The 72,089-nt window shown below is 27.6% G+C and overlaps 3 protein-coding genes across 3 annotated transcripts in view; 1 reads left to right on the top strand and 2 right to left on the bottom strand.

The window, feature by feature from the left end:
* Positions 1–2,465: 2,465 nt before the first annotated feature.
* Positions 2,466–38,878, bottom strand: LOC135927993 (ribosome quality control complex subunit NEMF-like). Its single transcript, XM_065464288.1, has 19 exons — positions 38,771–38,878; positions 38,559–38,730; positions 38,202–38,327; positions 37,203–37,351; positions 36,590–37,055; positions 36,038–36,442; positions 30,644–30,852; positions 28,825–29,118; positions 22,168–22,337; positions 21,726–21,896; positions 20,927–21,080; positions 20,396–20,484; positions 20,238–20,305; positions 11,125–11,193; positions 9,542–9,733; positions 8,801–8,876; positions 8,495–8,597; positions 7,886–8,262; positions 2,466–2,976 (listed from the first exon to the last, which is right to left on the bottom strand). Exons 1-19 carry the CDS (start codon positions 38,827–38,829, stop codon positions 2,951–2,953), a joined length of 3,375 nt encoding a protein of 1,124 aa, XP_065320360.1. The 5' UTR covers positions 38,830–38,878; the 3' UTR covers positions 2,466–2,950.
* Positions 38,879–56,458: 17,580 nt separating this feature from the next.
* Positions 56,459–72,089, bottom strand: part of LOC135928962 (uncharacterized) — a 39,403-nt gene continuing 23,772 nt past the window's right edge. The window contains exons 2-4 of the mRNA XM_065465422.1: positions 56,976–57,040; positions 56,850–56,921; positions 56,459–56,798 (exon numbers count right to left, since the gene is read on the bottom strand). Coding sequence (XP_065321494.1) covers positions 56,688–56,798; positions 56,850–56,921; positions 56,976–57,040 — 248 coding nt within the window. The 3' untranslated portion in view covers positions 56,459–56,687. The remainder of the gene's footprint in view (positions 56,799–56,849; positions 56,922–56,975; positions 57,041–72,089) is intronic.
* Positions 68,988–72,089, top strand: part of LOC135928059 (2-oxoisovalerate dehydrogenase subunit alpha, mitochondrial-like) — a 5,150-nt gene continuing 2,048 nt past the window's right edge. The window contains exons 1-4 of the mRNA XM_065464388.1: positions 68,988–69,024; positions 69,108–69,269; positions 69,610–69,754; positions 70,195–70,398. Coding sequence (XP_065320460.1) covers positions 68,988–69,024; positions 69,108–69,269; positions 69,610–69,754; positions 70,195–70,398 — 548 coding nt within the window. The remainder of the gene's footprint in view (positions 69,025–69,107; positions 69,270–69,609; positions 69,755–70,194; positions 70,399–72,089) is intronic.

Below are 72,089 nucleotides of genomic sequence, written 5' to 3' on the forward strand. Positions count from 1 at the left end.
ATATCATTTATAGACATTACTGCTATTGATTCTTCTTTGACATTAAAAAATATTTTACTTGATATAAATCATATCCCATTTCCTCATACATCTGAAGAAATATCCTTAGCTATAAAAGAAGTAATTGAAGTATATCAATTGGAGGAGAATATACTGGCCTGTACTACAGATAATGCCAATAACATCCTAAAAAGCATGGATATTTTGCAAAATATTTATAAGGAACAAAAATTTAAAGGCTTTAGATGTTGTGCCCATATTCTAAACCTAATATCTCAGGAAGGTTTATCATATATTACAACTATCCTAGAAAAGTGTAGAGACATAGCCTTTTCTATAAATAAATCACCAAAAATAAATCAAGCATATGTACATATATGTGAAAATAAGGGTATTACAAAATTTAAAATCCCTTCTGATTTCCCTATTAGATGTAGCTCCTATTTAATGATGAATACAATTTATGAGGTATTTACATTTTTATCCAATTATTTTTAAAAAATATTTAATTTTTAGAACATGGATGCTAAGAAGAAGTACTTTTTTTGAATTACAAACAATTTAAAGGGGTTTTCTTTACTGAGTCTTAAAGAGGCTGTAGATTAAGGCCCTTCTATAAAACCACACTTGATTTATCAGGATCCAAATATCCTACAGTTGGGATTTCCATGTTATATATGGAGAATATAAATAATGAAATTTTAAATAATATAAAAAAGGATAATAACAATACAAGAAAAGAAATTCTTAATAACATGCTGGTTAAAATGCAGAAATATCTCAAAGAATTATTTTGCTATAAATCATATGTCTCAACATGATTGGATCCGAGATTAAAACAAGTTTACATGCCTAACACTCTTAATAGAATTGAGTATATGACCAAATTTTCAAAATATTTAAGGAAAATAGAAAATAGAAAATAAAAAAAATACAGGAATAACGGATTCTCAGGTATATTTTTAATATTTATTTATTAAATTCTAATTTTCAAACATTTGTGCCAGGAGGAAATCAATGAATTTAGTTTCTTAGAAAGAATTTTATCCCAAAAATGAAATTCAGAAGGGGATTATATATCGGCAGAAATCATTGAAGAAAATATATCAGAACTTCACACCTATTTGAATGAACCTCTTGTTTCATTAAAGGATGACATATTAGTATGGTGGAAAGCCAATAGTGAAAGGTCTTTTATATTTTTTAAATAGTCAATATAGTTTATTATATAGATTTCCAGTCCTCTCATTAGCAGCTAGAAATTTTTTAGCAATTCAAGCAACATCTGTCCCCTGTGAACAAATATTTTCGAAAGCAGGAGATCTTGTCACTAAAAAAAGGAATAGGCTTTCAAACAAAACAATACAAGCTTTGATGTGTATGGGCTCTTGGTTAAAGAATGGAATAGATCTACCGCCTCCATTAAGTCCCTCTTCTAATTCCTTCCAAGGAAGTTCTACAAACAAAGACATTAGCATTTATTTAAATTAAATATTTGTATTAATTATTATATTATTCATAATTAATTTTATATTGTTTATATAATACTCTTATATTTAATAAAATGATAAAACAAATTAAATTAGGTTAAAAAAATATGTTTTTTAAACAAATAAAAAGACAGGTCCTGGACCAGTCTTTTTATTTAGAACTACGGTCTGGATCGATCTTTTTTTAAGGACCGTGGTCCGGTCCGAGGGTGTCGGTCCAGTCCGGACCAAAGACCGGACCGTGACCTTCACTATTGTAGAGAAAATTTGACAACTTACAAAATGCAGGTTTCCCTTTAATTTTCTTCATTAGTATATAAATAAATCATATTTAGATCAAAGCTTGAATAATTATCGCCATTATTATTATTTTTTAATGCGAAGAAAAGGCTTGTAAGAACGGGCCTAATACGTCTATTTTTGGCAGAGTTTGAAACTGAACTATTATTAACATCTTTTATAATATATAATCTGTATGGGAGAAATTTAAATATATACATAAAATAGGATAAATTCACATAACCTATAATTTAATGTTAATTTAATACCTTGAAAACTAAAAATATAAAGGGAAAAATTTGTTGGCGTTTGACCAATATTAAATTGCAAATAAAATGGGATTTTATTAATATAATTTTTCTACTTTTTGTTAAGGCTGTGTCCTAAATGAAAAAAATAACATAATCTATTTTTAATGTAAAAATAAAATAGTGTTCTAAATCATTTTTCGATTATTTATTATATTTTTTCATTTGATACAGCCTAAGATAAATTTTAAACAATAAAAATAATTTTTTTATACTTTCCCTTGTCATTTATTCAAAAAAATTCAACCTTGTATAGAAAAAGTTTAAATTATTATTTTTATTATTATAATGAAACAAGTAAATATTAATTATAGTCAAACATAATATAATAATTAATATTCAGAAATCAATAAATAAAATATAATTTGTTAATTATTTATTCGATTTTGATGGTATGAATATTTTAATTTTAGAGGGTAAATTTCTGGACAAATCATTATCTTTTATAGCCTTGATCAAAGCACGTTCTAATAAGCATGGATTAGTTGTACTTGTGTCTAATATAAAAAAAATCTAAATAATAAAAGAAATAAGCAGAAGATATGTTAAATTAACATTGAAGTAGTTATCATAGTATTTAAAATATCTATTTTTTTAAGGTTAAGCGGTAGTGGTTTACAAATAAAATTATCAAGTCATGTTCGGTGGGAATTTAGTCTTTGCCCGGCTGCAATTTTTTACTAAAGTTGCCAGGCCTGTTATCATTTTTACTAAAGTTGCCCAGTCCGGTTTTTTTAAATAAAAAATGCCTAACCCGAAATATTTCAACTATCTATAATATTGGAGAGTGGTTAAAAAACACTACATTTTATATATCATTTTTATAAAAATATCAGAATTCACCAATAAGTCGAATACATTCCATAATATGTCCTATTTCTGCCAATAATAATTTGTTGCTTTGAGATTAAATTAAAAAATAATAATTTGTTATCATTAAAATTATATTCTCTAATTTCGGGCCCGGCATATCTAATATTTGCCAGACCCGGTGTAACGTCCTAGAATCACTCATGTATTTAAATCACTCTTTATGGCCTATTTTAATGAGTAAATTTAATACTTATTCTTCTATTATAATGTATTTACATATCTGAGTAAGTTTTTACCAGTGTATTTGCAATAATGATATATTTTTAAAAAATGTTTTATAATTTAATTTCAATTTTTTCTAACTTGTCAATCAAAAAACATAAATTTTCTATAAAATTATTATTTTTGACCATTTTCCTCTTAGCCATGACAGTTGATAAAGAAGAAAGTAAATTAAATATTTAATATTTATATAACTTTTTTAGATTATGAAGAAATTAAAAACTTCATAATGTACCATAAGTATATAATTATCCCACCCGTTTAGCAAAGAACAATGGGGAAAAGAGGAATTTAAGGGTGAAAGCATCTAGGTTTACTATGCGCAAAGAAAAATTATATCACCATAAAAATAATGGGGAAGTTATTATTAACATAATTAGGAGAAAAGAAATTATTAAATCACATCACAGTGGTTGTAATGATAATATTGAAACAGTATCTCTTGCTGGCCATTTTGGCATTAACAAGACTTATAAAAAATTGGCTGATAGGTAAAATGTATTTATTGTCATAATTAATATTATATTTTAGCTTCTGGTGGCCATGATGTAGTCACATTTTCCTGTGACACTTGTCAAAGATGTAATACAAGATTTGATAAAACTACAAATGAGTTACAATCAATTCCTGTTAGAGCAAAGGTAGTAAAATTTATTATATAAAAATCACTGATTTGTTAAATTTTTTATAGTTTTAGTCATTTTAACTGTATATAATGTTTTTTTATATATTTTTTACTTATAGTTTTATTAATGGTATGACAATATTATATATATGTGACACTTATTTTTATATATTATGTTATTTTCACATATTGAACCATTTAAATTTTAAGTTAGTTTATTATATCTTCTTTCCTTATTAGAAGAACCATATAAAGTGGTGGGTAAACAAATTTATTAAATTATCCATTGAATCTTTTTACATGAAATATATGATATGTCCATTTTAGTTTATATAGTAAAGCCTCTACAATTTCAGATTATAATTTATATGAATTTTTTTACTTGGCCCATCTCTAACCTTTTAACCACACTAAAATTAATTAACAAGATTAACTCTTTTTAATATAATAAAAAAAATTTTATAACAGGTATGGTCACAAATAGGAGTAGATTTGTGTACTTTGCCAGAAAGTGAGGATGGCTATAAATATATTGCAGTAGCTGTTGATTACTTCAGCAAATATGTTGTAGCCATGCCTTTAAAGGATAAAACTCTCAGTATCGAAATTCCTTTCATTACTATGCACATATGGCAGGGCAAAAGTATGATTTATTTGATAATAAATATTAATTTTAGTTTTAAGATTCAAATTAATGATCAAGGACGTGAGTTTGTGAATGAAGTTAGCACTAATTATCACAAACTCGTGGGGACCATGCAGAGGGTGACAAGTGCTTATCACCCTCAAGCAAATGGCATGGTTAAAAGGGTGAATAGAACTATCAAAAATGCACTTCTAAAGTGTATTAAAGATGATCAATTGACTTGGACAGATGCCCTGCCTGGCATATTATTTAAGAATTGATAAAATTGATTTTTTAATATAATAGTTGCCCCGCCTCACAATTTGAAGATTGCGAAGTGGACATGCAAAATAAGAAAGGTAAAAATTTGTATAATTAGTATATTAATAAATATTTTTTAGATGGTGAAATTATATTAGATACTGTAATTTCTAAGAGGAGACAAATCTTTTTCTGCCTACTAACATGGAAAATATATCATTCTGAACGCTTTCATTTTGCGATCAAGAAAAGATATCCAAAATATGATAAGGGTGTGATTGGAAATGATTATTCTACCGAACGGATTATTGGTGATGGAAATTGTCTCTTCAGGTATTTTTATTTACAATAAATTATTGTATTATTATAGATGTATAAGCAAAGAAGTTTGTGATGACGAAAGCCATTATAATTTCCCGAGACAGCAATGCTGTCTCTTTATGAGAAGCAAAGATATTGTTGAACAGATGGAGGGGTTTTTGGGAGAACCCGTTGATGTATATTTGGAGAGAACGGGCATGGCCCTAAATGCAACTTATGGAACAGAGGTGGAGATAGTTTCTATGGCAACTATGCTTCAGACAAATATTGTTATTCATATTATTTATAAATGGGCTTATTATACCCTAATAAAAATATTACATAATATCAAAAAATTTAATGTAAATATATATTTAAGAAATTATTGCGAGAATTTTGACTGCATAATAAATTTTATTTAATCTTATTTATATCGCGTATTTTATTCAAATCATATATATGTATACATATCACGTATTTTATTCACAACATATATCTTAACTATATCGCGTATCTTATTTACATCATATATCTTAATTATATCGCGTATCTTATTTATATCGCGTGTATTAATTATATCGCGTAACCTATTTATATCGTGCAGAGTTGTTAAAGTAGCTCGCTACTTGTAGCGCGCTACTTAGCGCGCTATCTTTTTTGGTAGCTATAGCTAATAGCCGCTACTTTTTTTAAAATTATTTAATTTTTTAGCGCGCTACTTTTTTTAAAAGTAGCTAAGTAGCGCGCTACTTCGCTACTTTTAAAAAATATAATGAATGTAAGTATAAACATGGAAATTTAAATATAATATCATAATTAATTATAATTTTTATAATTTATTATTTAATTTGGAAATTTAAATATATTTTCAATTTTTAATTTATATTTTCAATCTGTGTTAATAATCTAAAATGGCATCGCCCATGGATATCCAAATTCTTGAAAGTGATTCAGACATGGAAGATTCAATGGAAGAAAATGTACTTAATAACTCTAATAACGATTTCCCATTCCCTAGATTTGAAAAAATTTTTTAAATAAATATTAAAACAAAATCTGGATTCAAATTCCTGTGCTTAAAATGTAAAAAAAATATATCATCAAATCAATCGAGTAGCTATAACCTGAAGAAACACCTAAAGGTAAATTGTTATTTTTACATTATAATATTATTTATTTTATTAGACTGTTCAAGCCAATTGCTATAAGGAAATAGAGAAACATATAAAAAATTTTGGTATAGGAGAATCTTCATTCAAAAAGACAAATACTATCCAAACCAAATTAACTGATAAACATGCCAATATTTCACAAAAATAGGCTGATAAAGTAATTGTTGATTTTATAATTGACACAGTTCAGCCATTGTCCTTGGTTGATAATCCATCATTTACTATGATGATTAAAACTTTATCCCCTGGCACAACAGTTTTATGTCGCCAGACACTTGTGGATAAAATAGACGACAACTTCAAAGTGATGAAAGATGCTCTAATAGTAGAGTTATCAGATATATCTTATGTATGTACCACGGCAGATAGTTGGACACATAACAGAAGGTAAAAACTTATTTATATTTATAAATTGATCTGATTAAATATTTTTAGAGCTTCCTTGCCCTCAAGTGCTAGTGTAGAGAGATTATTTAGTAAAGCAAAGCTTATACTTTCTGATCGTCGCTCTAGACTTGGGGATGATAATATTGAAATGATATTATTATTAAAATGCAACAAATTAAAATAAATATTTATTTATATTACTTATTTTTTTATAATCTAAACTAACTATATTTTTATATTTATAAATGTTTATTTTTATATATTATTTATTATACATTTACATTATAAGCAAAAAAAAAAATAAAAAAAATTTGTTTCATTTGTTTCTAAAAATTTTTTTATAAAAAGTAGCTTAAAAGTAGCTAAAGCTACTTTTGAAAAAAGGTAGCTAATAGCGCGCTACTTTTTTTGACAAATAGCGAAAGCGGTAGCGCGCTACTTTTTTTGGCAAATAGCTATAGCGGTAGCGCGCTACTTTTAAAAATAGCGTTTAACAACTCTGATATCGTGTATCTTAATTATATCGCGTATCTTATTTATATCATATTTTTTTAAATAAGTTTTGACCTTTTTAAGTTATAAATAAATAAATTTTGCAAGGAGAATAAAAATTGTTATAAATGTCAAATAAGTGTATAATTTTTATAATGATGTTAATATCACTATATTTATTATATTTAATCATTACAAGTAGTCAAAAATGTCAATTTCCTTAACTAAATGAGTAATTTTTATAAGGAGTAAAACAAGTCAGTTTAAAATGTCAATATCATTAAATAAGTGAGTAGTTGTTATAAGGAGTAAAATATGTCAGTCAAAAATGTTAATTTCCTTAACTAAATGAGTAATTTTTATAAAGAGTAAAACATGTCAGTCAAAAATATCAATATCACTAAATTTATTATATTTAATTTTTACAAGTCAGTTAAAAATGTCAATATCACTAAATTTATTATATTTAATTTTTACAATTCAGTCAAAAATGTCAATATCACTAAAAAATATAATATTAAATTTATGCACGTCAATCGTAAATGTCAATATCACTAAATAAATGAGTAATTTTCATACAGAGTAAAAATAGCACGTTACACCGGCCCAAAAAAAATTCAGACGTTATCAGACCAAAATTTTTTTAACTTATTGAAAAATTCTTGTAAAAATATTATACAATTATTTTAAGACTTAATTTTTATTCTAGCTATAATTCTTAAAAAATTATGTTATGTTGTAAAGAAACATATTTAAAATCTTAGTTTACCCTATAAATAAAAAAAGTCATAAACTACCCTTTTTAAATCATGATTGTTAAATTTTGCTATTTAAAAAAATATAGTGCTAACTTAAGGATGGAAGTCTCGTTCCGAATATGGAAGGGTCATTCGTCACATTTGTCCAAACGTTTGCAGCCGCTAAAAAGTAGGCAAGAGCAGCTTTAGCGGCTTTTCCTCTTTTACTAAAACCAGGTATGCATTTCACCTTGTACGCAAAATTTCTCAAAGCTGTGTAGGGTCCGCAAACGGGTAGAGCATAAAGGATTGAATCCTCTTCCATTTTTTCCTGCGATTCAGCCTGATGATGAGCATCTTGCTGCAAACTTTGCAAAGGATTATGGTAGGAAGGTAAACCCGTGAGCGAGTAAAGTAGAGAGGAAAGGTTGTCGGAATCTTCCTGGTTATCGTCTCCTTCCGGGTCCGTGTCAGGACCTGAGTCATGAGGTCTGGTTTTAGATAAAGAAATAGACAAGAAAAAATATGAGGAAAAAAAGTTAGTTAGAAAAAGTAAAATGAATAATGTTTCAAATAAAAATTATGAATAAAAATACATAATAAAATGTACAGCTAATGACGAACTATTTAAAGAGTTTGTTCAAAATGGAATATCAACAAGTGAAAGGAGAAGGAGAAAAAAAGTAAAGGTTGGTAAGTATTATGGTTGAAAAGAAATATTACTGGTCGACGATATGGCTCCCGTTCTCCATATCATTATCAACAATGTTTGAAATTTTTAGTTTATCGAACTCAGTGATTTTATTTGGATCGTGTGATTTATTAACTATAACAAATTTTGATAAAATATAAATTATAACATTAATTACAATTTAATATAATATAAATTTATTTTTAGGAATTTTAACAGCTTTTCTCATTGAATTTTTCCATCACTTTTCAAAATAATAGTGAATCCCATTAAAAAAAAACTTAGAATATATTTTATTAAATTTTTATAAACATGTATCATTTCAAATTCTAGTTTACCATTTAATATTAAATCTTTTTTGCCTTTAAAAGCTCTTTTTCTAGCTTTGGTCATTTTGTTATTTTCTGCAGCAGCCTGTAAGTGTATTTTTATGAAAATTTATAAATCCATCGCATTTATACAAATTTAAAGCTGCCCCCGGGTTTTTCAAAGATTCGAGTTCGATCGAGAATTTTATTTTATTGTACTATTTGAAAAAGTACATTTCAACGAAATCGAAAAAATTAAAAGAGTTAAAAGATAATAACAATTTCGTATATTCTTGAATATAATATAAATAAAAATAATTATTTTGACGATTTTGAGTCTGATCCAGTTCGAAAAAAATCCAACCGAGTGCGAGAAAATGTCTAGAGTCTAACGACCAGATTTGATCTGATCTATCCGACTCTATCGAGTAGTAATGATATTTATTCTATTGTTTAAGATAAACCTTTTTATAGGACGAGGTTGGGACTTAATAGGTACATAAAAAAAATTCAGGATCCGTAACCGGGAAAAAAATTGGATCCGATACATTCTCTAATAATTTTATATTGAAATTTGTTAATTTTTTTGCGAAAAAGGATATCATTTTTTGAATGTAAAATCAATAGATGGCGTTTAGTAAAATTAAATATCAAAATAAAATGGATGGATGGATAAATAAACAAAATTAATCTTAACCAAAATTCTAATATTGATATAAATTTTAATATTTTAGTTTTGTTTCGTATTATCCAAATAAAAAAAATACTAACAGCCAAAAGTTGAATCTTGAACATTTTTTCTTGCTCATCTTGGTCTTTGTATTTATCTTTAATTTTTTTGAGTTTAGCTTTTTGACGTCTTTTGGCGGGAGCATTTGAATCGGCAATATCGTTGGCTGGCTCAATTTTATCACTTTTTTCTATAAATTCTTTAACCGCTTTTAGTTTGGCTTTATTTTTTTCCTTTTTTTAATTTAAAAAAGAAGAGAATAAAGAACATTTTTTTACAAATAAAATCTCGGAAGAAAAATAAAAAGCAAACACATAAAAATCACAAAAGATTTTTTAAAATTTTATTTATGAAATTATGAGTAAATTACCAAATGAGCATTCTTAAAAAATCTTATTTTTTGTGACCTAAATATTTTTCCTCAAAATTTTGGGTGAAAAAAAAATCCTCTAAATTTTCAAAGAAGATTATTTTGCTAAGCTGAGCTTCATAAAAAAAATCATCATCTAAATTGAGTCCTAAGACACAATGTACTTTAGACAATCCTCGACAAAATGTTTGATCGAAAAACTGATTATTAGTTTGGTATTTGTTATAATTTCCGGTCCGTTTAATTTCTTTAGAATTTTCCGGCCGGCAAATTTTTAATGCCTATATTTAATTTTATACAATATCAATTAAGGCTCTTATATCTCTACTTTATGGCTATTATCAATTAAGGCTCTTGAATCTTTACTTTATGGCCATCTATTCTATAAAAACCGTTTTATAAATAAATTATGTTTTGTTTATATCTGTATTGTGTATTTATATCATATCAAAGATAACTTGTTTAATTTTTTGTTAATTTATTATTTTATTTATATACTTAGCATTAATTAAACAGCTCTTAAAATAATAAAGAAATAGCATATTGTAATTTATTTTCAAATAGTATTAATCAAAATTGATATAATAGCTTGAAATTTAAAATAGTATATATCAAAATTTTAATACCCGGGTTGGCCCATTAAAATAATAAGAGATTTAGATATTTTAAGTATCAATTTCTCGGCCCGTTAAATTTTTTCTCCAGCCTGTTATAATTTTTTATAAATTTGCCTAACCTAGCCCGAGGGCCAAGCGTTGCAGATTTCTAAAGGCCACAGAGAGAAGACATGCTAAGATAAGATGGGAACTTCGCAACGAAAAAGGGATAAAATCTATGATATAAATTATTTTTTCTTGTTAATAATTTTAAGTACAAAAAGTATGATATGGATAAATTATGACATTTATTAAATATTGTTATAAATTATAATATAATGATATATAAGTAATAAAAGTAATATTCGTATCATGTTGTCATTCTCTTTAATTCAGATAGTATAACTTAAAAACTTAAATTGAATATTAAAAAAACACCAATCTAATAATCAGTGTCAATCGGATATTTTTCAGTTTCATTTTGTCCCTGTATATTTTGTCAATTGGACATTTTGACCGGTCACGGCTAAATGTATTTTTGCGCGGTTACCGATTTTTTTTAAAAAAAACTCGAACTTGATAATAAATTTCAAAGGATCAGCTAAGTAAAAAAAAATACAAAGAAAAATAAATTTTAATTTTTTTTAAAAAAAGAAACTTTTTGTCGGCTTTGGGGTTTTTGCTGCATCGATGTTAATATAGACGTTGTGTCATTATCCGGTAGAAGCTAAATTAAAATCATAATTATTATATCACTTTTTCTTTCTTTCATTCTTCCTATGCTGATACCAATACCAACATGGTATAAGCCTTGCCCAAAAATTTTTTTTTATTATATGTGGTAGACCTATTCCAAAATGATGAATAGGAAATTATAGGTTTTCTTCTAATATGAATAATTATCAGAACAAAATGAAATTATACAATATTTTTTTAAAAAATATAAAATGAATAATTTAAATAAAAATTTTATTATATAATTATTTCAAGATTTATATGAAATAGTATTTTTAATTATTTCATAGTTTTCTTTAGTGTTGTTAAGCGGCTAAGTCGAGTCGACTTAGCTGCGACTCGAGCCTAGTTTCTAGTCGAAAAAAGGACCCCAATTCGAGTCGACTAAATGTACCATATTAGTCGGCTCTATTAGACGGGTTGTTTAGTCGACCCCCGAGGCGATTTTATATATAAAAAATTTATAAAATTATATATAAGAATTCATAATCATAACTTTTTAATATATATATACATCAGACCTGCAGGGTACGATTACCATTAAAAAATAATATCATCCTTTTTTAATTAAATCTCACCATATAACTTTTCATTCATTATGTATATGCCTAGTTTATTTTTATACTATTTAATTTTTTGGACATTCTTTTGAAATCCCTTATTTTGGCATTTTAATTATATCATTTTTGATTTATTTATATCAGAGATATTATATTATAACAAATAAAAAAGGAAAATAAAGTTTTATTATTATTTTATTTTTTGAAAATAATATTTCTGCAGATTTCATTTGTATATATTATTTAATAATTGGTAAGTCATTGAAACTAGGGGAAATTTTATATATTTTTTATTTGGCTCTTGGTGGAAATTTTTTAATGCAATAGTAATTCAAAGTTTCATTACTCAAAAGATTTAAGAATTGTAAAAATTTTGTGAAAATTTTCACAATTCTTTAAATTTACCTTAAAAATGGCATATATATTTTTTTTTGTTTAATTCGCGTTATTTTCGATATTTAAAAATTTTTGTGGCCATTGTTGTAATATTCAGTTATTATTATTTAAATTGTGATAATATTCAAACAAAGATAATGTTTTATTAAATTATTTTAGTCTTAGACTATGCAAATAAGATGAAAATGCGTGATAATTGTAAATTTTTCATATCTTAAGGGTTTAACAATTGGAGTTATTCACTTTTTATTTATTTCTTTAAGTTATAAATTTAATTTTTAATCTTTTTCTTTTAAATTTTTCTTTTAAAATTTTATTTTTTAACTTTAACTTTATTATGTTTTCACTGTATAATCATTATTATATTATTTATAATTATGCAATAAAATTATGGTTATATATGAGTGATTCCAAGTCAAATCGACCAAAAAAACGAGATTTTCGGCCGACCATCTCAAAAATGAATAAAACTTGGCGTGATTTATGTTGTAAATGTTAATAAAATCAAAATTTTAGAGTGCTAGCTCAATCAGATCCAAAGATATACGCCTTCAAAGTCGAAAATCGCGAAGTGCGTGATTTCATTAAATCTTGTTATTTTAAAAATTACTTAAGATAGAGTTACAAATTATATATCATTTTATAGCCCTTAAAATTTTAAGTTGGAAAATATTAAAAAAAATAAAAATTTTTCAAGTGTTTTCTTATTTCCGTTGAAAATAAAAAAATTAGGGATTTTTTTTGGGTGTTAATATTCACTAAAAATGTTTATTAATAATAAACGATTTAATAAAAAATCTCGATAGCCATTTTTGTTTTTTTAATTTTATTTGAATTTTTATAAATAAAAAAATGTAATATAGATGTTATATTATTATTTTTTTATAATATATAATTTTTAATTAAAATATGAATAGTATTGTGATTAAAATTAAAAAATCAATTGAGTATAATCAAGAATAATGTCCTGGGGCGATATGTAAGCAGGCAGCCCATACAGATATTATTTTATTGATGCTATATTGTAAAATAAACATATTTTAAAATTTTATATTCAATCTATTATAATTTTGCGCTTATTAATAGAAATTCCTAAGGTCATAATTTATAGATATATCCTTTCATTGTTGTGGATCTACTATCTTTATTATTTGAATAATAACGATTTTATCAGCTTATTTTATTTTTTTATTCCTATCATCGTTACCAATCAATCATTATATATTTCAAAATTAAACATTTTTTACAACCAAATGAATTTATGATAATTTGTGATTTCTCTGAAAATTATGCATTGTAATCCAAGACGCTGTTCAAGGATTCCACTGGAATAATCAAGCCACTATCCATCCTATGATAGCATATTATAATAATATGGCAATATAGAAAACCTTAATTATATGGTAATATCAGAGTCACTTCAACATGATGTTGTTGCAGTACATTTATACTAGACTAAAATGATAAAATTTTTGACCAATCAATTCAGCAAAAAGCCAAACAAAATATATTACTGCTCTGATTGATCAACTGCGCAATATAAAAACAAAAATATTTTTATAAATCTGTGTTATCATAAATCATATTTTGGTGTAGCTGCTGAATGGCATTTTTCTGCTACATCCCATGGAAAAGGTCCATGTGACGGCCTTGGCGGAACATTAAAAAGATTAGCAGCACGTTCAAGCCTTCAGTGCATCAGTTCTGGACATATTTTAACGCCAGTTGATTTATATCAGTTTGCAAAACAACACATGCTATCAGTAAATTTTACATATATAACCAACGAACAATACAATTTACAAGAGATTAAACCGAGAAAGATTCAATTTAGCTCGTCTCATTCCAGGAACTCGGGAAATACATGCTGTATTTTTTTTGAGTTTAAGTAAACTTAAATCAAAAATATATTCATATGCAGTGGACTTTCAAATTAACAATATCTCAAATGCCGATGATTGTCTTATGCAATTTGTTTTTGCCGATATTAAAGGATTCATTGTAACATGTAATTTCTAATGTTTTCTTATTTCAGGTAAAAATAAAAAATTAACATTGTTAGGAAGTGATTTTTTTAACATTTTTTACAACCAAATGAATTTATGATAATTTGTGATTTCTCTGAAAATTATGCACAATCCAAGACGCTGTTCAAGGATTCCACTGGAATAATAATCAAGCCACTATCCATCCTATGATAGCATATTATAATATGGCAATATAGAAAACCTTAATATTATGGTAATATCAGAGTCACTTCAACATAATGTTATTGCAGTACATTTATACCAGATTAAAATGATAAAATTTTTGACCAAATCAATTCAGCAAGAATCCAAACAAAATATATTACTGCTCTGACGGATCAGCTGGGCAATATAAAAACATAAATTTTTTTATAAATCTGTGTTATCATGAATCAGATTTTGGTGTAGCAGCTGAATGGCTTTTTTCAGCTCATCCCATGGAAAAGGTCCATGTGACGGCCTTGGCGGAACATTAAAAAGATTAGCAGCACTTTCAAGCCTTCAGCGCATCAGTTCTGGACACATTTTAACGCCAGTTGATTTATATCAATTTGCAAAACAAAACATGCCATCAGTAAATTTTACATATAAAACCAACGACAATCTGTCCCATTCCCCAGGAACTCGAGAAATACATGCTGTATTTCATTTGAGTTTAAGTAAACTTAATGACAATTTTTGGTGGTTAGCCACAGTACTAAAAAAGAATGAAATTACTGAAGAGATATATATTTCCTTTTTACATCCCCATGGACCATCACCATTCTTCTTTTACCCAACAATTGCGGAAAAGATATGGTTACCCATTAATAAATAATAACAATAGTCCTATTACAGTGACAGGACGTACATACAAATTATCGTCTCAAAAAATTCTATTAATAAGCACAAAATGGGATAAGATTAAAACAAGAGGTATTTATTTTTATATTGTTTGTATATAAAATTTTAAAATATGTTTATTTTACAATATAGCGTCCTAATAAAATCTGTATGGGCTGTCTGCTTACATATTGCCCCAGGACATCATTCTTGGTTATACTCAATTGATTTTTTAATTTTAATTACAATTTTATTCATATTCTTATTAAAAATTATATATTATAAAAAAAATTAATATAACGCCATCTATATTGGATTTTTTTATTTATAAAAATTCAAATAAAATTAAAATTAAAAAAACAAAAATGGCTATTGAGATTTTTTATTAAATCGTTTAATATAAAGGTAATAAACATTTTTAGTGAATATTAACACCCAAAAAAAATCACTTCCTACCAATGTTAATTTTTTATTTTTACCGGAAATAAGAAAACATTTGAAATTTTTTAATTTTTTTTAATATTTTCCAACGTAAAATTTTAAGGGCTATAAAATGATATATAATTTGTAACTCTATCTTAATTATTTTATAAAATAACAAGATTTAATGAAATTACGCACTTCGCGATTTTCGACTTTGAAGGCGTATATCTTTAGATCTGGTTGAACTAGCACTCTAAAATTTTGATTTTACTAACATTTAAAACATAAATAACTAACATGCTAAGTTTCATTCATTTTGAGATGGTCGGCCGAATCGCTGGTCGATTTGCCCATATATTTAATTATTTTATTTTTCTTTAAGGGACCTTCGATTTTTTACAATATAGCAATTATTGATTGATACTATTCTTTCTTCACAATCTTTGTCTCTCCTAAAGCCCGTTTTAAATCATCTTGATAACTTATTTTAGTCTATGCTTGTTTCTAACATTCTCTTGTAACTAATAACTCTTTATCGAGGTAATTGACTATAACTGGTAATTGAATACGATTGCTTGTAAACGATATCGAAGAATTCTAGTTTCTTTTTCAACTTTTGTTTCTTATAGTCCTTCTTAAATTCTTTTGATAAATTAACCTAGTCTTTGCTTGTTTCTAACGGTCTCTTGTAATTAAGCACATTATCTCGGTAAACGAATGTCGATAATTTGTCTGCGATAAGATTGTTTTCACGAATTCTTGTTCCTATGATTGTCGATTTCCTTATCTTACACTTAAGTGTTTCGGTAAACAATTGGCAATATTGGTAAGCGATTAACGATTGCAGCATGAACATCTTGACCATTTGTTCTATCTAGTCGCATGTTTTCAACGTTCTCTTGTAATTCATTAGTTCTTTTCATCTAATTCTTGTAACCGTATCAATCTTTTAGACTTTCGATTTTTCTACTAAGTTTACACTTACCGAGATATCGACTTTGTCTTAAGGTCTCTTTATTGTCACTTGATATTTGTCTTAAGGCCTCAGGTAATGGCATCCTACTTCTACCTAAAATAATCTATTTAGCCCTTAACTTCTGAAATATTTTATCACTTTTTCTTAAAGCCATTAGCTGAAGTTAATTTAACATATAAAAATTTTTCCCTCTTTTTATAAATTACATAAATTTTACCGAGATCATAATTTCATAAACCATGGTTTTTTTAAAAGATCATGAGCTTCTTATAAATCACACGTGTTGTTATAATAGCATGAAAATGGAGAAAAATTCAGCTTCTCTTATAGAGTGAAAATAGGCCTGCGCGTCGATGTCTCAATCGACGAAGGCGTTATTTTTTAATTTTTTCATCGGCTTTCGACGGCGCGCCTATTTCGGCGGCGGCCTCGATATTTATTACAAAAAATTTTTATTTAAATAAATCATGTATTTTTTAATGAATTTAATTTATATATCAAAGTATTACATTTTTTTATAATTTATGGGCTCTTTTCTAACACTAACATAGTTTAATCCATTTCTTAAATTATTTCCTGTCTCACTCCCTTTTAAATTTATGTATTTTCTAATTCTCAGAAATAAACTATGGAATTGCATTTTTACTCAGATCAGTCACATAAACAACACATATTAGTAATATTCTATTGATTTTTATTATAAAAAATTAAAATATAAATTTGGAATGCAAGCTAAATAATATAAAGTATGAAATATAATAAATCAGAATTCAGATTCAGAAAAATTATAATTGTCATGAATATAAATAGTATTTTATCATAATTCGTGGGACATAAAGAAGTCCTTTTTGCATTGAGTATTAATCCAGCAATGGAAAAAATTCTTTTGCGGGTATGCAAAGACCTTCCTAGCTAAATTAGCAAGCCTAAAAAATTCCTGTGACTTTTTCTTCCAAAAGGTTAAATGTGCATCCTCTTTTGGGATATTATGTTGGCTGAGCAAAATATGGCATTCTTGTTCTAGATTACTAATGTTGTTATAATCGTTGGTTGGAAGGGAATGTTTACGAACAATTTTATCTGTATAAGAACTGGATGCTTGCCCATTATCTTCATGAATCTCATTCTGTGCATTTCTATCATGTTCTAAAAGTTTTAAATGTCTAATTAAAAATTGCAACGATGTCGTAAAATTTGAATAAATATTCTGAAACAATTTTAAGATTTGAAATCTGGGATCAAACAGAATCGCTAATATCTAATGTTTAAAATATAATTTTATTAATAAAATATAAAATAACTTGAAGTTCAGTAATGAGAAACCTATGGTAAAGCTTTTTTTATACTTCTTTTAAGTAAATAATATCTGAGCAACAGATCTATTGCTTAGTAGGGTTTCATTTCAACCTTAAGTTTAATGTCGATCCCTTTTGGGAGGAAAGAAATTCCATCAACTCTCTAAATACTGCGTAAAGCTCATTAATCCTATCCCATTCATTATTAAAGAGTTTTAAAGATTGTTTTCCTATTTTTAGAACATTATTTATAGGAATTTTGTTTACACTACGAACACTTCTAGCATAATTAATATGCTGTGACAGCTGGTAGGGCAATTTAATTTTAAAGTTTTTGTATTAATTAGATTGGTTGGTACAATGTCATTTCTGGTATCCGATTCATCAGATATATCAAAATGGTCATCAAGTATGAATCAGATCCATCAATATCCAAGATATGACTGTTACATAAATTGACTGCAGACATTTACAATGCTTTTCCTCAATTTCACATTCCAAATCAGCTACTCTATATCTGAGGGCTGAAATAATTTCTCTAATGTTTTTAAAATATCAATAAAATGGATTATGTTTATCCGAATCCTAATATTTTTTCCCCAATTTTAAGCAAAGTTCACAATAAATATAACCAGGAATTATTGTGCTTTTCTTATTTCCATTCTTCAAAAAAGATTTCCAAATTACCTCCAGACATAACTTGATTTATAATTAGTAGAGGGAGTTGTTATTTCAGAATTGTATATAGGGTAGTTTAAAACGTGCAAGTTCATAAAAATAATTAATATGTATTGTTTGTGGAAATGAAATACGATATATGAATATATGTAAATGATATAAACTATTCTATTATATATAGCAATAGAATATAATTCATATATTAATTTTATTAATGTTAATCTTCAAATTTAAATAATAATAATAATTTAATATATAAATATAATTAAACAGCATTCTAAAAATTATACACGCGGCGCCTCGGCTCGCACCGATGATCTCAATCGGCGGCTGTTCCGGCGTGAGCCGGTGGGGCACAGGTCTAAGTGAGATGCTCAACATGTTCAAGCAGCTATTCTATAAGGAATGGGGGTAATATGGATTGGGTCGGGCTACAATCTCTTTTAGAAAATCGATTTTCGATTTTAATGTTATCAAAATTTCCACCAAATAGTCTAAAATTCCTGAACCCTTTTTAGTTTCGACATAAATATTCTTAAAATAAAATGGAGATAATGTACTTTTATAATTTTTGTTCACATTAATTAGCAACCCATAATTTAGCAATTTACTACATTTGAGTTAGCCATTTATAAAAGCCGATTACAAAATACGTGTAAAAAAATAAATATCAAAAATTAATTTACTTATAAATAAATAAATTACAAAAATTGAGCCGACCCAGAGAGTCGACTAAGTGAGCCAACTAAGTAAGCCAACCAATAGTCGGCTCATACGGCTCCTTGATCGGCTTGAGTCGGAGCCGTTTTATAAGACTACGACTCGAGTTCCGAGTCGTAAGAACTCGACTATTTAACAACACTGGTTTTCTTACACCATTTTGAAATTTTTTAATATTACACGCGTTTTCTGAATTTTATTAGAGATTATTCTATCCAAAAATCAATATTTCAGTATAACTTAATAAATAAAAGTATAATTCATTTTTTTTAAACTCATTTTGTGATAAATTATTACATAAAAATCTGGCAGAATTATTAATATATTGACTGATTAATTATCGATCTCGACGATCAAGTTGACATAAAGTCCTCACATAAAGAGGGGTCATTTGGGAACAATATGAACATAGTAACAGATGAAATGGTGGCTTGAATCACTGCCAGAGCATTATAAAATGCAAATGAAGAACAACATATTATCTTTCAATCATTATAATAGGTTTCATTTAATTCATACCCGAATAAAAAGAATGATAGTAAAATTATTTTAAAAAACTTATATCAGCAACTTTTTATATATAAAAACTAATTTTAAAGATAATTAACCCTTTATAAATAATATGTTGCATTGATTGTAGATTTTATAAATAATCTTGATTCATTAATAAAATTAATATATTCTGCATATGCATATAGCATATTTACAGATAAGAGAACATTAAGAAAATAATAAAAAAAAAATAAGACTCACATTTTTCATTAAATATTTGGATCAGCTCAACTCAGGTTCCCTTTTTAGGGTTACAACTTATTTTATTGACAAGAATTTTAAACTAAATTGCACAAGAGTGCAATAAATAAATTCTGTCAGAATATTTTCGTATAATTATTAATAATATAATACGAATTATTCGAATTGGGTATAAATAGAAAATTTTATTGTATATGAATAATGCTCGATTTGAATAGGTAATATGTAGTTATCATAAAGTGGAATAAAATGCCGGATATAATTCATCAAAAATGTCAATTTATGAAGGTTAATTTTCATTTTTGGGGTATCAAACAGTGGTATTAGTTAAAATTGAAAGTATAGTCCGATACCGAGAGGATGAGTAAAATTATAATTTAAAAAACTTGAATCTGTGAATCTATGTGAGTAATTATGCTCGAAATTTCGGTGTCTGGAAAGGTGGGCTGAATATCTGATATTTTATTTATAAGAATATTATTAAAATAGAAATATAAAAAATCGCAAATATAATTTAAATGTATATTAGTTAGGCCTAAGAAACCTTCATCAACCTTGTCTCCGTTATTTTCATCCTCATTTTCTTCGTTCTCGTCGGATGCTGAAGATTTAACTTCTAATTCCTGTTCTTCCCTATTTAAAATAGTAAATATTATCTTGATTATAGGTTATGACTGATCTTTAACCTTAAAGATGAAATTATTATCTACTTTAAAATATATAAAACTCTTATGATTTGAGCATAAATTTTTTTTTAAAGTAATCAAAGTTTGAATTTATATCAGGAATCTTCCAAAAAGTGCTGTATTTTAGAGAAACATGGGTACAAAAAAGTAATTTTTAAATTATCTAAAATACTTTCCGGAGGTTCTAAAACACCCGGGTTCTTATAACGAATATAAAAATAAGAAGGTAAAGAGAAATGAGCCTTTTTTAATCCTAAATGAAACAAGTGGGTACCAATAAGCAAAACATTGTTTAATTTTAACCAAACCGAAACGAAGGTGAACAAAAATAATTTCCCTTTTTCCAGATTTGCATATTATTTTTATTATTTTAAAAAATATTTAAAAACTCTTTAGCTCCTTCTTTATCGTCAAGGTTGCTTGATTCGTTTTCATTCTTACTCAGGGCTTTTTTTTTATGATTTTCTGTTGATATTTCGTCCAACTTAAACATTATACCAAAGCCCATTATCATGGTTAAGGGTGGTAAAAAGTTTTTCTTGCCTTTTTTTAAAAAATAAAAATTGTTTAGATCAAAATTTTGCTATGATATTGCTTCGAGACAAAAAGACTATCAAATATATAAAATTATTTTTCCGGTGAGTAAATTAAATTGGTGGTTTTGTTTTACATTAATTTATTTTTAAATAATAATTTTAAAAAAAACAAAATTAAATTTTAAAATTTGTTAAACACAGATATAATTCAGGCTAAAATTTTAGGGTAATAAAATATAGCGTCGGACATTATAGGTTTTTAAAACGTATTTTTGATAACATACTAGATATTCTTGAATGGCAGCTGTGGCTTTAAGGATTACACACATTGTTAAGTCCCAGCCATTCTTAAATCCCCAGCAGGATCAGTTTTTTCTAAAACTAACCGCTTGGACGAGAATATGATAAGGTTAAAAGGTTGCCATATAAGAGTAGGGGTTAATAAAATATATAAAAAAATGGTTTAATAAAATTTGATCATTGTTTAGTAAATTGCTATAAGTTGAACACCAACGCTATAATATTATTACCCAAATTTTAATGGTTAATTGTAGGGTATATGCGTATAGTATTTCAATGTTAACACATATATATATATATAAAGAAATTAGGAAAGTAAATTGAAAATAGGGAAAAAATATTCTTAAAAAACCTCGAATCATAAAGCTCCCGGTAGTCAAGTATTCGCCGGTTGGAGCTGTTTTGGACACCTGATAATTATAGACCCACCAAACGGATACCGTTATTTTGGCCTCCCAGGCCGAACTGTAGCAGAGGGCCATAGTCCCGGCTTCATTAAGAGTTTTAGGTGGGATTTGGCTGTCTTTTTATACCAAATTAAATATATTAAAATTTGCTAATTCAACGTGATTATATGTAAATAAATATGAGGACTGCGTTTAAATATATTTACTAGGATTTTTTTATAGAATATCATAAAAATCATCAAAAAAGGATAAACTCTTGTCAAGTAATAGACTGAAAGATATGATATAACTACCAAATTTCTTTCTTTCCAAATACCTATATCTAGTTCTGAATATTTGAATCTTGAAAGAATAGGATTACTTATTTAGTAATTATAACAACATTACTTTCATCAATATTTTTTATGATAACACTAGAGGCGCCGTGAATATCAGCGTGCACGTATAGGTCACCCGGATTTAAATGCCTTTTCACGAGTAATTCATTTTGTTGCTGGTCACGACCCGCAATTACCAAGTAGTTATCGGAACTAATGAACCAAAAAAACTTTTCGAACCTATAAAATATTGATTTTTTTATCAAAAATTTCAAAATTTAGACACTTATTTGTATTTGTTAAATTTAACGTTAACTAATTCAAAAAATTTCCTATTTATATGGGGTCCTTTTAAAAAAAATCAAATATAAGGGAATTTGATAACAAATTTTAAATTATTTTGAAATCAGTCGACTGAAACCGTTTTGTTAGTATATTAGTAAATTCCATGGTAAATCAATATGAATTTCAACCCGACCCCATTAGAATTTTCTAAAAATTTTACTAGTTTGGGTCCGGCCGGGCCCTAAACCCGGGTACACAGGCCGGCCTCCATTTTAATTTTTTAATATACCCGGGCCGGGCCTAAAGATTTTTTAAAAAAATACCCGGGTCGGCCCGTGTATTTCGAAACCAAATATTTTAAATCGCCATTATTAGATATAAAAATTTAATATATTTTTAAAAAATCCAAGCCGGGCCTGAAAATATAAAATCTGGGCTAGAGGCCGTGCAAATGATACATATGCAGGTCTCTGATTATAACTATGAAAAATATGGAATTTCCTAATTTTTTAAGAAAAAAGTCTTATATTTTATTTTTTCCTTTTCACATTTCAATTTTTTCTTATATTTTAATTTAATAGATTAGCATAAGCATGGATATTTTTATTTCATTATCATTATCTGATTCTGAATATTCAAATCAGATGAATTAACATTACCATAGCCCAAATATGATAAATATTTCAAAGTAACATATTGAAGTAACTAATTCAATACTTACCAAATGTAAAATGTGCCCAAAAAGTATTATATCAGTTTCAAAATCTTCAAGTTCCAATTTAAAACGAAATTTGATTATGATAATAATTTTATTTTATATAATATAACTAAGTAAAATCATTAAATTTGAAGAAAAAATGCATTTAAGGTTATTTGACCCCAACAATAACGATAGTTATTTTAAAATTAAAAAAATTAGTGGCCTAAATTATCAACTATTGATAAGAGCATTATTCAATGGGATTAAAAAGTTTTAAACCTATCATTATCAAATTAATTACATATATTTTTTTTAAAGATTTGAACATATATATGAAGATCAATGTTCTTTCGGCATCCAATATTCAAGCTTCAATGGCCATGGATAAAACTTCCATAGAACAAACCTATAAAAAATTAATTTATAGCGTTATTGAAAAAATGCATTGAAAACCCTAGAAATGATAATGCAAGGTTAATTTCGAGATATCCTTTTTATGACGAGTAAGTAAATGATGGATTGGAGGAGGATAACTTATCTCAATTTTTTGAAGCAAAGTACAAAACAATTGTTTTTAATAAATTCTTCATGTTAAAAGAGTTGCTTATTAAGTATATTACCGCAATCCCCTCAATTGCCCCTATTAACTGCCAAGTGTTCCTGTATATCTGATGAAAATTTTGAAAAATAATTGTTATAAAACAATAACAATAATTTACGATAAAATATGCAGTATCATAGTAAAAAATTAACTGCTTCACATTATCACATTTCCTTCAACATCCAATGCTGATCTTGAACATCTAAATGATTCATTACGATTAATGGGCGAAACATTAATTAGGAAGAAGCGCTTGAAAAAAAGATATCCTATTGAAAAAAGTTGAAAACCCAGGAAAATTAAGAAAGTTGTTTTGAAAATTTCTTAGGTAATTATGATATAAACGGTGAATTTTAAATCATTAAGTAATTGAAAAATAAACTTGAAGCACAATACATTCTCGAAATGAAAAAATTGAGATATTGGCAATTTTACCATTATTGGATCCTAAAAACGAAGAATTTTCTAAGACTAAATTCATAGCAAGGATAGCAAAAGAATTGGTCAAGGAAAAAGATATTTTATCCAATCCTAATATTATGAATCCTAGTTTCGATATTATATTATAGATTGGGAGATTATATAATCCGATTAAACAGTGGTATAATGCCTGATAAAGGTTAAAGGAGAGAAGTGCCAATTGAAGAAAAGACTAATTTTATGCATACTTAAGAGATTATATTCTAATTTTAAAGAAACTCATATTAACATAAAAGTAAGCTTTAATAAATTTAAATATTCTAGACCAAATTTTATTTATTTTAAGAGAAAATGATTGGTTTTCTTAAATCCAAATTTATGAAAAATGTTATTTTCCTAATGGTGCAATAATTCACTATCAGAATTTTAAAAAATCATAATCTAAGCCATCATGAAATTGATTTTGGAATCAAATCGGAATGTTCTTCGTAATAGTTCATGGCAATCATTGCTAAAAGGTTGGCAGTGAGCTAACCTAGCATCCATATATGAATCAATTATAAAACACCTTAGATTTTTTAATTTTTGTAAAGCAGATATCACTGGAATTAAATTGCATATTGATGATAAATATGAAAAATATCTTGTTTCAAAGGGCAAACCGATTCTCGGAATACAAAGGTTTCATGCCTTTATGCAGGTAAATTAAATTAAAGTTATATTATATTCATATTGTTAAAATGATTCAATTTATTTGTCTTTAATAAGATTTTAATCAAATGAGAGAAATTTAATTAAACAAATAATTAACCAAAGCCCACCCCCCAAAAAAAAAACTTTTCCAGATCTTAAATAACTATTCTTTTAAAAAACATAAAATATTTGACTTATATTACAATTATTGATTCTTCTTCTCCGATTAATGGCGATTTCCATGTTTACCTAGTTTGGTTAGTTTTCCTTCTGATTTTTCTTTTCCATTTTTGACGGTCCTGAGCATCAATATAAGATTCATTTTTCTCATATCCGCCGCTATCACCTTTATCCATGTCATCTTGGGCATTCCTGTAGGTCTTGATCCTCCTACTTTCATCAAGGTGCATCTCTTTATCCAGTCATCCTTTGTCTAATGTTCCACATGCCCAAACAATCTTAGTCTATTTCGTCGCTAACACTCCAATCACTTCTATACCCATTCTTGCTCGCTTGCTAGATTTTCTCTCACTCAGAGATACCCTCACATCCATTTAATCATCCTCATCTCTGTTCTTTTCAATTTGGCTTTGTGGGCCGTTTTCATTGCCCATGTTTCGTCGCCATAAACTAAAACTAAAACTCCTCACACAGCTCATGTAAACTTTCCATTTTAACTTTGGAGAAATGTTTTTCTGAACTTCTCCCGTACTTGTCTGACCCTTGCAACAAGAGCCGAATCAACACCACCATCTGCATTTAGCATATCACCCAAATAGAAAAACTTTTCCACTTTTCCCAGTGTTAACCCATTATCAATATCCAAACCACCATTTACTACGTTATCAGTATTATGTATCCCTTTTATGCATGTTCTACAAATAAAGGTCATTTTTGCTAAAATTAGACTTCCCGCTACATCTTTTATGCACTCATTTCTGGCATCTGGTGCATTGGCTTGTATTTCTAGCGACTCCTTTCCCACATACACAACAAAACTAATTAGTGGATCCCTCGATCTTCAGATTATCCCCATCAATCATTATCTGTGTTTTTACAATTCATTTACAAACCCTCTGCTTCCATAGTCATCTTCCATTTACTAATTTTATCCCTCCATTCTTCCTGTTTGCCATTAATACAAGGTCATCTGCATATAATGGCTCCCAGGGAAGTCCTTTGGGCATTTCTCTAGCCGCCACATCCATTACATTACTAAGATAAATAATAATGTACTCAGCAAGGATCCTTGGATGCCTTACCTCTCTTCAAAACTTTCACTATCTCCATAATCCTTCCGTACCGCAGTTTGTGCTACAACATACATTGCCTTCACTGCCATAACCAACCATTCTTCCACATCTGATTTTCTCAAGGCCCATCTAGTATCCTCATGCGGCACCCTGTCAAATGCCTTCTCTAAATCAACATACGCATAATACAGTTCCTTTTCCTTTGCAAGAGACTTCTCCTGTTTGTCTCACCACAATAAATGGATCTGTCGTGCCTTACCCGGGTGTAAAACCAAACTGCAATATATCAATTTTCGTTTGATTCCTTATTCGCTTCTCTAACACCCTCTCAAATACTTCCATAATATGTTCCAAAAGTTTAATAGCTCTATAAGACCCACAAACTAAAGGATCACCTTTCCCCTTGTATACTGGAATAATGATACTTCTTCGCCAATCTTCGGGAATAGTTCCTTCTGTGACAATCAGATTGGCTAAATTCATTAGCCATTTAATCCCTAAGTCATCAGAACCTATAAACATTTCTGATACCACTCTCGTTAACCCGTTCATCTTTTTCAATGCTCTCTTAAGTTCGTCCTTGCCAAATTTACAACCTGGATCTTCTACCTTTGCACAACTAACATCATTATCCTATTCATTCTCTTCGTTCAAAAGTCCTTCCATGCAGATGTTCCAGATGTTTTTGATATCCCTACTATCAATTACCATTTTTCCTGCCATATTTTTCAAATATTTAACAACTACCACCCGCCTTTTTTTTACCATTTTTTGAAACACCTCCGTTTCTCGTCCACAACTCTAGCTACCTCCGTATTCCACTAGCATGTCTCGTCTAGGCGGCCCTTTTGTTTATCCACATACCTCCTCGGTTGTCCTCGCCCAGACTTTCTTCATGGCTTCATACTTGTCATTTACCCCAAATGCTTGTGCCAACTCCGCCTCTCTTATCGCATATCTCATATTGAATTGACGTCTACATTCTCCTCCTTCAATTTCCAAACCTTCAGCCTTGGCACAAACTTTCTTTTAGTGATCCTGGCGCCTTTAAAAGCGACATCTCATACAACAAATAGGTGCTAATCAATATATTCCTCACCCGCTATCAGTTTCATATTTTTTACTATGCTCCTACACATCTCCTTACTAACAAATAATCCGCCGCACTTTTAGCACTAATCGACTTGTAAATCACCAGCTTTTTTGATTCTTTCTTAAACATTGTATTACAAACAATCATATCCATAGCATCACCAGAATCCAAAATTCTTTTCCCTTCCGGATTTCTAATGCCGTAACTAAATCTTCCATGTACTCCCTCATAATCCTCACTAATCGCTTCCACATGTCCATTCAGATCACCAGCCAGCCCCTCTTCATTTGTTCATCTTGATGTCACCTCCAATAGACTGTCCCAAAATGTAACAATCTCTTCTTACTTCTTCCAATCAGAGGAACATATGCTGAAATAATATTGCATAGCTTTCTACCAAAAATTATCTTGATAATCATTGTCTGTTTATCTAGTCTTCTTATTTCGATTACTCTGTCCACTATTTTTCTGCAACCAATAGGGCAATGCCAGTTTTACCATCATTACTTCCTAGCAGAAAAATTTAAACTTTTCACTTGTCCTGCCAATCATTCTAGCACCATTACCTTTCCATCTGGTCTCTTGTAAGCAACACACATCTAACTTCTATGCAGTGCATCGACTACTTCTTCCGGTCTTCCCGTCATGCTCCCAACATTCTATGTAGTAACTCTTACTCCCTTGTAAACAGGTTTCTCCACTTATTATCAGGTCGTTTGTAGCCGTAATATGTTTCATTTTCATGAATCGTGGTTCCATCAGGTTTCTTATTCTTTTTTTTGCTATAGACGGATGAGGTGGCCCACGGAGTACTTTAGGTTGTACCCGGCCCATGCTTTGTTGTAATCATTAGGAAATTTTGGAGGAAGGTTTTTACAATCGGATGCTCTTCCTGACATCAACCCTTTTAGGTGGCTTTTATACCCCGTCGAGGAGACGGTGATTCTATTCTAGACCCAGAGCCGCCAAAAGGCGTTGCCACTCCCCCGCTATGATGAGGCTAAAGTTAGGATTTAATTAATATCAAAATATTATAAAGAATATTTGCAATAGAATCATGTTTAAAAGCCATATCTCCTAAACTTGTCAACTTGAAAATTTGAACATTTATTAATTAATCCTATATCTATATATATATATAACAGTTTGAGAGAAAAAATCTGATTTGATTTTTAATCATTTTCGGTTTAGGGCATTTAAAATTCAACAATACTTGTAAAGAAATTTAAATGAAGTTTCTAGCTTAAAAATATCCAAAGATATTATTAAATTAAAAAGGGTGCACTCCTTTTTGCCCCAAGTGCTCTATTTTTCGAAATTTCGAAGCCCATATCTCAGACGCTGTTTGGAGTTGGAAGCTAAAATTTTACCTTTGTATTAGTTATAATATATGCAAAAAATTTTAGAAAAATCTGAAGGAGCTGGGTTGAAAAGCGAGTTTTTTTGTTAATTTGTTGAGACCAATCGATTTCAACATAAAACAATTTAATATTACTAGTTGAAAAGTGTCCAAGCAATTTGTAAAAGTTTAACAACTCCTTTTTTACCGTTTTGATTTACCATTTCTTGATAAAAACTTTATTAATAATTTTATATTTAAAAAAAATACTCTAATAAAACCCTTTTTTTTAATAATCAATTCAATCTAATCCAAAAAAATATTTTATTCAATTTTATAAAACCAATAAATTTTGCGGGCCTTATTGATATTGATCTGAGTTCTATAGTCGCTAAGCAATTGTCTTGTTTTGCGATGGGCCGATTTGAGGGCCTTACCGCTACTTTCTATTGTTTTTGCTTCTTTGACGGAGGCTTTTTTCTTGTTATCGTAATAGGCGACGGCGTTTTCATAAGCGGATGAAAGGGATAAATCTATAGCTACATCCTTCCCTTTCGATGAGTTAAAATTTTTGTTGACATCCTTGACATTAACATCGTGGATATTTTGGGGTGGGAAGGAATCGACGAATGGATCGCTTATTATGCATGAATGAATATATATTGGATAATCATCAAAAAAGTCCTAGAAATTAATTTCGAAAATGAATTGGAGTGGCATGTTTAGGCATGGTTTCAGGAATGAAAGAAAGAAAGAAAAAAAGAAAGAAAGAAAAAAAGAAAGAAAGAAAGAAAGAAAGATATATAATTTATTCATTTTTTTCATTTTAAAAAAATATTAATTTTATTTTGTGAAAATCATTTTTTCGTGGAATCATCTTTATTATATTTTCGAGTTACGCATTTTTTGTAAAATTTTTAAATTTTACCAGCAAATTTTAAAGGTTTGATGAAAATGTATATAATAATATATATTTTAGATATTTAATGTTGTTTGAATTATTAAATTGATAGTAACACCAAAAAAAAAGTATAAAATCACAAGGTAAAATAGTTTTATCAAAAATTAGACCCCATGTATCAAACTTCATTAGCCATTGATCAGAAAGAGTGCTAACATTAAATTTTTGCTACTCTTTCTTAATCCGTTAATTTCATAAGAATCCAAATATTCTCTTTTTTATTACCCGGCGAAAATGAATAAGTATCCCTAAAATAAATTTTTTTTGAAATAGTTGGAACTAAGTACGTTGGCTGTTCAACCATCGGGGAGGGGTTGGGATCGACGGCGTTTGATGGTCTGGGATTGTCGGAGAGTGGGACCGGACTTAATGGGCATTTTCGTCATCGTACCCCACTTCCATCGCGGGTAGCACAGATTGAAGAAAACATTTTATTTAACGCACGTTTGTTATATCAAAATAGTGAATTTTATTAGGTTAAAAATGGTCGCCGTAAACGAAAAATATAAAAGATTCATTCCTAGGTACAATCAATTGACAAATTAAAATATAAAAATTAATGATACTGATTACATATTTGAAACTATTTATGTACTAAAATTTGTTGCTATATTTTCCTATCACGATTTTATTCCTATTGCCATCCTTAAAACAGGTTAAGACCAGTTTCAAGTGAATAAAATAAAATAACAAGCTTTTTTTATAATTTACAAATCGTGTAAAACAAAATAAAGAATAATACAGTTTTAAGTGAAATTAATAAATATAATATCAATCTTTTTTTTATAATTTACAAATCGTGTAAAACAAAGTAATGATTAATGATGGACAAAGGGGGCAAAATGTGATAAACAATGTGAGGCTTTGAAATAAGTAGTATTATAAGAGATTTTTAAGTGAAGAAAATTTCATTATAAGATATTGTAATAAACACAACATTTTTAATCAAATTAATTCGAAATTTTAGCAAAATTATTTCATATATTTTATATACATATTTATTAATAATTAAAATTTTGATAAACTTTTAGTGGGAATTTCATAAATAAAAATAATAAATCAAAAAGATAATCATAATATAATGCATAAATATATTATTAAATGGTTTTAAATTTTTATAAATCAATGATTTTAAATAAACCCTGATTATACTCCTTTTCTAATATATTTTAAAATTACTATAAAAAAAATAAATCCAAACTTCAATATCATAATCATCTGATTGCTCTCGAGTTTAAGGGACTTAATTTTGATGGCCACTGGATCTTGAGCCTTCTTAGCATCTTCCAAGCTCTGCTTCAAATCAGCCCAATTCATTTGGGCTGCTAAACCGCTTTGAATAATTTTCATAGCATGGTCCACCAGGTCAAGATTGAGCTCGATAAGCTGGGCCATTTCCGTGCAATCTTCCTATATATTAAAAATAGATTCATACATTTTGAAATTGTGGCCAAGGTAGAGGTCTCCTTGTAATACTTCAATATTTAAAAAATTCTTATCTCAAGCCCCCCCCCCATAGTTTGTAAAAAAATTAACTACCTTTAAAGTATTTAATTATACAGAAAATCTGATATCGTGCATTTCTAATCACTATTAAGTTTATTATGTTAAATTAATTTAGAATCTTCTTTTGACTATAAAACAATTTTCACAAATGTAGCACATGGCCGGCCATTTTTTTTTAAAAACATTTTTTCAACTTATATTATATTGTTGCTTAAATAATACACAATATAATAATATTAAGATAATAATTTTATACATATTTTTTTTCAAACACATATACTCATCAACTCGGTTGTAAGTAATGGTATTAAAAGGGTACTTTTTATTGAAAATCCAAGAGAAGAGAAATTATAACTGCTCGAAGATATAAGACAGCAGAAACTAAATTTTAGCTCGAGACAGATCAGAAACTAGATATAATAGATCGATTAATAATGTAAAAGCCGGAAAGTTCCCGGGAATTGGCATATTCTCAGGAACGAAATTCAAAATTTCCAATAAAATTCCTGAGAATATTTTTAATTACTTACTAATATTTTAATATCGTTAGAAAGAGTTTCAAAATACCTTGAATATTTACAAAAAGATTATCCATCATATATGATATCACAATATTTAAGGCATTTTTATATCAGCTGATATTTGATAACCTTATAAAGATTAACTGAATATTTTGATATATCGCAAAATTACATATTTTTTGTCAGAATATTCATTTCGCGGCACTTATAATCCCCGCTTCAATGATTTTGAAATAACCAATGATGAGATATTATCTGGCATGGCTGCAGTCAATGCCCGAATTTCAGAATTCAATATTGATATCGTAGTTGTTCTAGCCAATCATGGAGAATTTCGATCAAAGGTTTTGAGGAAAAGGCAAAGCATGTTAACTTCTATGATGGAAAGGCCTTTGTCAGCATCAACCTATAAGATTAATTGCTCTAAGACTTTTATCGATTCCTCACATGAATGGTGGTTCAGGGAGAATCTACTCTTATTTTGGAATCCAAAAATCATAGTTGATTACTACATTTAATAAAAAATTTGTCAATTTTTTTTAATTTTTAACCAATTTATGACATTTTTACAAAGTTTCTCAGAATTTCTTGCAATTCCCCAAAATTACGATTTTCCCAGGGCAGGATGTTTGATTCAAAATTCCCAGGATATTCACATTTATACTCTTGATAGCACAGATCCTTATCTTGATAACCGGAAGTTGGTGATTCTAATGATATTCGCAATAGTAATCAAATAACGACATTATGATTAAATATCGCAACCAGATAGTGCATCTATATATATAATCGCTAATAAATGACAATCATATTTAATCTAATAGTATTCCTTGTAGTGAAGTTAAGTTTATTAATTATTATTTTTCAGTGTTGTAGTGAATGTGATGAGTGATGATTTAATATAACATCATGTTAACGATCAAATTAAAAATATTGTTTACAAAAATAATTAAAAAAACACATTTACTTTTAAAAACTTGAAAGAAAATGCTTTTTAAAAAAATTTGTTTTAATTTTAAACTTCTTCAAACCAAATATATTTTAAGCCGGTTAAAAAATCGGCTAGATCAAGTGTTTTAGTCTAAAACTATCACTCTGGCATTTCGGAGTTAATCTTAAAAAGATAGAGGCTCAAATTTGGAAGAAATTAAATAAAAACGCCTCAATCAAAAAATTTCCTTCGTCAAGCACCTGAAGATTGAGCCAAGTTAGCTTGTATTTAGCCATTACCCAATTATATCAATTACACAAACTTTATAAAAAGTGTAAATTGACGATTTTATATATTTTGACTTCAGAATAGGCAGGACAAAAAGACGCTTGTTTATAACAACCCCCCCCCCTAAATAAAAACGATCCAAAAGTATTCTAAATATCCCATTCAAGCTCAATCTTGCCGAATTTATAAAAACGTTATCAAATGTATTTGTCTAACATACATATTTCTAAAATTAGAAAATAAAATCAATACGTATTTAAAAAATAGCAATAAAATTAAACAAATCCGGCCAGAAAGATCGTATCTAATTCTGAACTAAGATGGTACAGCTGGAAATAATCGCTCAGCTAGCCAACATAATAACTCATTTTAATCTTATTTTTTGGTATATCTAAGCCCTAAGTGGTCCCAATTAAAATTTTTTAACCCTAAGCTGAATTGCTGTTTTTATATTTTTGAATATATTTTATTTGACCCCGAGTCTGTGCTCGGGGTTAGTGCTTTCTTAAAAAATCAATTAGCATTTAAAAATTTATGCGTTAAAAATTATGTCGTTACGCCGTTTCAAGACGCTTTTTATAACCACGGCTAAAAATTTGGCTTGTCGAAGACCGCCTATTACATATTTAAACATCGTTCGGTCGCCGATAGTTCCATTGGCGTACAGATATAAATACTTATAATTAAAATAATTCATTATGGGTATATAGTTACGTTATTTATATTTCCTATAAAGCTTTTATTTTTACTATTTTTAAAAAAATATATATATTAAATCGAATTAAAATAATATTACAATTAAGGGAAACAATAAGCTATTAAATTAGTTTGTGAATATATTTATGACTTGTACCTTAAATACAGGGTTTCCCATTTAAAAAAGGAAAAATTTCAATCATAAAAGGAAAATGTCCATCAAAAAAGGAAAAATCCCAATCAAAAAAGGAAAAGTATCAATCAAAAAAAGGAAAGACCCAAAGGTTTAGGAAGAAGTTCGATCAAAAAATCAAAAGTGTCAACAAAAAAGGAACCCAATTAAAAAAGGAAAAATTTCAATCATAAAAGGAAAAACCTCAATCAAAAAAAGAAAATTGTTTTCTTAAATTTTTATTATATATTATTTCTAACTTTTTACGGTTTCTTTACTTTATTTTTCTTACTATCTTTTCTCACTTTATTTTCTTCTCATTTTTGATAATTCTTTGGTCTTTTTAAAAATAATTTATTTCTCTACTCCATTATTTTAACAATTCTTTCCTTTTTTTTTATTGCATAACAATATTTTGACTTTTTCTCCATATATTGTCATCTTTTATACATTTCTAACTTTTTCAATCTCTTTAAGTCATTTTTAATTTGTATTTATCAGATCTTTTCTCTGTTTTTTTTTCTTCTCATTTTTGATAATTCTTTTTGTGATTATTTTAAAATTTCATTTAATTTTTATTTCTCAATGGCAGACAAAATTTTAAAAATAATACATATCGTTTGGTATTACAGTTCAAACTTGCTATTTAATTTTAAAGGTACATTATAACCAAACGATTAATTTAATTCAGCAATGTAATTTGATATGTAAAAAATTATAATAAAAAAATTGTCTGCCATTGAGAAATAAAAATTTAGTGAAAATTAAAAATAATCACAAAAAAAGAATTATCAAAAATGAAAAGAAAAAAACTTGAGAAAAGACAGATAAATAAAGATTAAAAAGACATAAAAAGATTGAGAAAGTTAGAAATGTATGTAAAAGATAATAATTTAAGGAGAAAAAATCATAAAAAATCAAAATATTGTTATGTATGATGAAAAAAAAAAGAAAAGAATTAAAAAATGGAGTAGAGAAGTGAAAAAAAATAACAGGGAAAATTTGTAAATTATTTTTAAAAAGACAAAAGAATTATCAAAAATGAGAATAAAAATAAATTGAGAAAAGATATATTAAGAAAATAAAGTAAAGAAATCGCACAAAAGTTAGAAATAAAATAAGAAGGAATAGTAAAAATAAATAAAAATTTAAGAAAAATTGACAAAAAAAAATAAAAAATTTTTTAAAAAAATTTAAAAAATAACGATTTTTTTTGTTGATTTACACTTTTCCTTTCCTTTTGTGAATTTTCCTTTTTGGATTGACACTTTTCCTTTTTTGATTGGACTTTTTCCTTTTTTGTTTGACACTTTTCCTTTTTTGATTGACACTTTTCCTTTTTTGAATGGGAAACCCTGTATGTTCATATTGACAAATTGTCACTATATTCTTTTGTCTAGAGAAAAATTTAGGCTTTCTTTTATATAAAGAATTTTAACATTATTTACAAAAAAAATTGGAACTTAAATTTTTATTTAGTATATATAATAGAAAAATTAAAAATAATTTTAAGTATTTTGTTATTCGATTTCTATATGTTATTTTTTTAAAAAAATTTTGGTAGGCTCATGTTCAAACTTATTACAACATCATTTATGTTTTTGTTTAATCTATAAGTCCTGTTTTTGCAGTATCTTTTATTTTTCTAGACCAGAAGCCAATTGCCAGCTTTTTTAACGACAAAGACTTGCTACCGCCATTTTTCGCCCTAACGATCTATATCTCTTCCACGAATAATCTCCATGTCTATGCCTTCTATCTTCCCTTCTCATTCCTAGTTTCCCTTTTTTTATCTCTTATTCTTTTCCGTATAAACTCTATTTTTATATTTTTCACCTTTATTAATTTTATCTTAGAAAAAATTAATTATATGCTATTACATTTTGACAACATATTATATCAGTTACTATTCAAATTAAGTAACCTATGATTTGAAGAAAAAAATTGTCCGCTTTATAGCTAAATTTTGTTCCGACTTTATTAAAATATGACCAAATAGTTGCATTCTCTAAAACAGGTCAAAGAAAAAAAAATAATATATTTTTATTTAGAATAGCTAACAATAGCGGTAATTGCATCGTATAGGCTATATAAATAAATATCAATTGAATATTAGAAAAATTCTGCTTATTTAGAGGTTAACACTTTATTTTATTCGTAAAACTAAATCCAGAATAATATTATTGTTAAACAAGGAAATTTTTTTTATTACTACTACAATCTTTTTGGAAAATATAATCTACCAATATTTTACAAATTTTATTATCACAATCATTTTACAACTCGCTCATTTTGTTAAATGTGTTTACTACAAAAAATTAACTTTTGTTTCGAAATTTAGTTAAAATAATTTTTCAGCATATTCTTCTTTGTTTTAAAATAAGTTTTTTTTGTTTTTATTATTAAAACCGGAGCGGATCGGGTGGAAAGTATAGGTGATTTTTTAAATAATTTTTTCTTTCAAGTATATTAAATAAATACTTGAGTCTTTTGAAGATTCATTGTCCTATTTTGGTGGTCCTTTTTGACATGTTCCAATTTTTTGAGGGCGGTTTTTTCTTGCTGTTCCGTTTTAATGTCAAGTTTTTGAGCCTCTAGCTTAGAATAAAATTCGTCTACGCATTTATTAAATGACTCCAACACCTTCAATCTGTTATTGTTAACTTTGCTCAAACCATCTTTCCCTTTGAGATCAAAACCTATTCTAATATTTTCATCATTTGCATCGGCATTAGATGTCTGAGGATCAAAATTTTGATACTTAACAGTATCTTGAGCATATAGAAAGGGTTCAAAATCTTCGTACATAATCAACTCGTTATTGTCGTCTTGAGTTGAAAGGATGCCGGTATTTTGTTTAATTCCAATTTTATAAAATATGTAACCCTATTTTTAAAATAATAAATTGTTATATAAATATTAAATATAGTATTATAAAAAAAAATTTATATAAAATATTATTTAACAACCCATTTAATTTTTTTTGATAAACTTCTCAAATAAAATTTCGAATAAAATAATTCTTATATTTACCGGATTTGTTTGGGTGCCAGCCTTAGAAAATATATCGATAGCCATTTGAATCGCCGATTTAAGCTGATCCTCTATTGCCTTGAATTGGTTTAGTACATTTAAGTTACTGTCAGTTTCTGCACTTAACTTATGAGTAGGATCTAATTCATTACTGACAAGACAATGTTCAATCAAACCCGGACCAAATGGCAAGAAAGGTAAGGCTGAAGTAATAAGCTTTTTAAGTGGCATTTCTAAATTTAGGCTTGGATTATTAGGGTCACGTTGTTTTTTGGGCTTCCCGCCAACCTTTTTGTATGGCAATGTAGACTTCTGTTTAACCCCCGAGGATGTAGACTGAGTAAGATGATTATCTATATTTGTGGAGACTAAAGGTTCGATGTCATTGTTAATATTATTGTCATGAGGCTGTAAGCCTTCTGGTTTCAGCTTTATAGATTCAATGTAAGAAAATATTTTGTCCATGCTATTTTATTTTTGGCAAGTGGCATTGTTTGATCAATAAAAGAAAATATGATATAATAAGTTCATTTAAGGTTCTTTATTCAAAAATAATCAATCAAATAGATATAAAAATAATATTATAAGCAATCATAATTTAATTTCTTTAGACCATTCTGCTGAAGAAGATAAATTCTGTTTCAGTGTTATGAGATGGAATGGATATATTTCGTTTACTATGAACTTTGTATCTTCATTTAGTGTTCTAGGTCTTAGTAATGACAAAATTTTACCATCACTGTCCGTTAATATCATATTTCCCTTAAAGTTTCAATAAAAATAAAAAACATAATATATTTTGATACTATAAAAAAAACTAACATTAGCTTAAATAATTTCAATGGTCTATCAAACATTAAATTATAAATAATTAGTATTTTATTGTATTTAGCTATTAATATATTTGCCAAAAACAATTTTACAAATACTACTTGCTAAAAAAAATTACTGTGTACTGGCCTGTAATTGTTTTTTTTTGAAAATATTCAAGTTTTAAAAAAAATTTGCCTGCTAGTCAAAAATATTTTACACAAATTTCCCAGCTCAAATCAAAAAAATTTGAAGAAAACGGGCATGACTAAAATACACGCCCCCAAAAACTATGCGCCCCCTATCAAAGAAGCTTAATTTAAATTATATTATTACAGAATCATATTTAGCTTCATAAGATGAGTTAGAAAATGCTTTTTTTTATTTTAAAAAAAATTGCAACATGTTAAAATTTTTAAATAATTATTTTTTTACATGACTAAACTATGTGCCCCCTATCAAAGAAGCTTAATATATAAAAAATGAACGCAGAATCATATATAACTTATTAAAAGGAATCAAAAAATGTTAATACTAAATTTATAAATTATTTATAACTTATTGAGATTTTGAAAATTCACTTAATTTCTTTTTTTTTGATTAAATTTTTTTTTAAATTTTACTATGTTGCCATTTTTTTTAAATCAAAAAAAATATTTCCTAACTCATCTTATGAAGCTAAATGCAATTCTGTATTAATATAACTTAAATTAAGCTTCTTTGATAGGGGGCATGTAGTTTTTGTGGGTGTGTATTTTAGTCATGCCTAAGAAAACCAATAAAATGTGGTTAAATTATATACCTTATCATATAGTTCAATTATAATATGATGTGCCAATTCTTGAGTTCCAAATTGTAAATCTATCATTCTATCAATACCCATCATTTCTATTGATTCTAAACGTTTTTGACGCAAATGCTTTCTTAGCTTTAATGTTATTTTTAATAATATTTTAAAAAAATATAATAATTAAATTTAAGATTATAGTGTTCTTGAATTTTGTAAAAATTAAACTATCATTTGCAAAGTAATATAAAATAATAAAAAACTATTACATTAAAAAAAAATCTAAGTTGAAAATATTAAATTTAATTAGATATTATCAACAGAAATATAGGCTTAATTCATTATATATAACTTTCTATCAAAGTAAAAAACTTTCATGGCAAATCCTGATGGCATCATATTTTTAGGCCATTCAAATTCGGTTAAATGAATCCTTATTCCTGATTCTAATAATAGAATTGCTTTCTCATCTTGCTTATGAAATCTAATAAGATATGTTTTTTTGTCAACATCATATATATTCAAAACGCGCATTCCTATTAATCTATATTTTAAATAATATAAATTTTCTTTAAAAAAGTAACTTGGTTTTTATTTCAAACAATATTGATTGAATATCAAATGCTGTATAACGATTTTTCATCTTTCAGTATGATTAGATAGACTTTTCAAAACAGATGATAATTATGAGAGTATCATAGGTAATAGAAATAATATTAGAGTTACATTAATGAAATTTATTTGGCAGATAATATTAATTATTTTAGATAACATTCTCATTCAAATTAATAAAAGAAATTACATTACATTCTTATGCATACATATGTAATTATATAATTACAAGAATATTAAGTAAGAAATATTTAATTTACATCATTTTGAATTTGTATTAAACTCTTTTAAATCTCTATTATTAATATGGATTATTTTAATCTTTATTGATATTTTCCTTTTATACTAAGTGCATTATTATAAAATATTAATTAATAAATATAACTTTATTTACTTCAAATTTTGTTTAATATATTCATATTGCTTAATTGTGTCTAATAGCTACCTAATATTATCAGGGCAAGAATAATTTATTTGAATCTAACAAAATTAGGTTTGGACTAAAGGCAAATTTTAATTAGTGTTAGATGAGTGTTTTTAAATAAAAAATATAATTTTTCTTGTATGCTTAACCTAAAGGGATGAATATTTTATTTATGCTCTGATTTTATGAGATATTAAACCCACTACATTCGGTGAAATCTATAGGACACTTAGGGCTATTGAGCAGTGCGTAGTAAACAATAAGTATATTTCGTTTCAGATTTTCGTGAATCGTGTTAGAGATTATGGCTATGCTACACAAAAAAGGGTTAGGGTTTTATATTAAATATGATTTATTTTTATCAAATTACGAGGTTTAGATTAAGTTTTAATACCAAACTCAACTTATGTTTAGCTTATGGCTATGCTATAAGGGTTAGGGTTTATATTAGATTATGGAAAATACTCTATTTTACTGAGCAGCGCAAATAGCCAATAAATATCTTAATATTTGATGAACTCCACTGTTCGGGTTAAGCATAGGCGTAGCCAGGATTTTCATGAGGGGGGGGGGATTAAAAAATTACTGGGGCCGGGTTACTTTAGTCTATATATAGTCATAAAATATTTTTACAAATTTTAATAAAAAAAAATAAGCCTGGAACAAATATGAAATATATTTTTATTAGTTTATATAAAATAAAAATATAATAAATTACTTGTATTGTTTATACCTTAATATAAAAGCATGGTAATAATTTATTCCAAACAATTATAAGAAATTTATTTATAAAAAGTAAGTAGACATATAGTTGATTTTACTCTATTATATAGAATTAGTTATAAAATACTAGGTAAAATTCCACTTCAGACATATTTGACAATAAGAGAATATATTACAGTTAATATTTTAACAAATTTTACTAATCAATGCTCTTGATATTAAATATAGCAACAATTTGCATTCAATTATTTAACGCCATCTATTTATTTTAAGTAAAAATGATATTTAAATTTAATCTTCATATTATTCATCCCACAATGTCTTTAAAAGATATTTTCTGATGTCCTTTATAGTGATGACGTTTCACGATGATGACGTGTGACATTAAAGAAATGATATGTTGTCAATAATTATATTTTATATATATATATAGAGATACATTGTATATGCATATGGGAATATTATTCATACAATAAAAGATAATCTTTATCATCTTTATGATCAATTACTAGATAATTAGTACACTTATCAATATTTTGTAGTTTTCTGTAAAATATATAATTCGCTATATTGGTAATTACTTGATTGTCATTTGATAATTAGATATACTGTAAATCTACAACATATAATATTCCACTGATTGTATTGTGCTTTAATATTTTTTTAATTTATGACTTAATTTTATCAATAGTTTTATAATTATATTTTACTTTTATTAAGATAAATAAATTAAATACTCACTTTATAAAAAATTATATTTGATATATTATATTATTTAGTAATTTTATGGATCTATTATTAATAATTATAATACATTTCACTTCTGTCTTAAGACTTATTTTTGGCTTATATTCCATTTATTAAAAAACATTTTTGGTTCATTTTACATATTTATAAATTTATTTTCCCAAAAATCTATAAATTATAATGAATAGTTTTATAAAAAAATATCAACTTACATTCTTTTTTTTTAATTATTAGTTAAGATATATGCATACATATTTGAGGGTCAGGGAGTGGGGGGAGGACTAAGGGGGATATTTTTTATTAGCTAAAAATGATATTTACAAAAAGTGATAAATTTCTGAAGGGGGGGAATTTCCCCTTGCCCCCCCCCTGGCTACCCCTATGAGGTTAAGGATTAACCCTAAGTTTATGGGCCACATTAGTGATTAGCTTAGGGTTATGCAATAAAGATAAGTGTTCGTGTTTATATTAAATCAGGGTTCTATACTGACAATAAAAATACGAAAAATATTCGAATATTTCATGAAGTTGTCACCTGCCAATGTCACGTTCCCTATTATTGGGTCATATCTGACAGGTCACGGAATTTTTGTCAGAATATTAATCGTCTATTTTTCAAGTCTCTGAAATATGGAATAGGATTGTTAGACAAATATGGGTTAGAAATAATTAAAGGCTTTAGAAAAATAAATTAGGTTAGGGCTAAGATATAATATAAATGGTTTTTAATAAAATTTATTTGTTTTATTTATAATGTAATCATCAGAAGATCAGCAGTTTTAACTACGATTTCTATGAGTTGGACCATAATTGTATTAGCTAATCGTTAAAAAAGATAATTATGCTGGCCTAATAAACACTAATTTAACACACATGGTCACTAACACCTTAAGAATGTTCAGAAATGAAATGTATAATCTCATCAAAGTCCTCTGTAAAAAAAGGAGAACTGGTGACCACAAGGAGGGATTCTACCCCGCCAGCAGATTTTCCTTAAAATCTTGGGATCTCATTTTCTAGAATTCACTCTTCTGAGATTTTAAATTTTGTCATAGAAAATTTATAATTATTTCCAATACGATATTCATTATTTATTAATATAAACTATTACTTTAATTATATATTTAAAAAACCAGAGATCTTATATTAGGACTGTGTTGTGAAGCAAAATTTTCTGGTCCAAGCTAAAAAAACTGATGTGAGATAGAGAAATATAATCAGCAAAATATTTTGATTTTTTCTTAAATTTTTTATCTAAGATGTGTATAATAAAAAAATTATGTAATATTTTTAATAGTATTTGCTTAATTTATGAATTATTTATAATTATTTTAAAATAGATTTATAAACTAGAGAATATTATTTATTGTAAAGAGCTAAAATTAGCGAATATTTATAATTATTTTCTAGAAAAGTTCAATTAATGCTTGTTTCATTCTATATAGGATATAAAACTAGATATTATTTGCAGAGACCTGCAAGCCCGGCCCTAAACCCGACCGGGCCGTATTTTAATTTTTTTAAATAAATACAAGCCGGGCAGGGCCGGGCCGGGCCTGAATTTATTTTAAAAAAAAACCCGGCAGGTCTGTATATTTTAAAACCAAATATTTGAAAACGCAATTATTAGCTATAAAAATCAAAAATAAATAAAATATATTTTAAAAAATCCGGGCCGGGAATTTTTTTTTAAAAAAAACCCGGGCCGGGCGATTTGGGTCATTATTATAAGTAAATCTTGAAAAATAATTCCCCGAGAAAAATTTCCCACAGAAAATAATTTTCAGAAAAAAAAATTAACGTTATAGATCCTAAATTATTTTTTTTTAAATTAATAAAATAGGAGAATTAGAAGTCTGGGGCAGATTTTTGGACCAAAAGCCCGCCCATCCAATGTTTTAAAAAAAATTTAACTCGCCCGCCCAGCTCACCCATAGTTTTAAAATAATATATACCCGCCCGCCCCGCCCATTTGCTAAAATTTTTTACCCGCCCGCCCATTATTTATAAAAAAAATTTTAACCCAAGTCCGCTTATAAAATTTAATTATGGTCATTCTTTCATTTTTTTAAGCATCTAATAAAAATATTTCAGCATTACACCTCTACAAAAAGTTTATAATTTAGGAAATTAATATAAGTATATAAATAATCAATGTAAATTATGGACAATTAATTTGATCAAATTGAATATTTACGGAAAAAAATATAAATGTAAAATTAATATTATATGTAATTATAATGCAAAAATAATAATGAATCGACATTTTCTGGATTCTAACACGTTCTTCTTTGTTCTAAAAATCTTCCAGCAATGCTAAATCCGCGTTCGGAAGAAGCACTAGAAAAGTATTCCCATAAAAGGAAATTTTTAATAGACAAAAATGTTTATTTATTCTAAGAAAAAAGTTTTATTGTTGTGTTTATTACATAATATAGTTAGGTAAATGTTCTTCACTTAAAAAAAACGATTGGTACAATAAAAAAAGAAATATTGTTATAGATCATTTACAATTATTTTTTTTAGTTTGTTTTTGAACAAAAATTTTAAATTTCCTTAACCCGCCCGCCCATTGTTTAAATTTCTTAACCCGCCCGCCCAGCCCGCCCATAGTTTCAAATTTTTTAACCAGCCCGCCTGCCCATTCTTGAAAAATTTCGCCCATATAAAAGGACGGGCATGGCTGGCGGGCCGAAACTCAGCCCAATGCAGACCTCTAGAAGAAATTCCCTTAAACATACTCACCAAATGTTTACCCCCGTAATAAAATATTTAAAAATTTGGGTAAATCTATAAAATAAAAAAATTCCTGGGAATTATATTCCTAGAAAAGATTTCCCAAATAAAATTCTTAAACAAAATTATGGGTAATTGATATTAAAAACTACATAATTTTTTAAAATGCTATGATTAACCCTAAACCATATAATGGGTAACGTTATTGTCTTATCCCAAACCTAATTTTAGTAAAATATTAGCCAAAAATTTAATATAAAATAAACGAATGTTTAACTATTTCATAAGGGAGATTAGGGTTAGATAAACGCCAGGGCTTGGCAAACCACTTAATCTCATTTTAAAATTAAATAGATTAGAAGGTTTCTATTTTATCCGAATATAGTAAGTATGCATCTATAGACAAAAAATTTTTGATGTAATTATTAAAAATTTTATTTAGGAAATAAAATTAGTTAAAATTCAAAAGATTTTTATATGACAATTTTTATATGACAATTTTTATATGACAGAATAATTATAATTATAATCCTAAATTTTATATCATAGATTTAACCCTATTTTATAATTTGAGAAAGTTTCATTAGTATTTATTTTGTCTAGATATTATTCCAATCATGATTAGTCAATTTAGAGCTAGCGGGGATTGATAAACCATACACGTCAATTATGGCAGTTAATATTAAAAAAAATATTACAAAATCTTGGAAAGAAATTTCATGGCTGTGTATTTCGAATTTATGCTAAGAAATCATAATCTCTCCTTACCTTATTTTTAATGTTTATTAAATTCAAAATTAAGTTTTAATTATTATATTAGCTTCAATTTAAAAGTATTATTATATTTTGAACAATAAAATTATTCTATACGTATCATTATTAATAAAAAAAATGCTTTTAAATTCATTATAGCCAAAAAAAACTAATTGATTAGGAAGCCCCTTGCAGTGTTTGCCTAACCCGCTATTAGGGGTTGTTGGGCAAAATTTCAACTTTTGCAAGAATAAAATATGATTATATTTTTATAAATATTTATAAGGCATTTTTATAGAGTATAGTTATAGCTATCGATTCATATATAGTTCTTTATATTATCTAAAAATAACACAGGAGATATAGCCGATTTTGCAAATATCGGTTCTACTAGCCCCAGTTTCCCCTACCCCTAACTTAAATTACCTTCTAGATACTAGTTTCTGTGATATTAAGCAAAATATTATCAAAAGTTAACATTTAATTGTTATAGTCAGGCCCGGATTTTCCATTGTTTTAAATTTTTAGGATCGGACCGAATTATTTTAAAATCATAGCCTTTTAGCCCTGATCGGGAGGTCTCTTCTTTAAATTAATCTAAATCTAAAATTTGTCTTTTAAATTCACCCCTCGAAGTTTCGAGGTTTCAAGTAATTATGAGAAAATTAAATAAATTTTTGTTCTATTCCCAACTTATAGATATTTATTGGAAAATATTTTAAAGGCTTATAATGACTGGAAGAAATTTTATAAAAAATACCTTCATTTTTTCTTTTAAAAAAAATATATTTACAATTTTACAAATTTTTAGATTCTAATTTGTTTTAATTATGGAATTATCATTTCCAAGAAGTTTGTTTTAAATGTCAAATTGAGATATTTCAATTGTAGATTTTCACATCTATTTAAATATTTTTTATGCTATCGCTGCTAAATTATTAAATATCAAAACTAACATCAAATTTATCGAGTCTCATATGATAAAATTACTTATTTAATCGCTCAGAATTAAAACTGATACACTCCTTAAATGTTGAGAATACTCAAAGCTCAGAAAAAACTATTGAATGTCCGGAATTATTTCTCAATGCTCAGATATAAAACGGAATTGTCCAAAATATGGATATTCAATTTAAAAGAAAAATTGTTTAGAAAAAGATCTGGAGTAATAAAATTAATTTTCCTATTGATTTTAAGAAAATAGTTATAATTAGCAAGCATCTATATATAACTTTGCCGTTTTTTCCCCGATATTGACTTCGTATTAATAAATTCGCTATATATTATTTGCACAATAGTTTTGGCTATATTATCTTCGCGATTTAGGTTTCTACTTCTCTGAGATTTTCTGTATTATATATTAGCGATAAAAGTTTCGTTATTATATTAGCTCTAGGAGATCTCGATAAAATTTCTGCTAGAGAAAATTCTCAATATGGTCTTCGCTGAATAGCATACGAATCTGGATTCGCGGCAAAAGTTTATCTATAAAATCAATTCACTATAATAAACATTCGAAATAAAAGTTTGGCGAAAATTTTTTTTGTGATAAGTTTCGCTATCTTTATTGTTAGTTGAATTTTAATATAAATTTGATTTCAACTTGAGATTTATTTAAGTATAGAAATTATAAAAGATTTAACTATATATAAATGAACTTTTATAAAAAATATTTGGTATTTTTAGGGAAAATTTGATCAATCTATCTTCTATATTTTGCTCAAAATTTTTTAAAGATTAAAGCAATGAGAATTTTAACAAATAAGTTTATTATGATTTATTGATCAAGATATCACTATCAAAAAAATGGAGGTACTTCCTCCTAGTGATCTGCATCGGGCCTAATTTTTCCCGGCCCAGTCCGAAATTTTTTTTAAAAAGTTTTGCCAGCCCGGCCCAGCCCGATTTTATTTAAATATAGAAATTAATTTATATAATTAGTCAAAATAAAAGACATATGTTATATAGCGTCTATTTTTATAAATAAAATCAAATATTTATATTTTACATAAAAAATTCAATATAAAATTGATAAATCTAAATATATTTTTAAAAAAATTTCTAAGGCCCGACCCAACCTGGTTCAAACCCGATTTTTAAAAAAATTAAGGGCGTACGGGCCGGGTAGAGGTTGGGCCTATTTTTGCAGATCTCTACTCCCTCGCCCCCCCCCCTGTTTTTATTGAAATCATAATATACAAAAAGATATATTTATATTTATTTTTACCAATTTTCTAAATTCGAAAAAAATTGCAATTTAAATTATACATCTTCACTGAGATAATATTTTAAGAAATTATTTCATTTATTTTGGCCGTGGGGTTATTTTTGATATTTAAAAAAAATTATTAGTGTCGCTTTTTTTCCGGAAAATTATATACACTTTATATTTTTTAAAATCGAAAAATGGAGAATTTATATCCGGGGAAAATTTTTTCGAGGATTATTTTCTGTGGAATTTTTCGGGGAATTATATTCCTGGTTTTTTTTTCCTGGAAACTATTTACGGAGGAATTTTTTATCTGGAATATTTTCAGAGAATTATATTTTGGAAATTTTTTCCCGCTTACCATTATATGTGGTTAGGCCTAAAACGAATTATTTGTTAATCGAAATTCAATATAATTCGTATTTTACTATACGAATAGCACAATTTTCAAATTTCGAATCGAATAATTGTGCTATTCGTATTATTCAAAATTATTTATTTATAAATATTCTATATTTTTCGTAAATATTTTATTTTAAGTATAATAAAAATGAAGTAATTAAATTTTCCTAGTGGAACCTTTCGTTTTATTTTATTTTATTTCTTATTATCAAATCATACATAATTTATATTTTCTGATAAAGTTGTGGAAAGGGAAACGTCCCAACAAATAAACTAAAATATAATTATTTTATTTTATGGTTTCTTTTTAATCATTTTTGGTGTTATGAGTTATGACAAGTCGTTAATCGAACATTTAAATTCATTTGATCTCATTTTTATAAACCCTATCAGCGCGATTGTGAAAATAGAAAATTATTATAACTTAACAAATATTCATACTATAATATCAACACTATCAGATCCTAAACTAAAAATGGAATTTTTTTAACAACTACCAACATCATATAAGTAGTTACAACAACTCTATTAGAAAAATTTAGTCATTATATACTATATAATGACTACAAAGTGAAATATAATATCAATACAACATCAGTTAGCGCAATAGTACAGTTGAACATGGATAGAATTTTCAAACAAAATAACATCGCATCAATATGTGAGGTGGAAGCATATCTTAATGAATTAAGAATCAGTTCTAATAAAAGTCCGCTAAAATGGTGGAGATTGCATAGAGATCGTTTTCTTGTGTTATCAAAACTGGCAACTGATATATTGTATATTCAGGGATCTTCTGCTTCATGTGAGCGGTTATTCTCAATAGGAACAATTATGATAATGTAAAATGAAGGGGGAAGACTAATGAAGATAAAACTCTGCATTAGTCAATCAATATTACACATCCTTTCAGTATATGCTCCTCAAACGGCAAAGAAGAAGAGAGAGATGACTTTAGAGCTATCCTTGATGAAGCTGTAATGGAAATCCCTAAGGATGACTTAGTCATAATAGGTGGTGACTTAAATGCGCATGTGGGAAAAGCAAGAGATAGCTACAAAAGGCATCATGGTGGTTTTGGATACGGAGAAAGAAATGATGAAGGAAAGCATGTATTGAAATTTTCGCAAGCCTTCGACCTTGCCTTAACCAACAACTATAGGAAAAAAGACAGTCATTTAATAACATATGAAAGTGGTACAAGGAAAACACAGATAGATTACATGCTAATCTGGTGCAGAAGATTAAAAGATGTAATAGACTGCAAAGTCATCCCAGGAGAAGATATAGCCGCGCAACACAAGCTACTAGTCATGGATTTTCACATCACAAATAAATCCACTCAAAACAAGATAAAACTGGAACCATGCATCAAATGGGGTAAATTAAAAATAATGACAGATGTCTATGCAATCAATGCAAACATTGAAACAATAGATTCCTCACAAGTCAGTGAAAAAATGTGGACAGACCTTTCATCCAGATTAATAGACACTGCCAAGTGGTGGAATGAAAAGGTACAAACCATTATACAGGAGAAAAAAGCCCTTTATAAAATATGGTACAAATCCAAAAACCCAGATGACAAGACAAGATACAAAAAATCTAAGAGAATAGCTAAAGGCGGTGGCTAGGACCAAATCTATGCATACGATGACATGTATGAAGAACTACATACCAAAGAAGGGCAAAATAAAATATACAGATTAGCCAAACAGCGAGAAAAGAATTCTAGGGATATAAATGGAGCTCCGAAAGTAATCAAAAATAAAGATGGGAAATTGATAATAAAGGAATAAGAGATAATAAATAGATGGAAAGAATATTTTCAGGAGCTTCTCAACTTTAATCCCCACATACTACATCTAGATGAACACTCCCCATGTCAAAACCTTGTACAACCAATAACAGAACAAGAAATAATCACATGCCTCAAGCATATGAAAAACAACAAGGCTAGAGGTCCAGATGATATTCTAATAGAAAGCCTTAACGCACTAGGAGATGATGGAATACATCTCCTCACTAATCTGTACAAAAAAAACTGTGAAATGAAGAGATCCCTCAAAAATGAAGGCAGATCTATCTAGTTCCTATCTTAAAAAATAAAGGGGATCCACACAATTGTCATAATTACAGGGGCATAAAACTAATGTCACACTGTCTTAAACTCTACGAAAAAAATAGTAGAAAAAAAGGTTAAGAGACATAATCGAAATAGGAGAGACTCAATTTGGCTTTATGCCTGGAAGATCAACATCTGATTTAGGCAAATGAGTGAAAAATACAGGGAAAAAAACAAAAAGCTACACTTGGTCTTTCTCTATCTAGATAAGGTCTTCAATAGAATCCCAAGAAAACTTATCTGGTGGGCGCTACGCCACAAAAAGATTCCCGAAAAATATATAAGAATAATACAGGATATGTATATGGGCATACAACAATGGTCAGTAGCACAACAGGTACTTCAGCAGGCTTCACAATAGCCAAAAGAGTTCATCAAGGGTCGACTCTCAGCCCACTTCTCTTCATTACAATAATAGATGTATTAGCACAATCTATACCTCAAACAGTCCCGTGGAATATGATATTTGCAGATGATATTGTGATACTTGCCGAATCCAAGGATGAAATGAAAGAAAGATTAGTGAGTTGGATAAATATCCTAGAAAAGCACGGACTAAAAGTAAATAGAGAAAAGACGGAGTATATGGTGATAGGAGGAGATGAAACAGAGAGTATTGATATAAATGAATGGCAGATATCGCAATTGAAAGCTGCAAATTTTTGGGCTTCACTATAGAAACAAACGGCACAATAGAAAAAGAGATAAAGATTAAAATTAATCAAGGCTGGTTAAAGTGGAGATCTTTATCTGGAGTGCTATTTGACAAAAGAATCCCACACAAATTAAAGGGAAAAATTTACAGTTCCATAGTACAACCAACTATTCTATATAGTTCGGAAACATGGCCAACCAAGGAATCAGACGAAGATCTACATAGGAAATAAGGTTGAGAGTTTGGAAGTGATGGGCAAACTTAAAAGAGGAGGGGCCATAAAGTTAGAGCCAATATAAAGAAGTATAAATTAGATAAAAGAGATTGTATGAATAACATAAAGTGGAGAGAGATGTTGAAGGAGCTTACCACCAGAAAAGGTGAAAGCTAAAGAGAAAAAAAATATTTTTTTTATATTTAGAAAAATTTTGAATCGAATCGAATAATGATTTTATTGTATGAATACGAAGAGCGCAATTATTCGATTCGATTTGCTTTTTGTAGGCCTATAAGTGGTATATGAGGTGAATTTTAGTAATTATTATACAAGCTTAGATTCAATCCTGGCTGTTCGTTCTAACATATGCATAATCAGGATTTTGCTAAGGGGAGAGGACACTATTAGATTAGTTTTTTCCCCAATAAATTTTTTGGAGATATTTAAGATCTCCTATTGCAGGCCATTAGCTCAGTGGCGTCACTAGCCCTCACAATCTCATGGGGCTTAACAAAAATAATGGAGGTATTCACCACCATACCTTCCATTTTAGGCCCGGGAAAAAGTCGAGTTTTCTTTTCTTATATTTTTTTTTCAAGAAATCTGTATTCTATTTGCCAAATCTTGAGGCTTACATATTATTATTTTAGTTAAAGCCGTTTTTAAAAATTGACCCAAATCGAGCCGTTATATTACTGTAAACTCTGAATAAATATTCAAATTCTCACTTGCTAGTATGCTTATATACACACATGTTTTAAAAAATAAATAATGTAAGTAAAACAAATAAAAAAAACATTTTGTTAGCAATGCCAAGATAATATATAATAAGCCAAAATATTTGTTTATTATAATAAATATCTGAGAGTAATGAATATTTGTGATTGCACATCCCAAATTATAATTATTATTGAGAGTGTTAAATATTTGTGATTGCACATTGCATATAACAATTATTTTATAAATCAAAGAATGATCAATATTTGCGACTGCGGAATAGAAGCATTATAATAGTAATAAACAATTTTTTCCTGCACAGCTTCAACAAGTATATTATTTTAATAATGGTTTTGAAATATTCTGCGAGGCAATAAAATTCTTAACAGCTCACATTGACAAAGGGTCATATAACATATATAATTGCTTGAAAGGATTTTCTTTGATATAAGGACCAAATGAAGTAATATAATACATCTTGTAATTTGTAAGGGAAAAGCAGCCTTTTTGTAAAAAAATGAAAATCTTTCTCTTTATAAATTCAAATCATAAAATTGCAATATGATTATTTTTATAAAAATATAAGATAGCCACAGTCTAAAATAAGTGGACCTAAATATCTTCATTAAAATTTATGAGGAAAGGCTGGCTTAATAGAAAATCAATCCTGGACACCCTTAAGCAAAGATTGTTAAATATTTATGATTGTTTAATCTATTATAATAGCAAATAGTGATAGATTTGTGATTGCGGATTAAAAAATGTCGGAATTTAAGCATTATAATAAGTAATAAAATATTTTATTTTTTTCTTACACCCCCTCAATTGATAATGATTTTCAAAAATAGCAATAGTTTCTTATCAACTCATTGACAGAAGGTCATGCAACAAATTTAACTCCCTGTAAACATTTTAAATAATCTATGATAGAAGAGGAACTAATAAGGAAATTTATAGTTCTATCAAAATCAGCCATTCTTGAAGAAGGGAATATACTATATGAAATGTTTAATCCATATGATAATATTATGTAGTTAGTTAGAACTTCCTCTTAGAGGACATATTAAAAGCTAGATAAGCAATAATCGAGGGAACAATTGTGGAATATTAAATTGGTTTGGTTGAAAGATTATGATCAATCTTTAATGGCATATAGACCTTCAGGCAATGCACATTAGTGCTCACCTAAATAACACTATCAAATTCTCTGCAGCAAAGAAATTAATCTTAAATTATATAGCTTTACAAACAATCATAGATTTATATTAACAAAGACTGCTCAACGATTAAAAATTACCTTTATAATTGTTTTTTAATGATTTTAAAGTTAAATATTTCATCTATCTATGAAATTATTTTTTATTATATTTAAATCGTATATAATTATAAATCCCAAGACAAGATATAACATTTTTCAAAAATATAATATAAAAATAGTTCTTTATATTTTGAAATAATGTTATTCAATAAGATACTTTTTAACCTTATCAAATATCAGAGACCTGCAGGCCTGGCCCTAAACCCGGCACGACCCGGGTACATGGACCGGACCATATTTTAATTTTTTAGATATACCCAGCCAGGCCTAAAGATTTTTATTATATGGACTAAAAAAAAATTTCTAAATATCGAGGTTCAAATATTTTAAAAGTCCATTATTATCTATAAAAATTAAAAATAAATATAATATATTATAAAAAAAAATCCAGGTGGGGCCTAAAATAAAGACATGACATTAATAAAAATTCTGCGTGATCAGATAAATTAGTAGAAATTAAGCGCGTACGCAAAAATTTTCTGGGGGGGGGGGGGGGGGGGGTGGGGGGGGGTAAAATTAATTTTTTTTTAAGATAAAATTATTGTTATTAAAAAAAATCAAGCATAAATTTATTAGGACTAATAACTATTTCTAATACACAATTTTAAATTAATATGAATTATAAAAAATTAAATATATAAACCGGCATATAAAAATCTATAATAAATGTGAAAAAATATTAAACGGATATAACCGGCGGCATATGAAAAACTATAAAATAAATGTGATATAAAATATTTAGTGGATATAACCAGCATATGATATGAATCACTATAAAATAAATGATCCAAAATAAAAATTTTAATTTTTTGAGCCTTTAAAATTTATATATAAATAAAAAAAATTAATATTGGAAATATAAATTAATACACAAGTTTATTATATAAAATATTCATGAAAAAATATATAACACATTGCACAAAAAATATTATTAATAAGCATATTTATATATTTATAATGTTAAATCCAATTTTCGTTGGGATTGAGCTAATTTTTCAATTATCTCATCCGTGCTTGGCGTAAAATGATTATGAATATTCAAAAGGGCCAAACCGTTCAATCTATTTTCAGAAATTGTACTTCTCTTAGGTATGTTTTTATTCTTCTTTTCATTAGTTGCAAAACTAATGGTTGCTAATATATATTATAATGTTAATACATTAGGAAAATAATCTAAAAGATCTTTGAAATGATGCAAAGCATCCATAGCATTTTTTGGGACTATATCAACCAAATGTTTTATAGCATAGTTGGCATTCAGCAAATAAGGCAGTATAAGATACTTTAACATCTTCATGATAAGAATCTGCCAAATATTTCATTTTTTTCTATCGCCATCTGAAAAAGGTTGGGAAGGCTTTTGTGGAAGTAAAATCTGGAGATTGGTAAGTGCTGCCTGATGAATTAAAAACCGTTCAAGACATTTATTTTATAATACTCTTCTACTAACCCTATATTAATGTTTGGACGGTAAGCTAGCCTTGCTGCAAGTCGGGGAAGACAAATCTTAAACTCGTATAGCTTGGCTTTTGACCCAACAATAACATATAAGATATTAAATTCTTCATCAACACTAGCCCTAATTTCCTTGAGTTCTAATAAAATGCTCTCCGCTATTCTCGTCGTCTCAATCAAGTCAATGTCATGTTTTTGAAAAGTATTACATAAAATAGTTTTATAATTAAATCATTTATTAATGCATTCTAATGATAAAAAAAATTGGTTTAAGTATTGAAGCCAATAACTTGCTTGCTTCTGAGGAAATATCTCTTTCAGACCATTATGATATTCCACCAGTAAGAGCACTAATAATCTTTAAATCAAAATTAATTGATAAAATAACAGTAAATGGATAAATAAATATAATTAAATATATTTAAAAAGAAAGAGATAGGAATAAATATTATAAAATATAAATTAATATAAACAATAATATTTTTGAAAAATATATACGGCATCAGTATTTTTTGGTTTGGTGGAGGGGGGGGGTTTGTCCCCCTGCTCCCTCCTTTATCTACTTAAATAGAGTCATAAAATGGTAAAACCAAAACGTAAGTTCCTTAATAAAAATGAGATTACAATATTATTTTTGAATGAAATTAATGATATAATTGTCATATACTCTGAGGATATATGAAGTGGCGAATAGTAAAAAAAAAAGAAACGAGAAGACATGTGAACAATTTTTATATATAAATTCGTTATTTATTTTTTTTACTTTGTAGAATTTGAATATTTTTAATCATAGTGCATAAACTCGTATAAAACCAAAGATCATAGGATTTATGCGAGCTTGTGTTTTCAAACATCCTCGCAAAAACTTTCATTTTTTATTATTTATATTTATGAGAGGAGGGAATTTTTTAACTGCCTCATATGTAGACCTGTACGCCGATGTCTCAATCGACGGCGGCGTTATTTTTTAATTTTTTTATCGGCGTTCGGCGGCGGAGCAATATTTATTTAAAAATATTTTAATTTATAAATCACTGTATTTTTTAATGAATTTAATTTATAATCAAAGTATTATTTTTTTTATAATTTATTTGTGCGCTCTTTTCTTACACATTATTAACATAGTTTAATTCATTTCTTAAATTATTTCCTCTGTCATTCCAATTTAAATTTATGTATTTTCTCATTCTCAGAAATAAACTATGGAATTGCATTTTTACTCAGATCAAAGTCACATAAACAACACATATTAGTAATATTCTATTGATTTTTATTATAACAAATTAAAATATAAATTTGGAATGCAAGCAATATATAAAGTATAAAATATAATAAATCAGAATTCAGATTCAGAAAAATATAATTGTCATGAATAAATAGTATTTTAACAAGATTCGTGGGACATAAAGAAGTCCTTTTTGCATTGAGTATAAATCCAACAATGGAAAAAATTCTTTTGTAGGTATACAAAGAACCTTCCTAGCTAAATAAGCAAGCCTAGGAAGTTCCCATCGCTTTTTCTTTCAAAAGGTTGTGAATCCTCTTCTGGGATATTATGTTGGCTGAGCAAAATATGACATTCATTACTAATGTTTTTATAATCTTTGCTTGGAAGAGAATGTTCACGAGCTATTTTAGCTGTATAGTAACTGATGCTTGCCCATTATCTTCAACTTGAATTATTCTGTGTAATTCTATCATCTAAAAGTTATAAATGTATAATTAAAAATTGCAATGATGTCGTAAAATTCGAATTTAAATATTCTGAAACAATTCTAAGATTTTGAAATCTGGGATCAAATAGAGTCGATAATATCTAATGTTTAAAATATCATTTTATTAATAAAAATATAAAATAACTTGAAGTTCAGTAATGGAAAACCTATGGTCAAACTTTCATATTTTCTTTTAGGCAAATAATATCTGAGCAATCAGATCTATTGCTTTAGGGTTTCTATTTCACTGCGAAATAATAACCCTAAGTTTATTGACGATCCCTTTTGGGAGGAAAATATTTCACCGACTCTCTGGGATTTAAAATTGCGTAAAGCTCATCAATCATATCCCATTTATTATTAAAGAGTTTTAAGGATTGTTTTCCTATTTTATTTAGAACCTTATTTATAGGAATTTTGTTTACACTACGAACACTTTCTAGCATAACTAATATGCTTTAGCAGCGGGAAGGGCAATTTAATTTTAATGTTTTTGTATTAATTAGATTGGTTGGTTTATCCGATTCATCAGACATATCAAAATGGTCATCAAAGTATGGATCAGATCCACCAATATCCATGATATGACCTGTCTAAAAATTGACTGCAGACATTTACGATGCTCTTCCTCAATTTCACATTCCAACTCGATATCTGAGGGCTGAAATAATTTCTCTAATTTTTTTAATGAGAATATCAATAAAATGGATTATGTTTATCCGAATCTTCCTAATCTTTTTTCTCTAATTTTAAGCAAGGTCACAATAAATATTGCTTTTCTTATTTTCATTCTTTAAAAAAGATTTCCAAATTACCTCCAGTCATAACTTGATTAATGATTAGTAGGAAAGTTGTTATTTCAGAATTGTATATAGGGTAGTTTAAAACGTGCAAGTCCATAAAAATAATTAATATGTATTGTTTGTGGAAATGAAATACGATGTATGAATATATGTAAATGATATACACTATTCTATTATATATAGCAATAGAATACAATTCATTTGTTAATTTTTTTTAATGTTAATATTCAAATTTAAATAATAATAATTTAATATATATATAATTAAACAGCATTCTAAAAATTATACACGCCGCGCTGCCGCCTTAAAGATCTCAATCCGCGGTTGTTCCGGCGTGAATAAAAATGCCGGCGGAGGTCTACTCACATATAAAATAAGGATCAAGGATTTAAGCGAGCTTGTGTTTTTAAACATGCTGGTTATAACACTTTTATTTTTTATTATTTTTAAAAAAAATTGTATTGTTTGTAAAAAACTTGTGCCATTTGAAACAATCATTTGGAATTCATTTTTTTTATTATCAGAAATGAAAAATATTTATATATTTGAAGTCATCAATGATGTGAATATCGATTTATTATATGTTTTGGAATAAAATTGACATAACCATATTTATTATTTTAAAAATATATATATATATTTAAACAATAATTTGGAATTCATTTTTATTCCATATAAGTAAAAATTGGCGTGAAATTAAATACATTTATGACATTTAAAAAATAATGCATTTTAAAAAATTGAACATTAAAATTTTGATTTTATTGGTATTTTATTTATATTAGAAAATAAACATAATTGAAGTTTTGAAAAAAGCAAGCAAACTTTGGAGGAAAAGATCTACCCCTATATTTTATTTATAAGATTTATTTAAAAATTATTAGTTATGGTTAAGCTGTATTGTCTTGTTCTTGTTGGTTAACTTCTTGGTAAGGTTTGTAAGGTCTAAATGCAGCTATGCGGGTATATAATTCTGATAGTGTCAAATTTATTGTAAGTCTCTTAATATTTTATTTGCAATATTCGATTTATAATTTATTATATATATATACTGGTCTTTGGTCTCTTTTTTTAATTCTATGTTCGAATAACAAACCACCCATTTCTAATATATTATTCCTTTTCTTTTATTGTTGGTAAATATAATATTTTATTTTATAGCAAAAATATGTATATACTTGTCTTTGGTTACCTTCAGAGCAATTTAATTTGTCGCCTAATTGTACATCCTTCCCCTTTTTAGCTGTATTAAATATAGGATAATCTTTAGTTTTAAGTATTGAATAAAAAATGCATATAAACTATTTTCAAAATAATCGGCATCGGCGGATCTAGGGTGAAGGTTTTGGGAGTCTTAAATCATAACCTCTCCCTTAAAAAGGTTTTTCTAAAAACTCTCAAATTTGAAAGGGAGAAAAATTTGAATTTATATAAAGATTCCATGTCAATTCAGCGAAAATTTTATCGCGAAACACTTTTTCGCGAAACTTTTATCGCGAATGTCGTTTATCGCGAATGGATTTTATAGCGAAACTTTTATCGCGAATCCATAATAGCGAATACTATTCCGCGAATGCAATATCGCGAAACAAATATCGCGAATTTTTTATAGCGAAACCTTTATCGCGAAACCTTTATAGCGAAGACATTACCGCGAATACAATATAGCGAAACAAATATCGCGAATTTTTTATAGCGAAACTTTTATCGCAAAACCTTTAATGCGAATACATTACCGCGAAACTTTTATCGCGAATCAATAATCGCGAAAATTTTATAGCGAAACTTTTATCGCGAAACATTTTAAGCGAATACATTACCGCGAAACTTTTATCGCGAATCAATAATCGCGAAAATTTTATAGCGAAACCTTTATCGCGAAACCTTTAAAGCGAATACATTACCGCGAAACTTTAATCGCGAAAATTTTATAGCGAAATTATTATCGCGAAACCCAAATCGCGAAGACAATGTAGCGACAATTATTTCGCGAAACATATATCGCGAAGATATTATAGAGAATTTAATATCGCGGTAATTGCTAATAATGACTAATTTATTTTGAATCATTTTTTTATAATTATATTATTTGAATAATATTTTTTTAATTCACATAGTTTGTAATTTTCTTATAACCTTAAAAATTTTTTACAATGATTAATTAACTTAGACTGGTTTATGAAATTTGTTATTGAAATACACTTTTTTCGCTATCCTATCCTTTCCTTCGAAGTTCTTATTTTATAATAATCGCGCACAAGGAACTCAGCTTTATCAATATATTAATCATTGAGTTTATTAGTTAAATCTTGATATTTATTGGCGAAATTGATATCTGGGTAGCATTCCTATTTATTGTCTGATGACTTAATATTTATAAATTTATCAATCAATTTTGGCCAGGGTTAGCAAGTCAGTCAAATGACTAGATTTTGACGGGTCAATTGAACGGGAGAATATTTGACCTGGTCAAGTGGTCATATATTCTATAAGATCTGAATATAAAAATATGTTTGAAAAAGAAAAAACAATATAAATACATGTGAAATGTAATCACAATGCTTATTGAGTTCCTAATATTAAGGAGAGCATTTTAATCATAGTGAATTTAATGAAGTATGTAATATAATAAAAGAATTAGGCATACAAGGTGGTGATCAAAATATTTCAAGCTATATCATAAATTTCAGAAATAAAAGCGGCTTGTTTAATAGAAAATCATGGGGATAGCAGTAACTTTCATAAGAAACAATCAGATTTCAAACTCAAGCAGTGGAATTAGCTTTGACCACCATGGCCATTAAGAGAAGTGACATTACTAACAATTTCTTGATCTACTTTTTCTTCAGAAAGAAATTGGTCTATTTGTGTCAATAATCTTACTAAAACAGAAATCGATTGAAGATTTAGACAAAAAGAAAATTGATTAAAAAATATTAAAGAAAATGATGATATTCAATATAAAATAATATTTATTTGATTTTAACTATATTTGATCGGTCAAATGCACAACCGTGGTTTTGGCAGTCACTATTCTTAAACAGTGTAGATGAATAAAGTCTACAACATTACTGATTAGAATATCAATTTTGAATGGCAATTCAAAAATAAATTACATCTAAGTGAAATAAGGGATTTCCCCAATTTAAAATATTTATTAATTTTATTATTTTCAATCTTTATAGATATCTTTTTATCTTTTCTGTTTATTTGAAGGGGGGGGGGGAGGGGGCGTGATAAAATTTTTAGTTTAATAACTCGGCATTAATTTAAATATAATATTTTGATATGGGTTCTTATTGAATCTTAAATAATTTTAAAATATAATAAAAAAAATAGCTACACTAAAAATTAACAAATAATTAATGACATATTTGATAAAATATAACTATTTTTAAAAAAAAGTATTGCCGAAATTTAAAAAAAAAAATTTTCCCGTCTGGCTGGTGCCATTCCTTTGGTTATAAATTATAAATATTTTCGCCATTCTTTCCTCTTTATTTCGGAGTCTTATAAAATATGTTATCAAGCAAAAATAAGGAGATCTTATCCTTTAAAAATTATTTGTTCCGCCTGGATAAAGTAGTCTCAGATACTAATTATTATAGATGTATCAATCAGGATATTTTTAAATGTCCCGTACGACTCACAAAAAAAAATGGTAAGATAAAAGATAATAATGAAATACACAATCATCCAGAAAATCCAATCGAAATGGAAACCAAGAAAATAATCAATTCAATTAAAAATGAAGCTTTGAATAATACTATGGAAACTCCAAACTTTATTGTGGCGAAACACGTATCTCAATTAAGTGATTCTATATCAATGGCACTACCATCACCGAATCTTATGAAACGTATAATTCACCGAACGCGGAGTTCAAACAGTTTTGCACCTCCGAATCCTAGCAGCCTTATTGAGCTGGTAATTCCGCATGAATATTCAATTACGGATAAATATGAGGATTTCATACTTCATGATGATGGTCCGGTAAGATTTTCTATAAATTTTTTGAACAAATATAACTAAATCCTTCATTTTTGTTGCGATAAGCTGCCCGATAAGAAACACTTTATTATAATTGCTTATTTATTTATCATGTGTGTCAGGTTCCCGACCGTGTTATCATATTTGGAACAAGAAAAAATTTGGACTTCTTAGCTTCATGCGAACATTGGCTTTCTGATGGTACATTTAAATCGTCGCCACCTTTATTTATGCAAATTTATACAATTCATGGGATTAGAAATAATAATGTTTTACCTCTCATATATATATTGACCAATAGAAAGGATTATGAAACTTATAAAAGAATATTTACTATTATAGGTGACAACTTAATATCAACTCCAAAAAAAATTATGACGGATTTTGAAATGGCCAGTGTAAAAGCTTTCAATGAAGTGTTTCCCAATTCGCAACACAAATGTTGCTATTTCCATTTTGGCCAATCCTTTTGGCGAAACATTCAAAAATATCCAGAAATATCGCATAAATATAAAACAGATGTAGAATTTAATATACAACTTAGAATGATGGTTTGTTTGGCGTTTGTGCCACCCTTAAATGTAGTTGAAACATTTGAATTACTAATAAACTCCGAATTTTATTCTAATAATCAATTGTTACTTCAGCCTCTAATTGAAACTTTTGAAAAAGCTTATATTGGTAAAACGTTTGGAAGAGGCAGACTACCTGCTTTGTTTAATATTGAACTCTGGAATTGTTACCAATCAACACTGAACGGGGAAGCGAAAACCAACAACGCGGTTGAAGGGTGGCATAGATGCTTCAGTTCCCTCCTAACAAGTTACCATCCAAACATGTGGAAATTTATATCAAGTTATCTATATATAAAATGATTTAAAAAGTATAAAGATTTACTAATAAACTATATAATTTTACCTAGGCTTAAAAAAACAACAAGGGTTGACAGAGTTAAAAATTGCTCAATATAATTCTGGTGAAACACCCTCTACCCCGAGAAAAAAATATCGAAATCTACATGCGAGAATAGTAACAATTGTTTCTGACTTCGAAAATCGATCAAGATTAGATTATCTTAAAGGAATCGCTATTAATATAACATTGAATGTTTAATTTTTTAAATTCTTATCTACAATAATAAAAATTTTGTTTGTTTTTATATAATAGTCTCAAAATTTTTATATTTTCATTATTTTTTTGTGACAAAAATATAGGATACTTTGGTATAAAATTTAGCTGGTTACTTAAGACTCATTCATCAAGATATAGATTTTATGAGGGTATTTACAAATTCTTTTATATGTGTGGGACACATTCTTTATCTACCACATCAATCCCACGATTAATATTTCAAAAATAACTACCTTTCGTCATGCATTATAAAATTATTTTAAAATTCATATTCCTAGCCCTTGAGTCATATAGTTGTTTCCCCTTACAAATATGATCATTTTTGAAGCAACATTATTAGAAAAGTACTATTAAAATAATACTCAAGTATTACACTAAAGGGCAAAGTTTAAAACGAGGATTACATTTTCCTTTTATTTATTAAAGCATATAAATTTATATCGGGGTGTTTTTGTCAGATTTTTTTTCCATGGTTATTTTTAACCAGTCTTTGTTCAAATCAGTGATTCTTTTAAAAATTTACACTTCAGTTATATATTTAACAAACAAACCTATTGGTTTAGACGATATGTTATGACAATGCTCTACTTTCATATTCAATAAAAAAAAATTATTTTTTAAATAAATGATATCAACCCTCTCAAAACTTTTAACCTCCTGCCAAATATAAATAATTTTAAAAAAAAATACCTTTCACCACTTTCCAATTTTTCAAATAATGATAATTATTTCATAACTAACTATCCCCCCTCTAATTTCAATGATGCTCCTCTAATGAGTTCGCAGTTCAAGTTACGATATTGACCTTGCTATAAAAATTTGGGAAAAAATTGGTTGTATTAATTTTGTTATATAGCTTTAAAATTCCTTAAGGTTATTAATTATTTAAATATTGGAATTTGGTTAAATTTTTTTAATATACTATATTTTCATTTGATTTGATAACAATGTAAATGAGCTTGGGTGGCTTCATGTCATGTCATGAATAATAAAATTAAAATACATCATTTTTTTTTGGTTATATTTTTTAAAAATTATTTTCTAAATTTTTTTTATTAATAGCTCAACCTATTCGCGGCTTGATGAAAATAATTAGCTATCCTAATTGATTTTACCATAACCAATCCATCTCATTTTGATATAACATTTTCCAAAGTTGCCGCAAGTTATGTCATCTGTCGGAAAAGTTTCCAAGCTTAATTTTCTTTTGTATAAAATATCGAGTTAGCCTTTTATCTTTATCCTCATATTTTGAAATAAGGAAAAAAGTTGATTTTATAAATAATGATAATTTCATTTAATTTTTTTATTATAATTGCTTTCTTTAGATTCTTTGTTCAATCTAAATTTGATAATTTTTAAAATTCTAATAACTTTTGGTTCATACTCAGGGTTGCCAGGTCAAAATTTTCAAATTGAGGGAGATGTGGGAGAAACATGAAAATTGCGGTAGAAATATAAAAATTACTAAAAAAATTTTTTTTGCTGGCGGCCTTCGGCCGGGATTTTGAATTGATTTAATTATCCGCCTATTATTTTTTATAATTAGTTATATAAATACAAAGTCGGTAACTATTTTTCAAAATACAATAAAATCTTGATTTATTAAATTATATTAATTTATAAAAAAAACCAACGATCTTTTTTAAATATAAAAAACGATTTTAATTTTACAATTAAAAATATATTTTAAGCGAATGTCCCTCAAAACGACCGCAATTGGAAATCTACCGTGTGGGTGTATAACATTATAGGGATAGGCGCTTAATTATCAAGTATCACGTTTAAATACATAATAAGGTACTCCAAAATAAGATATAATACAGATGCAACTACAGTTGCGGCAATTGTACTTATCTTGTAGTACAACATTCACAGAGATACTTATCATCACAATGTTGGTAGAATCTTTTTTTCCATAATAACGACTCTAATATAAATGAAAATTATACTTGTAGAACAAAAATGAGCAAGGCTATCGTTTTAAGACCTAAATCCAGGAGGTCAATTTTTGACGATTTGAAAGATGGGCATATATATGCAATTCTAACAGATGCATCTAAAGTTTACCTTGATCTTCCGCTATTTCAACAAAATTAAGGTCATTTCAATAAAACTATTAAATTTTTTCCCCTCAAATAGTGAAAAATCCAAAGACATAGCTAACCATATAATATCAGATTCGAGATGATCAATAAATTGCATGTCAGCTTTCTGATCTGTTAATGCCTCAGTGAATTTGGAAAAAACAGTGTATTTACAGAAGCGAGTCTACACAATGTTGGTTGCGATATGTTACTAATATCGGCCATCGATAGAATTTTAAAATTTTATAAACCTTTAAAAAATATTTCTTATAATGAATGGCACAGGTATATTTAGGAATGATTTCACATGTAGAATGTGCAGTTGCAATCGGAAGAATCTTAACAAAGATTCACAAAATTATGCTGCAGATGTGTCCATCTTTACAGTTAAAAATTGACAATAAATTTTATGGCGCCCTTGCTAAAACATAATTATATTTTATTTGAGATTTAAATAATAGAACTAAATGTTTATCGTCGTGAGATTATAATATTCCTGGCATGACATATTATACATTATTTAACCATTAGCTCGTTCTCTAATGTTGTTAAATCCGATTTCTCTCCTTTTTTCCAGGCAGTCCTCTTCAGGCTAAAAATGCGCTCGGATGAGTAGAATGAGGTAAGGAGAAGTTTTGGCGAATCATAAAAAATAGAGAGAATTAAAATCTTTTCAAATAAGACATCAATGTCTTTCGGTATTTTTAATATATTTATTAAATTACAAAAACCTTAATTGATGGTTTCTGTTCCAAGGTCATAATATTTATACAATTGTAAATAGAGTTATTAAAATCAAATTTTGATTGTAAATATTCTAAAATTGTCTGAATAAAAATATCTGCATTATTTAAATATGTATTAATTAGAGTATTATTTGAACATTTTAATATAATATTTTTAGCAATAGCGCCATAAAATTTATTTTCAATTTTTAAATATAGAGATGAACAGAGCTGTAGCATAATTTTGTGAATCATTTTTAATAAAGAATATTCTGATTGCAACTGAATATTAACTGCATGCAGTAGATTTCCTACATGTGAAAAGAATACCAAATATACTTCTGCCATTTCATATTAGAAAATTTTTTTCAAATTTTAGGACAGCCTTTAAAATCTTTATTTAAGAAGTATTTTTTTAAGGGTTTGTAAAATTTTAAAATTCTATCGATGGCAGGTATTAATGACAACCACCTGATAGGTATATATCGCAACAACTCACACCATTTTAAGTCAGACCACTTCACCAACTCTTTTAATTCATTAACTCTTTTAGTTGAACTAAATTCGTTAAAATATTTCATCACAATTATTTCGACATCCACAGACAGTACATTCATTGCCTTTTTGCAAGAACTATGTAGTATATATGGCATATACAGCCAATTGGTAATAATTCATTTGTGCTGCCTCAATTCGGTAACTTTAGTTTTGCCCAAAATTTACAGAGGCATTATCAGCGCAGAAAGCTGGCATGCAAATCATTGATAACCTTGAATCAGCTATATTTACCCTTATGTGGCTAGCTACATCGTTAGATTTTTCACTATTTGAGGACTTTTTTTTAACAGTTTTATTGAAATGTTCTTATTCTTGTTGAAATTGCAAAGGATCGAGGGAAATGTTTTAATATTTCCATTATTAGATACATTTGTTAGAATTGCATATGGATGCCCATCTTTCAAATCGTCTAGAATTGACCTCTAGGATTCAGGTACCAAAACATTGTGATAGCCTTGCTCATTTTTATTGCCACAAGTAAGGTTTGCACTTATATTGGAGTCGTTAAATATCATGAGAAAAAGATTCTACCCACATTGTAATGATATATATAGAGCTCTGTGAATGTTGAACTACATAATAGATGTATACGATTTCCTCAAATATAGTTTCATTTTGAGAATATTTTTGTATTGCAATCGATGTTGATATACTCCCCTGTACTGACTAATATTAATGAAATAATGTTGATTTATTATTGGATAAAAATAAAACAGGATAGAAAGAAATTTACAAACTAGACATGTTTTTCGAATAAATATTTAAAATTTAATTTAAAAATATAAAAATAATCAATTAATGTCTCAAAATTATTATTTACATATTAAAAACGTTTAAAATACTTTTTTTTAAAAATCGCGGGAGAAATTAAATTGCGGTAGATTTTTGCGGGAGATTTCCAATTGCCGTAGTTTTGCGGGAGAGAGATATTTGCGTGTAAACTAAAAAATTGCGGGAGTCCCGCTGATGGGGAGAGACATGGCAACCCTGTTCATACTTAAAGGTTGCTACTGTCTATTTCTCTTATTAAAATTAGTTTTTGTTTATTGACTAGAAAAACGGATTGATGGAATAGTAAGTACTAATCTGGCATTTCTATGGTATGAGCTCACCCAAAAATATTTGTTTTTTTTCGCATGTTGCCAATCGTGGCAATTTTATCTTATTTTGTCGAAAAACTATCTAATGAATTGAAGAATCAATGTAATAAATTTCAATTATTGATTTAAGTTCCAGATTAAATGCTTCCAGAAATTTGGTTGGTTTTACGCTTTAATGGGAGATATAGATTTTATTTCTCTTATAGTACGATTACCTTTTTGTGTGTGAAAATAATGACTGAAGAATTAATAAATATTAGCGCAAACCAGCTATTTTCCATTCTATCAATAATGCCTAATTAGGCAATTTTTCTTATTTTGCTAATAAACTTTTTCTTTATACTGTCTCTTAAACGAATTAAATTATAATTAATACGGAACATCGATAAAATTTTCTGAATAAATTATTTCCGTCGCTTAAATCATAGATTTGCCAAAATTTTGTTACTAATAGTTTTTTCCTTTTACGAGCTACTATACTCGTTTAAATACTCAATTGGTACAAACAAGAAATAATGATATAATTTACAATTAGTTCGTAGAACTATTCAGCCGCCAAATTTAACGGCGCTGATATTAAAATATATAAATCTTGTTTATTCCTCTGTGATACACAAGTTGAAGCATATAAAGAAGTTATTCAGAATTATCAAACTATTATGGTAATTATAGATATAAATAGCTTAAACCTTTGATTTTGAATGATACGATCAAGTTAGAATATTTAGAAAGAATTAAATAAAAATGTAAATATAAGCCTAAAAAATATCTAAAAATTTATTTTTAATTCTACATTCAAATGCTGGCTCAGAAATGAGTTTAATGAATATGATTAGGCGAAAAAATTTTTCTTCGGTCTCATTTGATTTATTAGAGGCCGAATTAATGGTAAAGCAGAATTTTGACATGAATTGCGAAGAGTCAAAATTTATTTCATATATAATAAACTTTTAAATAAAATAAATTCCTTCCGATAAATATGTAGATTTGGATCTAATTTTTATATATTTTGACTTTATATTCAAATTCAAAATTTGTAAATTATAATTTGAAAAAAAGTATTCACCAATATTAATATATAAAAGGATTGCAGTTGTGGCGCTTTCCCGCTTTTTATCCTTTAGTCATTAAAAATCCCACCTCACTCTTAGAATATGGGAGGTATGGCCGGGCCTAAAAATTTTTGCAATTTACAAAATGAATGAGAAAATTGAATAATACACCTATTTAATATAATTAAAATATAGCCACTTTTTATAATTATTTTTTATTATCCTTCATTTATATATTCCTCTCAAAATTTAGAAAATGTTTTTATCAACCCCCCCCACCCTTGTCGTGGTAAAATATGTAAAAGTAAATAAATAAACACTTAACCCATTTTGCCCTGATTTCCCGATATTGGAATATCTTTATTTTCTTGATTTGGATTTTCTATTTATTTTCAAAAAACCCTGATTTTTTTAATTCCATTTTATTAGAAAAAATGAGTAAAAGTGCTTATAAATTGAGTAGAAGCGTTTAGCGATGTTTTCACAAATACGCTATATTGAACTGGTATTATTTTAAAAAATGATGAAAACTATTTTACGTTTTTTAATTTTTTTTTATATTGTTTAGTTTGACTTGTGAAATCAGCAAAAATAAAAAACTAAAATAATTGAAGATCTAATGATTTATTTCCAAAATTTATTCTTCATAAATATTACAAATTTATGTAATCTAGAATATTTTGAATTTTTTTTTTGATTAATCATAACTTTGCAGTTATTTCTATTTATTAAAATGCGAATAGAAGAAAAAGGAAAGGTCATAATATTCAAATGAATTAGTTACTATTATATCAAAGTTATATCGATGTGCATTATCTCAAAATTGTAATTAGGAGGCATTAATTATCAGTAAAATTTTCTATAATTAAAATAATCTGAGAAAATCAATAAAAAATTCTTAGCTTTCAGTATATTTTTTTTATCTAGATTAGAAATAAAGTATTACTTTAAATGACATAAAGCACACTTTTAAATTTTATGTTGGGGGGGGGGGGTTAACTTATTCTGCTAAAAACTTAACCCAAAATGTCCGCTCCATACTTACAACCATGAGTGTGTGAGACCAGGAAGACTAATATATTTTCTATCACATCAGATAGAGGTTACATGCTTATTAAATAAACAATACGTAATAAAATATTCTTAAAACATTAGCGTTTATGATTTAAGAAACTTCAGTTGGTAAATTGATATTGAATATATCGATTTCACTTAAAATGAATTCACAATTTTCGCGGTCATGCGCTCGTTATAATAATTTCGCGCAAATACATTCGCGGTAGAAAATTCGCTATAAATGGTTCGCGATTAAAGTTTCGCTATAACGAGTTCGCGATCAAAGTTTCGCTAAAATGTATTCGCGGTTTAGGTTTCGCGGAAATAAATTCGCGATAATGAGTTCGCGATCAAAGTTTCGCCAAAATGTATTCGCTATAAAGTATTCGCGGTTAAAGTTTCGCGAAAATAAATTCGCTATAAAGAGTTCGCGATAAAAGTTTCGCTAAAATGTATTCGCTATAAAGTATTCGCGGTTACGGTTTCGTGGAAATAAATTCGCTATAACGAGTTCGCGATCAAAGTTTCGCTATAATGTATTCGCTATAAAGTATTCGCGGTCATGGTTTCGCGGAAATAAATTCGCGATAATAAGTTCGCGATATTGTCTTCGCTATAAAAGTTTCGCGGAAAAAAATTCGCGGAATTGGTTTCGCGATATTGCCTTCGCTATAAAATTCCTTCGCGATAAACGACATTCGCGATAAACGACATTCGCGATAAACGACATTCGCGATAAACGACATTCGCGATAAACGACATTCGCGATAAAAGTTTCGCGAAAAAGTGTTTCGCGATAAAAGTTTCGCTGAATTGACCTGATACGCACTTAATCGACTTTATTGCTGGAAGCATTTTTTTCTTCTAATTTCATTGGCAAGTTCCATTTAACGCCAAAATTCATATGCAAAGATAAACATCACTATCACTCCATTATTTAATTTAGCATTATCACTTTGTATCATCCTGCTAGGAAGATTCACCTAAGTGCCAAATAACTAGACCCAGATATGGGAGACTCTTTAATTATTTGAACAAAAAAACCCCATCTTTGTGCATATTTTAGGTCAACTTTTAAACGCCATTAATACTACCAACTTGAAACCTAATTTACTTTCTAATTTGCATTAGTTTCAGTTTTAATGTAAAATTATTGATAATTTAAAATTTTCCATCGATATTAAAATAGAAGGGTTAGGAAAGAAGTTCTTATTAAAATTATTTCTCCACGGTCGATCTGACTGCCCCATCCCACTAAGTAATATGGCCTTGAGGTTATTGGTTTGGAAAAAATTACAAATACTAATTGGTAATCTTAATTATTTTTACATTGTTTAAAAAAAAAATAAAAGTTGAATGTTGTGATGATTAGGGTTTAAAAAAAATATGAACCTTGGTAACTCCCAGGGAACATTAAGATATCTTAATTTTTGAAAAAATAAAATTATAAAGATTCGATTTGCTCTTTTTAATTACATACAAAGCTTCATTATGATCGATTCTGAAATAAAGACTCTTTTCGATAGCGGTTAGATTCGCCAAATTCCACATTTTTTATATATGAAAACGGCTTGAATAATCAATGTATTCTTTTATTCTAATATAAAATAGGGGTATTAATGTGGCGTGGTTTTACTCTCGATCAATTCATGAACCAGTGCTATTCAAATAGATTGGACCTAGGGAAAGGTAAACAAATGCCCGTTCATTATGGCGATAAAAAAATAAATTTCGTGACTATATCTTCACCTGTTGCCACGCAGATTCCTCAAGGTTTGTAAAATTTAAATATTTTGGTTTTAAAAAAATCTCAACATTTTTGTGGTGGGCAAATATAAGGGCTTGCGACTTGTATATCTAATATGTAACATTGCCTAATCCTAACTACATCACATTAGGCCTTCATCAAACTGTTTATGGGGCATTTAAAAAAATGCCATTGCCTTATTTATGAAAGCCATATTCACATGTCCTTTTATTTTAGGTCTCCAAATATTTGTTTGTAAGGATGTTCATTAATACAAGTTACATTCGATGTATTTTAAAATACAAGGTATATAACGATCTTCAAATAAAAGGATTTTAGTTTGTAAATTTAAAATAAACATATTAGCCGTGGGCTCTGCTTACGCTTACAAAATGGCTCAAAATAATCAATGCGTTGTGTGCTATTTTGGGGATGGTACCGCTAGCGAGGGAGATGCGTTTGTGGGATTCAATTTCGCTATTACCTTAAAATGCCCCGTCATTTTTATATGGTACAACACGATTAACATAATCACTTTATAAAAATATGGAATTTTAAAATTTTCCCTCGTATTACTTAAAAGACAGTGTTGCTACCGATACATTTTTGCAAATCGATCCAGTTTTTAGTAATAAAATTATAAAAAAAAATGGTTGTAGGGAATAAAATAAATCAAAAATTTATGAATAATATTTTATTTATATAGCAAATATTCTATATTCATATTTAAAAATTATCATATTTATTTTTAATGATCTAATATTAATATCATTTGATGATAAAACTATCCATTATTTTGATGCATTGGACCGGTGATTTTTCAATACTCGATATTTAAAAAAAATATGATCAGACTGATGAAAATTGGTATATGCTGACGTAAAACATAGTTTATAAGTTATTAAAAAAAATACCTTTTTTAGACTTTTTCATAAAAAACAAATTATTAAGCCGAAATAACGCGTATGCCATATCTACACATGTTAAAGACCAATATTCCGGTGACGGAATAATATCTAGATGCATGGGTATGGGTATTCCTTCTATACGAGTGGATGGAAACGACACGTTGGCCGTATATTTTGCTTGTCAAATGGCTCGCGATCATGCTCTTAAATATATGGAACCCGTTTTTATCGAAGCCATGACTTATAGGTATAAATATGCCCCTCTCTAAATATGATCCTGAGCAACCGAATCGATTGCTAAAATATTCGATTTGTTTTAAAAAATATTATTACTATTCCTAGAGAATGCAATTTGAATTATTCGAAAACAATATATTTGATGTTAATGTCAATCTAGGAAAATAATTCCCTGGAAAAAATTTTCCGTTTTTTAAGATATTAAATATTACAAAATTAATAAAATAGGAGAGAAAATTCCCTATAAATATATCCACGAAATAAAGATCCTCAAATAAAATATTTAAAAATTTTGAGATAATCAATTCCGGTAAATTATTTTCTAAGAATTATTATTGGGGGATTTGGAAATGGTAGCTTACTAGATTTAAGTGTAAGTATTTTATGTATAATCTTTTTTACAATTAAAAATACAAAAATATTATTAAAGGAAAACTAATAATATTAAACCGAATTTTTATGCTTATTAAAAAAGGTTTCTATATGAAAATTTATAATTCGTTTTGACGACTATTCACTATAGTACCGAGAAATTTTCCTAAAAATTTTTTAAAAATAAAATAAGCGGAGAATTTTAGCGCGCTTTTTTAAGTACTAATCTCAGACCCATCTAAAAACAGTTTTTTTGAATATTCAAAAACTCATCACAATTAGAAACAAATAATCGTTGTTTTTGCTTAAGATGCCCATTTTCAGAATTTTTTGTCGTATTTTGTTACCGATCAAAAAATGTTTAAATGATATCATGTGATTTCTTAGCTAGTTAATTGGTACAATTTATTTTTTTGGCCCATCTTGGGTTTTTAAAATTATATAGTTATCCTGGCTTTGCTACGGAATTATTTATATTTTAACATTATTTAAATTAGTGATCTGCATCGGGCCTAATTTTTCAAACCCGGTCCGAAATTTTTTTTAAAAAATTTTGCCGGCCCGTCCGAATTAAAAATTTTTTTTTAAAAAATTTACCGATAAAAATTAATTTTTATAATTACTCAAAATAAATGATATATGTTTTATGGCGTCTAGTTTCTATAAATAAAATCTATTTTTATTTTACATTTAAAATTCAACATAAAATTGATAAATTTATATATATTAAAAAAAATTTCCAAAGCCCGACCCGACCCGGCTCAAATTTTTTAAAAAAAAATTCGGCCCGGCCCAGTCCGAACCCGATTTCTTTTTAAAAAAAAATAGGCCCGACTACTTTTACAGATCTCTAATTTAAATACCATAATATTCGATGGAAGCGAGGAGGCAACCGTTTAGTATAACGGTTCGGTTCGTTCCGGTTTTTAGTTTAAAATTTTATAAAGGTTTTGTTCCATTTCGGTTTTTAAAAAAAAAATCATATCGGTTCGGTTCGGTTTATAATTTATAACGGTTCTTTTCGGTTTGTTCCGGTTTTTATAAATTTAATTTAAAAAAAATATTTGTATAATTAAAAATGTTTGAAAAATATATAATAATACTATTAAAAAAAAGAACGGAGATGGTGTGACGCAGGGAAACAAAAATGAAAAAGGGACGTAAGCGTTGTCTATGATAGCTCTTTGGCTAGAAGGCTACCATAGAAACTGATATAATTAGCTTTGTGAATCGCTATGGATAATCGTTGACGAAGAAAAAAACCCTCTCGGGGTTCTTCTGAGAGTTTGCTGATTTGTGATCCTAATTTTTTGAAAAATGCTAAGGCGA

This window comes from Gordionus sp. m RMFG-2023, chromosome 4, assembly GCF_954871325.1.
Source record: "Gordionus sp. m RMFG-2023 chromosome 4, tfGorSpeb1-WG-v2, whole genome shotgun sequence".
Classification (NCBI taxonomy): domain Eukaryota; kingdom Metazoa; phylum Nematomorpha; class Gordioida; order Chordodea; family Parachordodidae; genus Gordionus; species Gordionus sp. m RMFG-2023.

Excerpts from the sequence above, each read along its gene's own strand:
- LOC135927993 (XM_065464288.1), bottom strand. The coding sequence starts at position 38,829 with ATGAAAAATCGTTATACAGCATTTGATATTCAATCAATATTGTTTGAA. Across the intron at positions 21,081-21,725 it reads CGGGAGCTTTATGATTCGAG|GCAAGAAAAACTTTTTACCA; the intron begins GTTTTTTAAGAA and ends TTTTAAAAAAAG. Across the intron at positions 11,194-20,237 it reads ACATAGATTCACAGATTCAA|CTTCTACCGGATAATGACAC; the intron begins GTTTTTTAAATT and ends ATTTTAATTTAG.